This window comes from Numenius arquata, chromosome 10 (assembly GCF_964106895.1).
Source record: "Numenius arquata chromosome 10, bNumArq3.hap1.1, whole genome shotgun sequence".
NCBI lineage: Eukaryota > Metazoa > Chordata > Aves > Charadriiformes > Scolopacidae > Numenius > Numenius arquata.
Window position 1 is genome coordinate 40,164,110 of NC_133585.1, and position 71,479 is coordinate 40,235,588.

Consider the following 71,479-nt stretch of genomic DNA (forward strand, 5'->3'; position numbering starts at 1 on the left):
AGCGTGGCACGTCCAAGCGGCGCTTGTGTGGTCTGGGGCCGGCCCCGGCAGAGCGAGGGCCGGGAGCGGCGGGGAGAGGGGGCGGCGGGGGGCGAGGGTTCGCTGCTGGGGCTGCTGCCCACCGCCTGAACTGTCCTCCAAGGGTCAAACTGTTCAACTTCAGCCCCTTTGCCAGACTCAATCCTACTTTACGGGAACAAAAGCCCAAAGTATGTGACGATCAAGAAATGGGAGCACAATGATTTAAGCTTATCACACGGCCCAGAAATAAAGGAGGCTGAGCTTGTGTGCGGGAGAGGGGGAGACCTTCAGAAAGGCTTTGTTTGCTGTAAGAAGATTGAACTCTGAGGCGACCCAAAAGCCCTAAAAGTTTAGGGTCTGTGTTGCTGAGAGACCTTTGGATACAGCCCATCCACACTTCGACCTCACAAGTTGTGAGCCAGCATTAATGGCTTGCCTGCCCCAGGTGAATGGGGGGGGAACGGGACGGGACACAAAGCTGCAGGGACAGGATGGCCTGACCCCCTCCCGGCTCTGCCTCCCTCCCACCCGCCGGTCCCCAAGAACCCCCGAGGGGTCTCCTGAGGGTTTGGGGGATCAGGGCTGCCCACAACCCCCCTGCATCCCGAATTTTGTGGTGCCCTACAGCAGCACCTGCAAACCCCGTGAGTTGGACGGTTCTGCTCTTAAACTGGGGTCCAGAATACATCCCCTCCCAGCACGGTACTGGGATGCTCTGCAGAGGGGAGAATCCAGAGCCTGCTGTAGTGTCCCCCCCAAAAGCCAGGTCCTTCCCGACCGCCCCTCACAAGCACGCTGCAGCGAAAAGTGCTGCGGGGAGGGATGGGGACCAGCCCCCCAACTCTCAAGCCGCACTGGCGAGTTTGGGGTTTGTTTTGGGATCAAGGCAAAGAGAGGGTGTCCCCCCCTCAGAGTGCTGCCCCGGCATCCTTCCTTGGCCCGCCCCCCCCCGGGCGGACGAGCCCCTCGTCGGGGTCCGATTGTTCCCGGCGGATTTGCATGGCAGGTGCAGGGCTGCGGAGCGATTTTGCCGTTCCGAGCTCCCCCCCTTCCCCCCCCCGCCAAGAGGGTTTGCCTCCCCCCCCCTTGTGAAAAAAGGCCGCCGGTGCCTTCCTTTCCCATGAAGAAGAGAAGAAGCTTGAGGCTCGCGTGAACACGCTTCAGTTTTCTTATTCTTTTCTATAGACGTGGGGAAAAGAACAGCCGATTGTGTGAAAAACCCGGTGCCTGCAAAAAGGGACATTGGCCGTCCAGGCGAAGGTGCGCGAGGGAGAGCACTAATCGCTGAACCAGGAGACAAATACGATTACCAGCTCCGAGCCTTGAGTCAGAAAGTCTCATAGACTTTAAGATGTTAATCCCCAACATAATCCTTCCTTTGGCGTGTAGGAATAGCGCAGCCACAAGAGTTGTTTTGTTATTTATATTGGCGTTTAATAAAACTCAGCCAGCGGTGAATGGGCTGCCCACTCTCCAATGGTAATTAATTCCCTATTTCAGTGACCCAATTGTGCTGGGATAGAGCAGTGGGACAGTCCCACTGCCCCAACCCGCCTTTGTGCAGCTACACGGCTCTCGTGCTTCAACAGCTATGGAAACTCATTCTTTTGATGTCATTCAATGAGTTTTCCTTGGGCATCTTCTAAACTTCAAGGACCCTTTTCTTTCTCGAACGCCTGAAAAGCAGGACTAGCTTGACCACCTCTGTAGAATTTAATGATTTGGTGAAAGGGCCTTTTTTGGGGGGTTTGTGTAAGGAGGGAGAGAAAGAAAATTTGGCAGGCTGCTATCAAACGGGGGGCTATCCAAACTCGAGCGCACCAAACTCATTCAGCTCCTAATTTATACGAGTCTTAAAAGCCACTCTTCCTTACTCAAAATAGTTTGGGGCTTCTCTAAGCCCAGCCGTTTGTTGAAGGGATTTTTTAGTAAAGGAGATGCTCTGTTCCACACACGCCGCAAACCAAAACCGGGCTGCAGATGAGCACAAACGAACTAAATCGCGTTTTAAGAAGGCATTTCCATCCACCCAAGGGAAAAATAACAAGACGATGCCCAGAATTGGTTGCGTTTTTGTTAAAAAGCGCGTCGGGGGCTTTATCTTTCGGCTGTTGGGCAGAGCGGTAGCGGTGAAGTGGCTGCAGGAGGAGTGTGTGAAACGAACACGTGAAGAACACGTAGTAGGAACCCTGCAAAGTCGTCCCGGCACAGGCAGCCTCTTCTATGTCTTTATACCCACTTCCAAAAAAAAAAAAAACCCAACAAAAAACCCCCCAAAACCCCCTTCGCAAGTCACAAACAATTCAGGATTCAACTAAGAAAACACAGAGTGAACCATATGGCCGGGGTGGCTCGAGTTGGCTGCATTTTCCCCCAGACAAAGAAGGGATTGAGAGTTGAAGGAAAGGAGAAAAAAACCAACTTTCCGGCTGATGAAGCTGTTGTCTGGAGGCAATGATCCCAAATCTCAAGGCTTTATTCCAGGCTCCGACTGAGACGTGATATGTCATATGATTAGCATCTTTCATATTTACAAGAGTAGTATGGGCTGCCAGTCTTTAGAGAAAGGCGAGAGAAAGAAGGGGCATATGCTGAAATGGATTTAGCATTTGAAAGAGAGAAAAGAGAGGGGATAAATACACTTAAACGAGGATTTAGTTTTACTCCCGTTGAGTTCTAATGGGTTGTTGATTGAGATTTTAGGGAGCTGTAACAGAGGTGTCAGCAGTAATTTAAAGGCGCTATTCAACCCTCCGCTGCTCCTTCTTTTTCCCCGCTTCACTCCTACGCGCCTCTCGCCGCTCCAGTCCTTCTCCAACGTCCCTCCCGGTACCGATGTCCCGCCCGGTCCCGGGGTCCCTCTCAGTGCCGATGTCGCCCCCGCTCCCGGGATGCCTCCCGGTACCGATGTCCTGCCCGGTCCCACGGTCCCGCCCGGTGTCGACGTCCCTGCCGGGAACCCGCCCGGTGCCGATGTCCCTCCCGCTGTCGCTGTCCCGGTCCCGGTCCCCGCCGGGCGCGCGGGCTGAGGGCGCCACCTGGCGGCGGCGGCAGAACCCGTCTGGCTCCAGCTCTGCCCCGGCCGGGGCGATGTTAAAATTAGCAATTTTAGATGTGCTTTTCACCTGTCAGCAGGGACACCTCCCACTAGACCAGGTCGCTCAAAGCCCCATCCAGCCTGGCCTTGAACACCTCCAGGGATGGGGCATCCACAGCTTCTCTGGGCAACGTATTCCAGTGCCTCACCCCCCTCACAGTCAAGAATTTCTTCCTGAGATCTAGTCTAAATCTCCCCTCTTTCAGTTTAAAACCATTCGTCCTCGAATCAAGCCTGAGCTGTGATTTCTAAAGGGCCAGGAATGCAGGGTAATGGCTCGTTAGGAAGGGTGATTGCCACACTGGGGATGGCAAGTTTTTAAGAACCCCGGCCTTTCTGGCAAACAGCAAGAAGGTGTCGGGACTCGCATATCACAGGCATAAAATCTTTTTTTTTTTTTTTTTTTTCTTTTTTTTTCCCTCCAATGAATCTCTAGGAAACAACTACAGTTTTGTATCAAAACCGGAACAATGTCCATCTTCTCCCCACCGTTCGTACACTCACCGCTGGGCCTCCTCTAGACATCTTTGAGAGCGCCACAGTAAAGATGACTGAACTTCTTCTCTTGCCAGAGTTTCTGACACAACAGCACTCTGCTTCCAGCCCAAAAAACTCCTTCTGCTTTTTTGTAGATTCAAAACACAGCTGAGTGATCTTATCCTAAAACCTGTAAAAATCCAGATACAAGTCAATCCGTTCTCGCTTTATGTTGACAAACAAAGATTTAACAGACCAAGGATGTAATATTTCTTTGAAGAAATGACTCTGTGTTTTATTTATCCTTTTAATTGTTTTAGCCCTTTACAAATGTTACCCATTTGTAAACATGCAAGATGACAGAATTGTTCCAAGATACGATATGTCTAATCTGAACACTAATGAAATGCTAATGATAATATTAGATACTTTGCAAGCATAAAAGGAATTCAGTTATCCAGGAGATAGTTACTTTATTCATTTTTAGTCATACGAACAAGAAGCCCAAACAGAAATATCAGTGCACTGATACAAACAAAAGTTTCCCACATTAAATATAAATATTAAATTGCAATTGTTCTGATAATTTTTATTAGCACAATTCATTTTCTTGATAAAATAGACGCACATTTTAGTTTTCCTTTTTCTTATTCTGTTCCTCTTCGTTCTGTTTCTCCAAATAACACTTCAGAATGTCATTTAGCTGCTGCTCACACTGGCTTACATGTTGTAATCCATTTTCCCATCCTAAAAGCAGCAATAAACAGGATAATTACATCTCCCCCTTTACAGCATCCATCATGCAATTAGGCAGTGGTGATGCAAATGTCTATTTCCCCAAGCCTATCAAATAGCTGTAATATTTCTACATGGAAAATTGTTCTTCCTCAGAGTTTGACCATTAACGAGGTGCCTCCTTTGATGGCAACTAAATAGGTAAATGAAATAATTACTCCTTTGGCACCTGTTCTGGCAGTGATCTGTTGATCAGTGATCACGGGAACTGCAGGGGGTCCTGGGAAGTCGGATTCAGCCAGAGTTTAATGGAATGTACTGGGGAGATTTGGACACTGTTCCATCTCTCACTTGTCTAGTTCAAAGAAAATCACCACGGAAGAATTTATGATGAAGTTTAATTAACACACAGATACGAACTGTGCTGTTTCAAAGGGGACTAATTCAAGTGCCCTCTCTGTCCCAAGTATGCACATACCCCAGAGAGGAGGGAGATGCACAGAACTAAGGAGCTGTTCAGGCATTTTAAACACCTCCTAGCAAAGTTGCAAGGGGTAGAGACAGGCGCCATAAGGTTTTTTGGTTTGTTTTTCTTACGCAGGATTAGCTTTCAAATATGTAAATACTCAGTTGCAGTTGATGTCACAGCAAATACGTGGAAACTGTAAAAAACTGATTTTCAAAAACTATTTCCCTCTGTGGTCCAATAAAACAAACACCTGTATTCACAAGAGAGTGACCTTTAAACAAATCAGGAATTACTTGGTAGAGTTAACTCATCTCCAATAGCGTCATCGTTCTTCTATCACCTCAACATTTATCTTCCAAAACCAATGAGCCCCTAGTTGCAGAAAGACACTATACATTTTTCTTTAAGTACTACCTCTTCAGAAATACTGCTCTAAAGAAGAATTTGTTTATAACTGGTTTCTGCAAACATGCAGCTTGCACACTTGCAAATACTTGCATTTTCCTGCAATATTTTATATGTAATAAATACACTGTTTTATATAGTATGCATACTATATACTTTCTATATTATATAGTATATATACACTATAATATAATAAGGAGTATTATACATAGTTTCATTAAAGGAGATAAGCTGCATGGTTTCAAAAATACAGAAAAAGAAAACATTACCTTTGCAGTGATGAATTACTCTTCCCCACAGTCTGTTCTTACTTAAACAGGCCAGATTTCCAACAATCAACAAGTGCCTCTTCGCTCGCGTTAGTGCAACGTTCATTCTCTTTTCCGAGTCTATGAACCCAATTTGCCTTGTTCTTACACATGACAAAACAACAATCTCCTTCTCAGCTCCTTGGAATGCATCCACAGTGGACACCTGGACAGCTTTAACTTCCAAAGCCTCAGCGTGGATGCCACTAAGAAAATTCTGAATCTGTAGACAAATGAATACGGATGGTGATGGGTTATGGCTCCTCACAGGCAATCACTCGTCTTGAGCAAATGCACTCAACAAATCTGAGTCTGCACAAGAAGCGAATTGAGAAAGCGCAGGGCGCGGTGAGAGTAAAACCTCAGCTGATCACAGGGAAACGCTGCGCAATGAACCTGTGTTTGACAAAACCCTGGTGCATTCATTCCGTGTGGCAAGCGCTGCTTTCGCTCACTAGTCACAGCAGCCCGTCACCTCAGACTGACTGGGTGAAGTGCAACTCCAGCCTTGCCGAGCAAATGCCTCTCTTACCTGTCCTTGTCACACGTACCAGTTTTTAACGGCCCCTAATTATGAAAATTGTGTACTATTCAATTTGCCGATTTTTTGAGTATGCATGTGGAAAGAAACAAATTGAAAGTTTTTTTTTTTAATCACGTGTTTGAAATGAAGGATTTTGACTAATTTTAGAGGAAAAAATATGGTGTTGTTGGTTGTTTTTTTTTGTTTTTGTTTTTAGTAAGAGAAATTATGGTAGTCTAGTTTACCTATCCAGCATTTGCTTCTCACTTGTAGTTGACTCTTCCTAGTTGAAATGGAGCCTATGTTAAGAATAAACAAAATACATTTAAGAAAACTGTTTTATTGATGATAGATTATACAAACCTTACACATCTGTGATTTATAAAGAGTAATCACACCAATTGCCGATCCTTTGATTCCACTTGCAATCAGGGCCTGGAGGAGCTTGACTGTAAAATGAACTTCTGCCATGTTATAAAAGCTGTTGTCTCTTTCAATCTGGAAATAGGGAAGATGACTTCCAAGTTCACTCTCACAAACAGCAGAATGCAAACAGAAATAAAATGGAGGAAAAACTACGATATCGATCTTTTATATAACAAATGTTTAAAAACTTACTTGCTCTACCCCATTAACGCTATAAAAACATAGTGTTGGAAGCCAATCCAATAAAGGACTTCTGTCTTTCTCAGAAACACCGTCTATCAGATGTCCTTCATAGAACAGCTCGTTGGCTATGGCACTAATAGCAGGGTGACATCGGTACTGTGTCCGAAGAAGTATTGGTTTATGTCCCTAAAGAATTATGACATAGAAAGTATGACCAGGAAAAAGAATTAATAATTATTTTGCAATGCCAGCTAGGACAAACAAGAAAGAAGTGGAAACAATTCCTGCAGTAAGCTGGGTTAACCTTCATATATTCACTTTAGCACAATTACTGTAGCCCCTGATTCTTCTACCTGGATTGAAAACTGCACATAAAGATCAGAAGGCAGAATCTGTCATTGTTTTTCAATCCATTCTTGTTTTACATTTGTTACACTTACAAATTTCTGTGCACTGTGAAAACAACATTTACAGAGAAATGCACTAGAATGGAATCTTCTTAATTGAAAACCAGGCTGAAACACTGATTCTCTGACATCTAAACCAGAACTCTTTTAGTCACTTCAGTGGACCCTACAGTTTCATCCTCCATCTTGTCTAAAGATGCAGTTAGTAGTACATACCATTAAGCAAAGCCGGTCAAAGAGAGTCTGCTCCAATCCCTTTTCATGAACACTCTCAGACCCTTGAATAGTTGGTGGTAATTGCTTAGGGTCCCCAACAAGGACTAGCTTTTCACACTGAAACCTAAGTAAGAATGTTAAAAGAATAAGAAAAAAAAAAGTTCTAAAAAGGATATCAAACTACTCATAATTACAGTGTGTGCTGTGTTTGTATATCACAGATTGCTTTCCATCAGGCTCCCTCCTCCATCATCCTCTTTCCACATTTAAAATAACACGGTGACTCAAGGAAGGCACCTAAGAGCAGGCCTCAATTTAAAATTACTCTGGTTGCTTTCTAAGGTGAAACCTCAGAGTTCACGTTCTTAAAAAGACATGCAAGTTTGGCAATTATTAGAGGTTGTGTCACTGCTAACCAGAAGTTATTTCTCTGCTGAAGCACAAAAGGAAAGCTGTACCTCGCAATAGGAAGGAGAGAAGCGGGTTCAGTCATCTGACTGCACTCATCCAGCATCACCACAGGGAACTTCAGAGTATTCAGACAAGGGAACGGGCAGGCAGCACATGTCACTCCAACCACTTTCACCTTTGTTATTAGTGAGGGCAAAAAGTCAAATCATTTAATAGCTAATCTCTGTGCAGCACATGACTAGTAGAATACAGCTAAATTAATTTTTAGCAGTCCTACTGCATGCTGTGTCATACTCACTGGGTCTCAAAAAATTGTATTCTAACTTCTATTAAAGGGCACTGTGTGTGCACGGAGATGGATCCAAGGTTACTATTTCTTATGCTTGGGGTGTTTATATGTTAGAATCATCAGGTATTTTAAGACCAGACCCAGTCTGGTACAGAGAGAGTTCAGATTACACAATTCTCCAAAAGCTTCTGAGCCCCAAGCGGCAAAAGTAGCAGCAACGACCACTAGGAATAAGCTCAAGAAACCAATTACTTAGATCTGCTTTGTCGTTGCTCTACAACAAAGTGGGATGTTTTGGGTGTAGGAGTGAAGAGAAAAGGCAAATAACTGGAAAGACCAGAAACTGAGAAGATTTTTCTACAGGAAGTAGTAATCTTAAAAGGCATATACTTTGATGAAAAGTTGCTTAAAATATATTTGACATCTTCTTGGCAGTTGATACTCAACTCTAGGATAGATATACCTCAGTCCTTATCTTTTACCTTTATGGCTACACAAATCTTAGTTTCAAGGTGACAGTGCAGTTGAGCTGTGCTCAGAAATTGTTCTCTCCCCGCCTTGTAAACTAGACTGGTAATATTAAATCAGGTGGCAATAAAATTCAAAAAGGATTTCTGTCTCATATCACTAAACAGGAACTGCAAGTGCAATTCAGAGGAGTCATACACAGGTAAGACACTAAGCTATACCCGTGGAATCAAACCCATCCTAATCCTAACATTCGTTTTATTTTTCAAAACTTTAAGAGCTTGGCAGGCATGAGAGGGGGTTCCCAGTTCCCGTTTGCTGGGCCTTGTGGATAAGGCATAGTGAATCCCCACTTCCCCATCCCGTCACGTGGACTGTACCTGTTGCAGTATAGTTTTATTGGTCCCCAGTTTATGCTGCTCAATACTCTTCCTTACGTATATTTTTTCAACTGGAGTCAAGTCTTCTTTCATGAGAGCAAGCAGCTCTTTTAACTGCTCATTTTCATTTCCTGAGCCAGCATGTAAACTTCAAAAAGATTTTATAACATGAATTGCAATGACTGAAAACAACAGTGCTTTTGGTGCTCAGTGAACACCCAATATAGAAAAATGATCCTACTATGTACTAACAATGTACTACCTACATGATCCTACCTAAATGTACTACCTACCTAAATGATCCTACAATGTACTAACCTATCCCGAATCCAGCTGAGATAGACTAGTATAACACCTGCTATAAACCAGACCTTTATCCCACCAGCTCAGACTCTACCACTCCAACCAGAGACATCCATGTAGTAAATGACTTCTCCAAGTACATGGCTGATTTCAGGGTGAAGTAGAACCAAGAAGTTTTTCATTCTTATACCATTTTATACCATTGCTATGCTACTGACACCAAGGAATGGAAATCTAATCATTATTCATCTCGAACTTTACTTCATTCTCTTAAATTGTGTTGAAAGTACTATGTAGATTGCTTGCTTTTAAGTAAAGGACAAACCCCAGAATGCTACACAGCAAAGGTAACTCGGGTTAGTACAGAATTCAGGAGTTGTTACCATTAATTGTCTGAAGATTAATTTTACAATTACTTCCTGCTAGTTCTTACCACTACAGCACTACACACCTATTTCTGTTTTGCCTTTCTTCCTTGTGAAAACTCCCAAATCTGTTGCTGCCATTATTTCTAATGCCTCTACTACTTTCCATTTAAAAGCATGAACTCTATTCAGCTACAAGTGACATTCTCAAATAGAGGTAAAACTTCTCCACTGTGCAGAGGGGAGAGAAATCCCTGAGACAGGCATATTACATTTGAATGACTTCAAAGTAGGAATTTTACAGTATGCATACTATCATGAATCTTAGAACCACTTCAGATCCCTCAAAGATTAAGATTCTTACCTATGGGGAAGAATTGCTTTGGTGATTTTCCTAATACTTCCCACTCTGATAAAATCCTCAAATCCGAGATCAAGAAGACTTCAAAGGAAAAGAGATGATGCATGTTACAGAAATGTAAAAAGAAACTTTGAAAAATTTAAAAGTGGTTCTAAAAAGGCTAAGAAACACATCAGAACATTAAAGACCACAAACTTCTACGATTAACCAGATGAAGTAACTCAGGTCACAATTCAAGTAAATCCAAGTGAGTTACCTCATCATGATTTGTCTCAAAAAAGCTTAATGCATTTATGATTCTACTCTCATAAATAATCTTCCATTTGTACTTTCTCTTCCTTCCCTTATCCTTCCAAACGATGAGTTTTATTTCATATTAGCTTCACACTGAAGCTTCCCAAGTCTGACTCTCTCTGACTCTCCCTATCCATCCCTCCTTTCCCTACCCCTGCTGCTACTTCCCAAGGCTTCCTGGGCAATCCTACAGGCTATCATGATGGATTGTAATGGTAAATTTGCTGAGAAGAGCCCAATATTAGTCTCACACAAATTTGCACAGCTAGCCTTACACACTCTTTTAGCATATGCATACTGTGCAAAGGAGCAAGAGTAAAATGAAAGCTCCTGTGCACATTTTCTAGGGAAAGAATGCAATCTTTTTGAAGTGTTATACTGGAAATATCGACACAATTAACTTTACCATATAATTACATTATTGTTTTTAGAACAATACTCTGTAAAAATCTTGGTAACATACCCCAGCAGTATCCTGTCAACGGCAACATTAGTGGAAGAAGCAATCAGAAGTTTCCATGGAGTTGGCCTTGGACCCTCTATAGCTTCACTGCTTTCAAAGAGGTGTACCAGGAACAAGATCACAACAGAGAGCAGATAGCTCTTTCCAGCTCCAAAAACACCTGGTAATTTGGAAAAAAAAGCCAGTTACAAGTGAAAACTCTCTAGATAGTACAGTTTTAATCAATTGTTATAACTTAAGTTTATCATTTGAAATAGTACGCTGTGATTCCCACTTGCTTCACCAGCTCTAAGTATCCACGGACAACCAATTGGCTTCACTTCGTATTTATTACCTGCATTAAGTTTACAAAAAAACTACAGAAGAGGAGAAGTGAAGGTATTTTTCCTAAATTTTCTGGTTGAAGACACGCATTACTTCCTAAGGAGTCTCATCAATACATTAAATTAACACAAGTATCTGCATGCACATCCCTCATACCATGTCCTCAGGTAGAGAATAAGGAATTTGAGAGATTATTATTTTGGAATGACTAATAATTCTAAATAAATTAATATGCCTGACAGCCTAACAAAAGCTCAGGCAAGTTAAGTCTAGTAGTATCTGTACTAAGAGTGTCATTAGTGTAATGTATTTACTTCGATAGGATCTGAAAGCTTATGTTTATGGTAACTGCTTCCCAATACTGATTTAAAAAAAAAAAATTAAATCTTTGAACTGTTACTAGGCCTTTTTGTACATGCTGAAAAGTGGAAAAACAAAAGATAGAGGGAAGTATAAAACAGCAAGCTAATAGCTATAATAGAAAAAAATGTATATGATAATTTAGCAAAGCTGTTACATGACAAAAATTGTTTTTCATATGAAAAGAAATAAGCAGATGACACTAAATATCTCTGATTTTGTGTATAGATCTTGCTAGGAAAGGACTCTATACTCATGTAAAATCCTGCAAAAGGCAGGATGCAAATTCAAGGATCAAAAGCTCTGTGCTGAAAAATTGGATGTTATAATGTCAAGGTCATTATCAAAGTGTCTCACCCTAAAAAAGAATTTTCAAGAAATGCACGAAGTAGGTGAGGACAGCAGCATCACAAAAAAGTTTAAAAGGATATTCCATACACAGAGGCAGTTTATTCAAGCTCATCTTTTGTGGCCCATCAAAAATAAGTCAACATTTACCTAGACATGAGAATCTCCCTTTAAATCTGCCTGGAATCATAAATATATGATTAAGGAAACAAGACTACTGTTTCACCACTGAGAGAATTTAGGGATATTTCACTAACACTTGCATTAGATATTAATTAGCATTTTTGCAAAGATACAGTAGCAGCAAATTTCACAATTATTTACTATATACCACGTATGATTGTGATAGGGAAGATCTGATTTTCTTCCTCTGGTTTGATATTTCCACATGAGGTCATCATCTGAGCTATCTGAATCAGTGACGTAGCTTGATCCGGGTTCAGCGAGAACGTTTGGATCATCTTTTTAGCTAGTCCCATGGCCACCTCAGTGCTGACAGGTCCACGCATCATTTTGTGTTTCAGACTGATGGCAGGTGGAATAAATTTTCTTCTGTTGACTCTCTTCGTAGTATTTTCAGAATCAAAATTCCTAAGAAAAAATACAATGGTCAAAAGTTGTGGTATTAATACTGCATATGTATAATTTCTATCTCACAGTTCTGATATTCTTACTCACCTGACATTAAAATGCTGAGGCTTTATGATTAAGGACTGACATAATTAAAAGTTGCTGCCCCCTGCACCCCAACATACACCTGGGCTGTATATTCCTGCTCCCTATTACTTCCCCAGGCGAAAGCTGGATCACATGAAACAGGCTTTTGCGGTTTATCTTTCTTGCTGTAGTCTAACACTTTCAGTCTGACTTGCTGCAAGGCAGCAAGACTGACAGAATTAAAAGCGGCAGAAAAACGCAGTCAGAGATAGTAAGGATTCATTTAATTGCCTGATATTCACTGTATAAAACAAGTAATCTTGGAAATACCGAAATACCCCTATATTACTCCAATTGTCCAAAAACTATTTTATCTTTAGGTTTTGTGTCAAGTGACTCTAAAATACGGAAGGAAAACCAGTTCCATTGAACTCCTGTGAAGCACATACATTAACTTAGTACAGTCACTGACTGATCTGTGTTATCAGTCTAATGGTCTGAATAAGGCCCAATATTAATCTCTAGGTTGTAAAACACAGGCTGCAGGGAGGTTTTCAGAAAAAAAAAAAACCACTTAGAATCCCTGAGTTAGAATTAAGCAATGGATACATTTTCATTTCAATACAAATGAAAATATCATTGTCAACAGTTCATTCCTGGCACTTTTTCTGATCTTAGTTTTCCTCATTCACTTTTTAATAGGGTAAAATCAATGGCATTCTTGTTGGTTTTTTTTTTGTTGTTTTTTTTTTTTCCTGTACCTATTAACATATTGTATGTTCACAGTATCACTGAAACAGTAACTTACATTTTTAGAAGATATGGTGTTAGTGGTAATGTAGATGGATTGAAGTGCTCCTCCATATTTCTTAAAGATGTAAGCTCACCACTAGCATTACAAACCAGCAAGGCATGAACACACACTGAAAAGGCCACAGAAAAATACAATCAGGAAAAAAACAAAATTAGCCAATATTTCAAATCAGCTAGATAAATGAATTGCAAAAAGCCAAAAGAGTAATTAGCCTCCTGTAACAGAAACCAAATTAACCCAATTACCACGTCTGACTGAAAATTACAGATGAGTAGAGATCTATTAGCCCTTCTTTTCAAGGTGCATTATTTTAAAGTATTTGTGATTCCAACATTAGGAGCCTTCTGGGAAGGAAGCGTAGATGAAAGTCATTACTCATTTTAAAAACACTCGAGGTATTTAGGAGGTGAATTTTGTAAGTAAACCATCTGTATCACAACAGCTAAGTAGATGTTTTCTTAAAAAAGACAATACAGGAACACAACCCCTCCAACCAGGCAGACCCAAGTTCCACCTAACCTATTTCCAAAGTATACAAAAGTGGATGCCTAGAGGAGAGTATAAGAACAGAACAAGTATTCAATTATATTTTTCTGAATTCACTGCCAGTTTCCTATGGTTGTATCCCCAATTCTGAATTATTTGGTATACAGCTTACTATTTGATCGCCAGTTTGAGGGGCAGTAGCCTTTCAGTGGTAGTAATTCTACTTCATTGTTGGAGGACGGTCCAAAGAAGGCACTACTTGCAATGAAAGTATCAAGGGGATCAAAGTTCAGAGTCTTCGAAACAACCCAAATATCATCTGTAAAAAAATACAGAGTTCTCATAGGCTTCTTCTACTGCTGTCTTTTAAAAGAAAATTAAGTTGGACAAAATAGCCCAGCATTTCCTGCTGCAAATTAAACTACTGATAACATGAAAGTAGGGGATATTAGGAAGTCCTAAATAAGTGTTAGTTCAGGTCTAAAATAATGAATAAATAACTTGCAATTCTTCTAGTACTTACTGCCTGAAATTGATGGTAACTGTCAAGTTGTCTCCTGGTGCACTTAACAGCATTTGACAAATCTGAAGTATTATCAATTTTGAGAGTATATGGAACAAATCACTGAAGTATACTAGAAATCTAGTTAACCACTCTTTTGCCAAAGAATAGCAAGTGCTGAAATAAACATACATTTTCCCTTCCCTTTCAAACCCAACATGCTGGAGCCTGCAACTGTTCTATTCGGCACACCTGTAGTGGCTCACTACACTATTCCTATACCATTCCTACACCACATATTCCAGAGCACAGCAAGGGAGATTTCAAAGTTAGGAGCAATAATGGTGCATTATATTTGCCTATAGCAAAAATGACCCAAAAATTGTCATACACAAGTTTTGCCTATCCAGAGCCTCAGAATTTAAAGTTACAAACCCCTGGTTTGTCAGAACATTTCAGAGTCTGGACATAAAGTGAGCACAAATAATGTTCGTTTCTGCCTTATTTCCTTTATAACATTTTCAACAGCAAAGTGAACAAACTCTGAAGATATGGGTACCAATTCAAATATCACTAAAGTGAAATGGACTATAAGTGAAATGGATTACAAATTAAAGCTTTAAAAGGCACAACATGACACAGACAATTCTTCTGATGCTTAAGATTTGCTTACCTTTGCTATAGAGAGAATAATGCTCCTTTCTGCTTAGTTTGAGGTATAATTTGTTTTTGGAATCAGCATCAAATCTGGCAGGTGTATTCATAAATTTCTTGAACTTACTACACCTCTGTGTTTGCATTTCAAAGGCTTTCCTGTTAAATTGTAATTTTAAGAAAAAGTATGTAAACAATTCGCATATTTTGGATTCACCACTAGAAATAAGAAAGCTCCTCAGATTGGACTAAATTATACAACGGTGATCTTGGTGGCTGTTCATCATCTTACATTACCAAGTTTTAAATACATTTATCTTGACTGCAAAATAATTCTCTCATATTCAGCCATAAACAAATAGTTTTCCCTACAATTAAGCAGTATAGAATAGCGGTCGATACAACTTTTAACACTAAAATTAGAATCACTAAGAGAATAAATCAAATTCCCTTATGAAAGATTAAATGAACAGTAATTCAAATGCAACAATCATAAGGGATTTCATTAAGCAATCGATCAAGTTGCTAGTAAGCAGTTTTGATTCTTGCTGAAAAGGGTGCCGACCTGAAATGTCGTTGCTGTGAATATTATTCCTTCACTAATTTGGCTTTTACATTTCTACATTGAATTGGAACGTCTTTAATCATAGTTAGTGAAAGAGTCTGTTAAATGCTACTGAAATCCAGAGCTACTGGAATATTCATCAACCCTGCAATTTGCATAGCACCTGTGAAAAGTACATAGCGTTTCAGAATACCTCACCAAAAGCTGGCATCCCTCATAGAGCGAAATCTTTTGACTTCTGAGGTAAGTCCCAATACTTTTTATATCATGAAGCACTACACTAGGTCTGGATTTTATCTGTGCGGGGTTCACATCCTCTATCCACTTGAAAAACGAACACTGCTCAGCTTTTGGGGCATCACAGGTATAAAACAAGCGACCCTAGGAAGGGAGAGGGGGAAAAATAAGACCATTAGCACATTAAAACAAACAAGCTAAAAAAAAAAAAGTAAAGCAATGGACCATTACTCCCTGCTATAGGAATAATCAGATAAACAGCTGTGCTTTCACTGTGTTTGGCTGAAAAACACAAGTTGTGCCCAGAAGTCTCAGCTTCTGAAACCCGTGCGTGTAATCATACCTTACAGAAATCCCGTATAACCCACAAAATTATAAAATCAGGGCTTTCTCTCCACATATATAAAGCTTTCTCTGTATGGAGAAAACTATTACATCAACAATTCGGTATCCTTGTGGATATTACAACTGATATTGGAAGTGATCTCTATGAAACATCACTTCAACCTGCAACTGTAAATCACACAGAATTGCCCTGTAACTGTTCACACAATAGGGTTTATACCCCAAACAAACACCCCAAACTGTAAACAAACAAGGAATAAACAGCACCTTGTTTTCACCTTCTTTTTTAACCATAACAAGCTTAGCAGGATGCATGTGATTGCAGAGTGGAACGCAGCTTTCTTTGCTCTCATTTCTCCCATCTTTCAATGAAGTGTAAAATGATATATCCACTTTTGAGAGAGCATTGTGTAATCTTTGTGACAACTCAAATAGCATTATGTTTAATTGCTCTTGACATAGAAATGAGGATAAAAGAGTAATTAGCACAGCCTGAAAATGGTTACACAAGTACAAAAAAAATTAAAATACATTTTCCTTTGAAACTTTCAATCCCAAATCTAAATCAAAATATTTAATGAGTCCTAAAAGAAACCATGTGACCTGCAAAATTCATATATTGCATATGAAATTAATTTGTTCTAACTGCCTTACTTTCAGTCAAATTTCATTTAAGTATATGACTCCACACAATTCAAACACTAAATGTATGTTAAAAAAACCACCCCAAAACCTTAAATAGGAATCTAAAGACTGGTAAACAGGCACGAGGTTACACAGTTGAACAGAAGGGTATTGGTCTTTTGCTTTGTCTTTGCAGTTTTGGGTATAGACTGAATGTATTTGAGGATATATATCTAAAACCAAATCCACACAGGGATTCCAACAGATGATGTTGATGATCTCTCTCTCCCTCTCACCCTTCTTTTGAAACTTCAGAAATACATTGTTTAAAAATGACAGCATTTTACATAGCATGGTATTAGACATACCTGTCAGAGCAGCTTTAAAAATCTGTTTGTAGTGAACATAAGACTGAAACACAGTTGGTATGGAAATGTTTCGTTTAGGAAGATGAGCAAATTTTACTTTATCCACATTAGGAAAAGACAACTCAGAAATTGTTATGTCCTAAAAAACCAGAAGAATAAATCATTAAAGCTTGCAAAAACCCTGAATGAAACAAGTTTGAAATAAATAGCTACAGCACATATATGCCAAAACCTACCAAATTTTGTTCTCTTTTTCCTTTTTTAATTTTATATATATTGTGCTCTCATTAATAAGTACAACTAAATAGAAAAAATTCAGGGCCTCATTCTACAACCAGAAGTTTCAAGATGAAGACTAGCAATGAAGAATCAGTTTTCTAAAAGCAAAATAGAAATCCCATTCACCACAAATGGTTGCAGGCTTTGTTAACTGTAAGTACAGGAGCATGTATTCAATAGGACTGCCAACAGGAATAAAATTAAATACACCTGGAGCTACAGCACAGAGAGCTTGGACTGCCATTTAGGATGTACCATGAAGTTCAAATTTGCCCCTTGACAAACAGCCTGTGTTTATAATAACACAGGTAGTGCCTTCAAAGGCTTATGAGTAAATTATGTAATTTAGGGTCATGTTTTCAGCCCTAGCCATGGAGAGGGAGCACACAAACCTCATTTTTAACAGCATTTCTGCACAGAAATAAATCAACAGATGAAACTATAATAAAGGTAGTAGAAAGAAGAAAGAATCAGATTAGAGAGCTTCGGGGAAAGCGTGAATTCCACAAGCTACCACTGTGCCTGCCATCCCAGCTAGTCCCGAGGAGCTTCTTCCACCCAGCTACACTGCAATGGGCATCATCATGATAAACCTCTTCAGAAGCTTTTTAAAATCCTATATAGATGGGTTATATATATATTTATATATATGTGTGTATACACACAGCGTATACCAGTGTGCATATGAAACAGTTATTTCCACATGAAATTTACCATACAAAGAGTATTAAAGAACTAGAAAATACAGCACACTAAGTTTGCATTAAAAAAAAAAAAAAAAGGAAAAATCTAGCATTTTCATTAGCTCCCAAATATAGCCATTTGACAACTTTTAAAACTTGACATGTGGTTGGTTTGTTGGTTTGTTTTTTTTTTTTTTTCCAGTTTACTCCACTTGTTTAAGACAGCCTACTAGACACAAACAGCTGTGCTAATTTTTCAGGTGCTTATTCAATGCCATAATTAGTTTTCCACAATTAAAATGGAAGAAATTTAAAATATTTTAAAATCAGAGACTATGCTCTGAAGCAAGATGCGGGTGTTCATTAAAACGATGCTGATTTCACAAGAAAAGCACTTCTTGACAACACGTTCTTACCAGTTATAGATAATAAAACAGCCCGACAGCTTTTATTTCATCTTCCTGCCATCAATGTTCATATTAAAAACCTAAATCTGGCACTGTGTGCCAAGAAATTACCTTTACAAAGGATTAGTCACAGCACTTAAAAAAATATATTAGCAGCTGCTGTTCTGTAACTGAGACTCTTGTGTTACTACGTATGTAGAAACATTTCATCCAATCGTATGGATAATCTCTTGCAGGAAATCTGATAAATGTAGTTACTTTGTCCAGGAAAATGTGCTTCTCTCACTTATGACTGTATTGCTTGAACAGTTACACACCTGGCCGTCTCCTGTTACACCGTGGCAGCTCAGATGACTTAACACCTTTTGTGTTGCTTCAGCCAAAGGTGTCTGACTTAAGTGCAGAGAAAGTAACTTCCTCTCTGAAATCAAATCTTGGTTGCGGGTATCTGCACAGCATTTACCAAGCGTGCTCTTTGCTGTCAGCAGAGGTGCAGAGCCAGGAGCACTTTTATCCACAGCACTGCTCTCTCCTGTGTCACCCAGCAGCATTCCAAGGACGCTCTCCGCGCAGATGTCATCGGTCACTTCCCCTTCATCACTGTTTTGAGTTATCAAGTCACTCTGAGCACTGTTTTGATATTTTAGCCACTTGCTTTGTCTGTATTGTGAACTCACATTAGGGAACGCTGCTTCTACAGATTTTCTTTGTCTGTCTTCTGTATCCTCTCCAAACACAGAGGTTTCATAATTTCTGTCCTCGGGGCCAAAAGCACTAATAGGAAATACCGCTGGCTTATTGCCTAAATGGACAAAAGATTGCTGGACCTCCTTACTGTCAGTGGGATAAACTACGTCAGGAATCGTCTCAGTGGCAGGAAGAGTGACAAATGGAGCTCGCATTTTAACTGTGGGTTTGACTCTTGAGAGGTTGCATTCCTCCGTACAGCTGCATTTCTTCTGTCCTGTGGGGCAAACACATCTTACAGGCAACTTGTACCACTTACGGGTGGCACATTAACCCCACTTGTACAAAAAACTAAGATAAGGAAAGAATTCCAAGTTCCTCCTTTTACATCCTGTCTTCTAATTGGCAAGCTCTTTGTATCATGCCTATGCGTTACCACATGAAATTTCCACATGATATGAGGGATTTCAACAGTGATTATTTTAATACTTAAATCCCTATATTCAGAGCACGTTTCTGTAGACACTCTATTTGTATAAAAGAAAATGTTTGGTAGAAATTATAGAGGTCATTAATCTGATATTCTTGGTAAGTCAGTGACAGTTGCCAACTGGAAAACACATAGCTTAATATTTGCTCCTTTTTCCAGAAAGATCACCCACCAAACTGTGTAAATTAATATTATGTAGATAACGTAGATAAATAGGCTTCTAGTACCACAAGCGTCTTTTTGACTAAATTCACTATTAATAAAAGAAATGACAGTCATTGATAGGTGTCAACTGGAAGTGGGTCAGAGGACAGCTGCATATGGAATAAAACTGAAAGCAGGAAAATAAATGAAAACATAAATATGAATAAGAAGCTTAACTTACAGCCTTTTTTTCCCCCCAAACTAGAAGGTTGTTTTTCTTTATAAAATTAAATCATTCTACTGAAGTGTCTTTCAGGAGAATATAATTGGTGGTGGGAGGCATGGAATTCAAGGCTAATTCAGCTGATTTGGAAAACACTGTTTAAAATCATGCTTAAAAAAATAACACACACTCCTATGAAAAACACGTGACAAACAAAACCTCTGTCGTTACCCAGACATACCTCAGTGTATTTCGGCACCCAGGGTAACTGGCTATTATGGCACAACTCACTGTGCTTCAAAAAGCCTCAGAGATTTTCCAGCAAAAATACTGTAAAGTACAATTATAAACTATAATTTCTTACTGAAAAAAAAATCTGAAAGTTCTGGTTCATTTGGCAAGTTCCCATGTATCTGGGGCTCCTGGATGTCTCCAATAGATTCCTCACTTCCTGAAGCTGGAGAAATTGTAAAGTCTGGATCAAGTGAGGAAGTCTGTTCTACTGATGAAATCGCCTACGGATGAAGAATTAAAGTGTCAAGTGAAAGAACGGTAAAAAATTTGATTATAAATTTTTGTCACTGTTGTCTCTCTCATCATTCTAAACAAATGGAACACCCCTCAGAATTAAAATAAAACAGTTCCAAAAATAATATATTCCTACTATGAACACACAGGAAATAAAGCTCAAAAGATCAAGAACGGACAGTCAATTCACACCTTGTCAGGTTCCCATGAAGTCCAGAGCATTGGTCTCAAATCAGAATGTGAAGGTGAGTCCGACACTGTCCACGGTGGAACTTCAGAGCACACATTCAATGCCAATGCTAGGAAAAATACGGGAAGGGCAGAAGTCATGCAGAATAATTGTTCTGAGGTCTATCACTGCCATTCTACTTTTACTTTCACTTACGGGACTGATCTGTTCTTGACTCTGTAATAACATTAGAATTATTTAGAAAATTCTCTTCTCTGATGAAGTTGAGATCATCCTCATGAAGACTTCTTGAACCTGAAGACTTGACCAAAAAAGTATAAGCAAAAACTTGTTAGAAATTAAAGTGTTTCTCCTCTATACAAGTATTATCTTTGCATGAATCTTATTTCTAAGTATCTTATTCTACATCTTATTTCTAGATAATTCTTCAGTATCTCTAGTCCATTCTGGAAGTAAAAAAATGAAATATCAATTTTCTTCCATTATTTTAAATACTGAAATATATACTGCATTAGAAAAATTTTCTATATATATTCACTGCATTCTATATATTTTCATTCTATATATTCTATATTTCATTCTATATATTTTCACTGCATGTCATGTTTCTTTGCACCCAGGAGAAACAGAACCATAATCCAAGACAGAAAGTTTTAACCCTTCCTTTGGAACTCTCTAACAATTATATACCAAATATCAAATCCAGTTGAGGTGAATACTCTACTGCTGACACCAAGAACCAGTCATTACGTTTTGCAAATGCATAGTCCTATGACAAAGATGAGTAAAAATACTTTTAACCACAAAGCACTATGTTCATTTCTTAGCGATTTTGATGACTGTAGTATTCTAAAAGTGAACTCTCCTTTGTCCTACATTTACAGGATACTTTCTTGCACTAAGCTTTGTAAAAATAACTTGGAAAACAATTTTTACCTGTCCGAAGTCAGAAAGGACATAATTGCTTGAAAACAGGGGTGACAAAAAGCTCTCAGCTGCAAACTCCGTATTATTTGGGTACTGCTGCCATCCTAGCTGTGAGCAGGGAGCTCTCAACATTATCTCACCAGCTGCTGATCCCTTTACTTGGTGCCCTTGAAACGCAACAGGCTACACGATACATTGGAATTATCATTAACTGAAAATAACTATCTACAGTCAATAAAGGTACTTCTCATACATACAGCAAAAATACGGTTGGAAACTGTGGCAGAGAAAAAAAAATATCTATGCTTTTCTCTTTCTTTCTCCCACACTCCTGCAACTCAGCAGCAATAAAGTTTTTGCACAGATCTGTCAACAGAAAATTGATATCCTGATGTAGTATGTTTAGTCTTGTATTTTTGTATTATAAAATTTGAGTTCAAAACTCTCAGTGGAAGACTTCCCACAGGCAAATGTACTAAAAAGCGGTGAGAAGCACATTATGAGACTGGTTAAATATTAGGACTTCTTGTAATATATTGCAAATAGTAAACCATTGAATTGAAATTTAAGAAACAGTATTCCACAGAAATTGTACCTTTGGTTGGCACTCAGATGTTCTAGGGTCAATTTGGGCCGCTGCTATGGGTAGAATACATGCTTCTGTTTTCTGTGATAAGTTGTCCACATGGTTGGGCTGCATATAAAAGTGTCAAAAGCTAATTAGTCTAACAACTTAATAACCATTTAAAGTGAAAAGTTAAGCTAAGATATATGTTGTACTTATACAAGAGAAAGCATTTTAAATTACAACCTTTTCATTTGGAAGCCAGAACAATCCATGACAGGATAAGAAGTTACATTTGCTTTTCAAATGGGACAGGAAAAAAAGAATAATTTAATTTAAAATCTTTCTTTCAGTTTGGACGGGTTGAAAGAAAAAGACTAATAGCATTGAACAAAACAAAACAACAAAAAAAAAAAATCAATGTGAAACATCAAGCATAAACAAATTTGCCAGTATATTTCAACCCAAGTGCTAGAATTCCTAATAAAGCCATGCATTCAAAAGGATAGCGGAAGAAAAAAAAAATTGTAAAAGATGGGGTAGGGAAGGAATATTCCAGATATACTAATGTGATATTAAACATAACTAAATATTATTACAATTCACATTACTTTCTTGTCATACATTTAGCCTCCTGAACATTTATTGGCAATAGGGTCTGCAAGAGGACATCTTCTGTTTACTATCAGCTTCTTAGTTGATGCCTCCAAGCAATTCCTACCTCTACCTCCATAGCTTTATGAACTAGGAATTTTATTCAAGAAGCCTGGTGGAAAAGGAATTTATCTTGTACAGATAGATATATGCAGTCAAAAATTGGTTACCATAAGGCTGGAAGAATCAAAGTATGAACAGGAAGATGCCTGTATACTTTCTGAGTAAGGCATTTCTGTAAACTCTTTTATAGCTACAAGAGATGGAAAAGCATGATAAGTTACAGCTGCAGTGATTTTCTTTACATGAAAGCATCTGAATATTTTGCAAACCTTACCCATGCAAATAACCACACAGTTAGGATTTAACTGAACTAAAGCAAAGACCCAGAGCCCACACTGTTGCTTTAAACACTAAAAAAATGCATGATAGAACCTTCATAACACATCACTCCAAAAGTATGATTTCTGAGTATGAATTGTCTGGCAGGCGAAATAAAAGCATAGAAGTTAAATATGTACAGTCATAGAGAATTTATTTTAAAACAGAAGCTGACCTAACCTTCATCTTTCACAAGGGGTTCAAACATCTCTTTAGAAGTCTCTGCTTCACATAATATACTATTATTTTCCTCCATCTTTTGTAAGCTTTCTAATGCTGTGCTATGTTGAGTCAAAGCTCTTAGAAGAGCAATATTGTTTACCAAATCAGGAAGATCTGATGAATTTTCAGCCATCGCCGTGCCTTTCAGGCAATCCATTCCTGTTCTTTCACCTTTGCAGGCTTCATGAAAGACATTTATGGTCTCTACATTTTCAAACTCAGTTTCACCTATTGCTGTTTCCTCTGGAGATGAACTGTCTTTTCCTAAAGGATAGATAAAACTTCCGGAAGTTAGAGCATCTTCCTCACTTGAAATGCCAAATACCTTTTTATGGTCTTCTGCAATATATTGGAATAAGCCAGAGCTAGGATCTGATTTTTGTGACAAAGCCAGCAAAGGACTACCTGGTTTAATGTCATCACACTTAGTACCCCTGAAGTGTTCTAAATCGCTATCTGGAGATTTTATGCATCCAAGCTGTATAACATCTTCTTCGGTCCTTTTGCCCATTGCAGAAATCTTTCTGCTGGTAGAAATACATGAAATACTTTCAGTTTTCTCAAACATACTGGTTTTAGGGTGACATTCATTAACATTTGTGTCACCAGGCAAAAAATTGCTTTTTATCCATGACGTGCCATTAATGTTATGTGCTGCGCAGCCATCAGGATCCTTCTTATTGTTTGTGGCTTCAGTACTTAATCGACTTTCATTAATCTCTTTCACGTTGTGTCCATCACCCAAAAGTTCCACTTCGATTCTGGTCCAGTTTGCAGAGTCTTCTGCAATTCTCCCTGTATCTGCGACACTGTTGTCACTAAGCTGAGATGGTATACCCTCAGCGGAGTCATTTCCATGGTTCTCTCCATCAAATATTGAGCATTTGATGTCTTTGTTTTTACTGTGTGTCACTACTTCACAGCAAGAGTGAAGTCTCAGAGCAGCATTTTGCGCTACATCTTCTCCCTTCAAGCAATCTGGACTTCGTGAAAGCATGTCTCCTTCAGTGAGCCTATTCATATCTCTTTCACGCAGGTCTTCATTGTCTGTGTCATTAAAATCAAAAGCCTCCATTAGATTAAAGTTAACCTTCATTACCTGTTCATCTGGACCATACTCTTTGCCATGCATACTTAATTCCTCCTTTACAATTCCAATTTCAGTCAATGTTACATCCACAGAGAGCTCAGGGTCACCAGGCACTCCTTCTGAGCTTTGCCTCAGCTGAAACTCACTTTGCAACTTCACAGGTGAATTCTCCTTAAGACTCACTGAATGTTCCCTATATCTGGAGAGATGTTTTTCCAAGGTGATTGGACTTGCTGAACACAAGATGTCACCTGAAGATGGGACAAACTGAGTGTCACTCATTCTACTTAAGGTGGATTCAGGCAGGAAGCAACTGTTTGTATTGCAGGGATCTTTTAAGTTTTGACTTAAACTATTTGCCTTTTTGGCACATCTCTGTCCTGTGACTTCTTTATCACAAGGTGGCTCAGCTAAATTTAGAAGAAGTTCAGCATTCCATTCCTTTTTACCATTCACAGTTTCCTTTGAAAAAGGCAAGTGCTGAATATTTTGAAAGAGTCTTTTGGCAGGGTTGCCTAAAAAAGCAGGTAGGATTGTGCTGTTTTGGTTATGTAAACTGCCTGCGTTTTCTGATGCCTGAAACCTGGAAAGACATTCTGTGACTTCAGATGTTGTTTGCCCTCTGCGTCCTTGTGTTGGCTTAGACTTCAGAAGAGCCAGTATCTGTGCTGTGCTCCTGATGTTGTGTGACACTGCCCTGTGACCAGCTGCCTGACTATAAGATGTGGTGTGCCCAGTAATTAGGGAAGATTCTGGCTTCACAGCAGACCGATCAGAGTTTTGCTTCTCTGTTTCCTCACACCTGTCAAGAGACGGAGCTGAAAGCAGTGAGGAGAGAGACATGGGTTCTGTATCATTATCTGTGCATGCACCTTCATGAAAGTCTGTAGATGGATTTGGTTTTGCATCCTTCTTGCAAATCGTAGAAAATAATGGAGAGGTAATATAAAAATTGGATGGAAGAGTACCCTGACACTGCTTAGATAAAGGCAATATTGTTGGGTTTTCTCCATCTGCTGTTGTTGATATTTTCTTTTCAACTTGGCGCGGTCCTTGGAAACCCTAAGAGAGAAATTTTAAATTAATTCTACTCAGAAACCAACTTCATATTTTGTAATCAAATGCTGAAAATAGGAAACACTGCATAAAATATATTCTAATCAAGTAGCACACGACTATTCCACAGGTGTATAGAAATAATCTCAGGTCCTTGCAATTTTCACTGCAACCTTAGCAATAGCAATCCTGCTACACCAAGTAGCAGATTTAGTAAACTCTGGAAAAAAATAGCTACTGGTAACACATTCCGGCTTACAGTTCCAAAAAAACAGGAAGACGTTATCCACTCATTAAAATACATGCTTTGGGTTTTAAAAATGTATGTTAACAACGGACATAACTTTTGAAACAAAGACATACTGTAAACTTCCTTTTCAAGCCAACAGAGAGATGTCTTGGAGTCAGCACACCAGGTTTTACACCATTTCTATCCACTGCCAGAGTTTCTCCTTTCCTTGGCTGATCTTCAACAGATTTTTCATTCACATTCACCGCTTCAACTGTGATCAAATATCGTTCACTTTCTAAATTATCTCCAGCATTCACCTAGAAAAGAAAAAGCAGCAGTGTGTACGAAATAGTGCTATAAGGAACAATATGTCTTCTAAATAAATATCGTCTTTAAATATTTATATGTAAAAATTTCAAATATTTGCACACAGTATATCACAGCTGCCATATAAATACTTAGATTAAAATATGCATATACTAGAATGCATTAGCACTTAGCTTCAAGTCAGGCTTATATACTTCACTGTGATACACTGCTTTTACCCAAAAGGAATAAAATTCCATAAATACTCTAATAAATCCTCTATGTTGGTTCTGGAAATATAATAAGCCATACCAATAAACAGAAGCTCTTTTCACTTTCAATTATTTGCACTGCAGCGGTCTTTCATAGCCACAATAAGAAAAAGTACTACCTTCATTACCAAACAAGAGTTTGAAATGCTTCCCAAAACACAAACCATAATCATAAGAATAAAAAAAAACAACTCCAAAAAAATATACCTGAGATTTTATAAAAATACTCTCCAAACATTGTCCTTTATCATCAAACAAGGTAGCCTGCAGTGAAAAAACAGAATTTTAAATAACTAATTTTATTTCACAGATCAACTAGATTGTCACTGACAGTCCATCAGTAGCAGATGATGTTAAATCCAACAGTATTAAATCTGAGTTGTTCACCTTATTTCCACCAGTTCTAATCTTCAGAATTCCATCTTGCCACGTCTTTGATTTTTTCATTTTTTGGTGAGTGTATAATACCTGTTTTCAATGTATAAAATGTTGAAATCATAATAAGTTAGAAAATATTTATATGATACATTAGTTATAGTATCTTTTAATTTATTTCAACTTAATTGTACAGTGTTGAAAATCACTTACCGTAAATTCTTGAGAAGCCATTGCTTTGGCAAAACAGTCATCCAACAGCTTCCTTCAAAAATATTCACATCTTCATATGGTCTGAGAGACAGTGAAATGTTCAGAATCCACCAGTTGTGAATGAAAAATAGATGTCAGTTCATTTTTTAAATTTTTTTTCTCAAAAGAAGATAGCCAGATGCAAGACAATGTCAAAACAGTGGTGTACAGCTGATGTAGGCATTTTAAAGAAAAGCCTTGAAAATAATCTAACAGAAAGACTACTAGTAAAAAAAGGGCTTTTTTATAGGTGCCTACATATTTTCTAACTTTCAGGGGAATTCATTCATTTAAATAAATGGCGGGCAACTCTGAAACCTGCAGTGACCATACTGCAACTCAGGAGCTTATTGACTCTAAACTTGGTCATGCATGTTTAATTCACGTTAAAGATAACTGACTCTCAAAATCAGTTACCCATGAAGTCAAACCTCTTTACATATTTAAAGATAACTCACAATAACTTTTACAACAGCCTTGACAATGAAACCAGGAACAAATCATTTTAAAATCAACTAATATCCAGAAACTGTGACTTAGTGCTGTATATACAGGCTTATAATATTTGATCAGTACTGTGATTTGCATCTGTGTTTGGTGAGTTGCACTTGTGAGCTCAGTTCAATCCATTAATAGCACTGCAATGAAATGATCACAAGAGACAAGGCAAGGTTGTCAGCTCCCCTTACACTCCACACTAATGAGGAACAGTTTATAATAAGAAGGGAGAGATATTCATGCTGTTTCTTATGGCTGCCACCTTCTTGGCAGCCCCTGGGTGTGAAACTTAAGAAATGTACACCCTTAAAGGATGCAGAATTACTACTAAGAGCAGCTGGATAAATGCCAACACTCACTGAAACTCAATATGGGGCGCCATGGGAACAGGGATGAATAGGAACGCTACTAGCACACATTCGCACAGATTTACCACATCCACTTTCTCCACACAGCCCAGACAGGCCCGGTGAGCCCTTTTTAACTCATCAGCCATAAGCGTTTCCCTCAACACGGTGGCCCTTGCTCCCAGACCGCCTCCCCGGGGCCTTCGCTGACTTACGACGAGCCACCGCAGAGACAGAAGCTCGTCCCACGAGGAAACTCGCCACCACTCGCCACCCCCAAGGGGTGTCACTCCGGCTGAGAGACCCTACAAAGACCCCAGCCCTACCCACCTGCCCCGGGTGGATCATAACAGCCACAGTCGCCCTCCCCTCCCGCCTTTTGAACTTCCCGCCGCGGCCCTGCCTGACGTCAGAACGCCGCGACGCCCAGGAGGAAGTCACGTGCCGCGACGCCAGGCGCGCTCCGCCGCCGGGGCCCTACGCATGCGCGGGCGGCGCCGCGGGGGTTTTTCTCCTTGCGGGGGCCGCGCGTCGCGTGGGGATTGACCTGTGACGGTGGTGGCGGGAGGGGGCAGGTTCCACTGCGAGAGGTGGACGGTGTGGTCCGGCGTCCCCGCCGTGTGCGGCGGCAGGTCAGTGGTGCGGCGCAGTGGGGGCGGCCCGGTGTGAGGACGGCACAGGCAGGGGGCGCTGCGACCCCTCTCACTGTGCGCACGCGCCGCCTGAGGCGGTGGCCGTTGGGCTGAGGGGGCTGCGCGTGCCGGGCCCTTCAGGCAGAGGGCGGGCAGGAAGGAGCCGTTTCTGTAGGGTACTGTTGCCTTCGGTTACTGCCACTCGTGTCCCTGAACCCGGCCTTGGCTTCGCCTGTTGTGGTGTCCTTCCCCTTCCCCCGTGGCCGGCTCCTGGGTGTCCTTCCCTTCTGTTGCCCGCTTCTCCCGAGATGTGTGACGCCTTCCTGAGGCGTTCGAAACGGCCGTGACCCTCGGCGTCTCCCTGGGTCTCCGTCTCCCTGGGGCTCGCTGGCTGGGGTGCCTTCGCACTTGGTCAAGGCCTGACAGCTGGCGTTAGAGGAGAGGGTCCCATGTTGAGGGGGGGAAATAGGGGGAGTGGCTGACGTTGGGCGAGCATATGCACGCTTGGTCCACTAGCTTATGCATATAAGGTTCATGAGCCGTTGCAGCAGCAGTGCTGAAAACTGCAGTAGTCATTAGCTGTGCAACTGGCAAATGTATGGCAGTCAACTTCCTCAGTAACTAGGATTTAGCCAGCTGTTACACTGACAAAGATTAAGTTGGGGCTAGAAAAGTCTATTTTGCATTGTGTTTCGCCCTTTTGTTTGAATGGTAAAGAAGATACGGTTTTCCTACAGTTGTGCAGTGCTTCTGGACGAGTCTGTGTGCAGTTGCTAACAGGGCAGCAAAATGTCTTGCTTTTGTACCCATCTCTGCCCTGTTCCCAAGTGCTTATTCCTGCTGCTTCCCTTCATCAGCTTTGCTGCTTATTCAGCTCCTTAATGAGTTCATTTAACCCACTCATCCAGCAGGGAAGGACCAGAAAATAAAAACCCAAACCACCCAGGGTTGAACTGGCTTACCAGAGGGTGCAGTACTCTGAGGGAGAACTGTGTAGCAACTAAGATGAGAGGGCTGGGCTGCCCTTTTGGTGTCAGTGAACTGTTGGTTCATATAGCTGAATCCGTCTAACCGGAGTCTCATGTGTAGGCCAGCATCTTCCTAAAAATCCACTTTCTGCCTCCTGTGATGACAGAGGAAAGGGTAACCACGTCGGGGCTGCCATGGTGGTGTCTGTCTATGTAGGGAAACAGCTTTAACACCCATCATTGTCATGTGGAAGCAAAGCCCTTTCTGTTTGTGAGCGTACTGGTTTTGTGATATCTCTTCAATGCCTTAAATGTAGATTTAAAATGATGTATTGGTTTCATTGCTTAAAAGTGGGGAAAAAGCAGGACATTCTCTGGTTTTAGGTTAAGAAAATTGTGCTGAGCCCCCTGTATTCACTTCTCTCTTTTCTTAGCTTGTTTTCCATAGATTGAAGTTACAGGGCAGGGCGGGAACTTAAACTGCTGCTGCTCTGCCTGTGTGTATATTAGAGTAAGAATACCCAAGGTAGACTACAGAATGTGTCTTTGAAAGTAGTTTCAGGCTTGCTGAATACTTGTGTTTGTTTTGGAGTAAGTGTCCAGAAGAGGTGGTGTTGCCACTGACTATATGGAAACATTTTTATAGTATAAAAAGTGTTTTGAATGATTCTTTCTCCTCCCCTCATCCTTCCTTCGCTCCATTTTGCTACTTAAAATGCCCAAAACAAGTAAGCATTTGCATCAATGCTTAATATAAAAGAATAGCAGATATTTTATAACTGTTTCTTCCAGACCCCAGATTACCCCAGTTAAATTTGATTATGGTTTTGTAGATCTTTATAACAATACAAGTTGGGTTTGGAACTTGGCTGTGTTCAGGTTAGCACCAGTGTGTTTAATGTTCTATATTCTTTTAAAGAACATAGATAAGTTACTATGGTCTTGTCTGGACTTGTATTATTTTGATTTACATTATCTTTGCTTTCTTAGAGTTCTTTCCACCTGCTTAATTGTCCCTCCGTTTCCTGGTTTCACTGTCCCACATAGAGACACTGTGATTTTATTTCATTTGAGGAAAGGTAAGGGATGGCAGCTGTTTGGTTTAACAGAGTGAAGCTTTGACCCTGCTTTTGCTTTCTTCTGATTTTAATTGTGTATCAGAATAGTGCTTGTGGTTGTGAGACTGGCAGTGTAAAAGTTGGCAAGTCCACAAAAATGCACTATCTTGTATCTTGGCATTGCAACTTCCATTCATGAGTTGAGGTTTGCAAGAGTAATTGAGAATGAAGAGAATACAACAAAAAAAGCGAGTGCTATGAGTTATTGACACGCTTACTTATAAACAGTATTTTCTTAAATCCTGAGTTTTAATTTTGTATCGTATCAGGTATGAGTATTTCACTACTAAATGTAAGATTGTATACAGGTTTTAATTATAGATTTGTAGCTGACATTTGCTCTGAATCTGTATTTCCAAGCTCCTCCAAAGTGATTTTTGCAAAGGTTCATTTCTAAAGCAAGTAGCTCAAAGTGAGGGGTGTGTGTGTGAAGCCTAGAATACAACTTGCAGCTATTTTTCTTTAAGCTTGAATGAGAACCTCTCTCCTGGGAAAAAAGTCCCAAGGCTGAGTGACTTAAAATGTATGAAACACTTAGATGACTTTTAAAAATAAAGCTTTGCTGTACATAAGCCACATTGATTATATGCTGGTGTGGTCATTTAATGCTGTTCAGCCACTAAAAGTATTTCCTAATGATGCTTTTACCTTTAATGGTGCAACTCACTGTAGTCCTCAGCTAAGTAGTATATTGTTTGGCTGATAATTAATACAATATTATCTTAAGGCTGAAAGGCTTGAATCCAGCTGGAACTTCTGCTTCGGTTGGGAGTTTTACCTGGCTTATCTTTTCAAGGTAATCGTTGACCTTTCACTATCTTGAGTGGTCAGCTCACAGCAGGGAGAGAAACTGATATCCGGCTAAAGAAGCCTGATTTGCACAATAATTTGAAGACCATTTCCATTTTTGTCATCCTGTTGCAGAGGTAGGCTTCCTCTCTGATGGCTCTAGTCACGTTTCCTTATATGTTGCCTTGGCAGAGAGCTGAGAAGTCTTTCATATGGTGATTGCTACATTAATTACTTTAATTTTTGTGTTAATTTCATTTTCAAAAAGCTGTCTGCTTTTGGCAGTATCACTTTGGTTTGCTCATGTAAAATGAAGTACTGTGGTGACAGGCAGGTCTGGTGGAGGACTAACTGGCTACAGTGAATTGAACTGTGAACAAAAAAGATGAATTGATGCATCAAAAAGTTTTAATATTATTTCAGGTAAATCTGTACATTTAAGTCACTTCCCTCTAAGTAGCCCTTTATTTCTAGGGGCCTGATTCTGAGTTTCTGACAGAACTTGGTCTGCCATTAAAATCAGTGACAGTTGATGAAAAAGCCCTAATCAAAGAAAAGAAAAATGTCTGTTTAAGTGTGGCACGTACCGATTGCTACAGGGACTTGCAACTAAGAATGTGTTACAACATATTCAAAGGTGGAATTGGAAGACTTTGAATTTCTGCTCTTTGGTAGGGCTCTGGCAATTCACAGAGTGACTAGTTTGCATTTTTGACGTAACAAAGACAATTTTAAAAACCTTACTATTGCCAGACCTGCAGCGAATATCAACTAAGTATCTCAGTGTATCTTTACATTGTATTTATTTATAAGGATTAATAGGTACTTCTCATTTGGAGGCTGTACCATAAATTTTTTGCAGCGAGCTCTTCAGCTGCTGTATGTGTGCCAGTGTGTGACCTGTTTGCAACCACTGGATTTACGATACATGCCTGCTGAGTGTGGTCCTTTGGCCAGACTTTTTAGAAGTCTTCTATATAATTCAGTTGGGTTTTTTTCCTGCTCTGCCTTCTATGTAAAAGGGGTAATTTCTGAAGTGTAGTGCTCTGGGTTTTGTTTTTTTTTTTTTGTGTTCTTTCTAATGGTTTGTACTGGGAGATACGGGGAGTGGAGAACAATTTTTTTTTTTTTTTTTCAAGTCTAAGAAGATGGGTTTATTGGGAGGGAAATGGTCTGCTTTTTAACCTTAGTTTTTGTAGGTTCTTTTTAGGAAGTAGCTTGCTTTTCTGATAACAGGGAAGTTATGTGTTATTAAAACACACTTTGTGACCTGAACAAGTGCTTTAAAGAATTCACATATATATATATTTTTTAATTGTGTTGCTTATCTGATAAGTTGGAAAAGCAGTTGGAACTGTGAATCCCATAACTGCTGCGTAAATTAAAAAGTTGCTGTTGGAACTCTAATGGGGAGAGCACTGTTCACAAGGCATTCTGAATGGACACATAGTACAGATTTTAAATGAAAAGCCTGCTGTTCGGTACCAACTTGTCTCCAGTGACTCTGTGGCTAAAGGGCAGTACTGTGTGCCATGAGACAGCAGTTCCAGCTTAGTCTTCACTGCACCGTTATTGTGTGACCTAATTTTCCTCATCTTCTGTATGCTTTGTATTTTTCTGCGCTACGAGTAATGAACGGCTCATAGTCTCACAGGGGATGCATGAAGTTTTTAATGTAATGTTTTAATGGAACAATAGTTATTAGTCCTTGAAATTAGAATAATTTTAATTTTTCTCAAAGGTTATATTTAACTTTCACTTGACAGAATGACAGGAATGGAGACCGAAACTGCCAGAGACAAAGCCATGGAAGAAGAAAGCACTGAGCAGAAGAAAGAGAGAGAGAAAAAAAAGAGGTCAAGGGTTAAACAGGTGCTTGCAGATATAGCGAAACAAGTGGATTTCTGGTTTGGCGATGTTAATCTCCACAAAGATAGATTTCTCCGAGAACAAATAGAAAAGTCCAGAGATGGGTGTAAGTTTATATTCACTGTATTTCACTAAACAGATATGTTTAACTTTTTTTCTTCTCTGTATTGCTGGTGACAGTTACAAGTTATTTTGAGGTGCATGTCTACTCCTGGGAAAGACAGTAGCTTCATGCTGGAAACCAGCATTAGAACTAGCAGCTCAGGAGGCAGAGCTTGGTACTAGATTTAGAAATTGTATTTAGTGTTTCTCTTCTTTACCACCAGCCGTAAGTTAAAGGTATCTGCCAGGGTGGAAATGACTGTGTGGGAGACCTGATTTTCGTTTTTTAACTCTGTATGATCTTAAGAACAAGCAAACAAGGAGCACTTTGCCTTGGAGATAGAGTACTTCACTTACAGAGTAGATATATGCAGAAATTAAAATGTCATTTGGATTTGCAGTTTAGATACAGATACTTCTGTGTGTGTGTGTGTGCTGCACAAGTTCAATACCTTAAATTGAGTATTTTGTGTAGGGCTACTGTGGGTCTCTTCTGTTTGGCTGATTTTTGACATGGTTAATTTGATTTCAGAGTAGGAAGTTGAACTTAGTTCTGAAAGTATTTGCTAGTTTCTGAAGAAGAAATTAATTTACACCTTAGCTGCAGTGACTAGTATGCTTTTGCTTTAAAGAACAGTACATGTGTGGTAAATGCAACCTATAAGTGTAATTGTTCAAATAATTGTGTTACGGCAGATGGACTACCATTGTGGTATGTCGGTAAAAAGAGGTGGTCCTTTTCCATGAAACCAACAACAGCAACAACAAAAAAAAAAGTTTCCACAAGTGTTTACTTGTTTTTGTTTTCTTAAGAAATCCATATTTATTTTAAGTGTAAATCATTAGTCGTGTTGCATCGTGTGAAAAGTCTAACCTTCTAACTGCTTGGTATAGTCCTCAATTATATTGAACTTCAAGCCAGCTTTAAAAAAAAAAAAAAAGGCCTTCAGAGGAATAAAATTTAAGCTACATTTTCTAGAGATATTAAAGCTTGGATGTCTTTATCTTTTTTATTAAGAATAATACTACATAATTTTCTGTCAAGGTTTTAGCAGCGTGACTCATTGCAACTGAAGTGCAAGCAGGGGCTCTTTTGTGTTGGTAAGGCTGCGTTAAACACTTAATTGAGTACTTGAAGGAGAGGCATGTTTTCAATGCAAATTGTTTTTGTGTTGTAAAACTACATCAGAAAGGGGGGTTTCTTCCTTTCTTTTCAAAGACAATAGCTATCAGTGGGAGGTAAAAGAACAAAATTCCTTTTGATAAAGGTTAGCACAAAAGAAAATTAAACATAGGTTTACTTGAAACTTTAATTTTGATGGTAAAAAATTTCTGTAAATCCTTGGCAGCATGGTTACATACTGCACTTAAGACTTGCAGATTGTTTTACAAAAATACTAGCTCAGTCTTAATGTCAGATAAGAAAACTTAACTAATGCTTTCTAGATTGACCTGATTTCATCATTTGCACCTTTTTTTATCCCTAGATGTTGACATATCACTTCTTGTTTCTTTCAACAAAATGAAAAAATTAACTACTGATGGAAAATTGATAGCTCGAGCAGTTAAAAGCTCATCTGTTGTAGAGGTATGTAATATTTCACTCTCTTGTATTTGCTGATACTGGAGCAATAGTGATAGAGGTACTGAAGTAGGCAATAATCTTAACGAAAAATGCTTGTTCATTTCTTGTTACTTTTAGTTGGATTTGGAAGGAACTAGAATCAGAAGACGCCAACCCCTGGGTGAACGACCAAAGGATGTGGATAGTCGTACAGTCTATGTGGTAAGGTTGTACTTTTATATGCATTTTGTCTGGCAGAGTGCTTTATTTCTAACTATCGAAACTATTTTAAGCTTTCTCGCTGTTAAATCCTTAAGAGTGCAACCTCCACTGTGCATTGTGTATGACAATCTAATTGTATAGTGTTGTTTACTGTATTAAGAGCAACAAAACCAACATAAAGCAGCCACATAGTTTTATCAGAATTAGAAGATAGATTTTCTTTGAGAACATCATGGATTTATTACAAGAAACATTTTACATAAAGTATAAAAACTAATAGAATTTGATTGTCTTTTGTTTGTTTGTTTTTTTTTTTTCCCCTCCAAAATGAAAGGACGGTGTGAGGGAGGGGAACGCATTACAGGTGTATTGAACCTGTAATGCTAAGGCCCATAGAGTGAGGTTAAGCTACATGTTTAATGCAGTAAATATTTTTGTACTGGAAATGTATCTGTCCATCAGTATTATTCTTAACACAGGGAGGGGCTACTATTGCTTGTGCAGCGTGTGTAACGGAAGTAGGTTACGTAAAGGCAAGTGAGCACTGGCAGGGGCCATGGCAAGAAGGGGATTAGTTTGGTATGCCAGTTTCTTGTACCATCTTAAATCATTTTAAATGCAGAGCAATGAGCTGCTTCATATTGTAGTAAGAAAAGGTGCACTTTCATTTAGCTATTACTGCTTTCACTGGGCTTTTCTAGTTAATGCCACTAGAGGAGCAACACTGCTACTAAGAAATATTTTCAGATTACAGTGATGTAGTCAAAGCTTTATAATAGTAACTTTATTAGTTTTATCAAACAGAATCTGCCTGAGTTTGCAAGATAATCAGGGGTACTTTAGAAAGTACAATCTGAATTTGGAATCTGTTAATGCAAGTGCCTCTGGTTTTGTAACACACAAGTCATTCTTTTAAAGGCAGAATGTACTTAAATGAGCGAGTCTTATTTTTAGGAGGCTTTAAAAAAAATAAATCCTTCTAATAGCACCCTATCCTGTGACTACCTTAATACTGAAATGATTCATTTCTTTTAATGAAAGTAGCTTGTGCCGCTGGAAAAACTCCACATATCAGTGTGATATTTCAGATGTGTCAGAGTGAAATGGCTGTTGTCATATTGTTGAACTACTTAAGTGGTAGTGTGGAAAGAGATCTGATGGTTGGACTGTCACTTATTTAAAACCCTGTGCAATTTTTAAATGGGATTGAAGCCAGTGTGGAATTCCCTTTGTCTCTAAAGCAAGCTTTCAGTGGCTAATACCAATTTTGGTATATACCTGTAGCTGTTAGCAGATGTATTAGTAATTTCAAGCAGGCACCAAGCTTTCTGTGATGAATGTACATAATAATTATGCCCAAAATGCCAGCCCATCCAGATAGAGAGGAGCTGGATTACTCTCATCACTGCATTCTTTAACAAAAGCCTAGAAAAGGTGTTTTTGGGTTTTTTTTTTTTGTTTTGTTTTTTTTTAAGTACAATGTGCCAGTTGTATTTCCCTAACATGATTACAGGGACTGCTTAGAACTTCTCAAATACGTTGTCTATATCATTTTTGGAAAATATATTCAAAATTTAATGAGCTACATAGTCTATACATAGCCTAAATAAATACCTAAATGGTTTTTCATTTTAAGCTTTTCTGTAAGACCAAAATAGATGACTGGTATGTCTTGGTAAGTTACTGAATTCATGGAGTTCTTACTTAGAGAGTATGTAGCAACCCATTACTTTCTGCTGTGAACAAAAAGGATGGGTTTTCTTCCTTTTTAATAAACTATTTTACAAGGTATCTGCCTTTTATATTGCAATTACAGAAATGTTAAGCCATGTTAAATGACTCGTAGATAGCAAAAGAGGGGAGAAGAACTAGTTGGTGTTGGTAACTTTTGTTTCATTCTGAAGACTGTGAAAGAAAGATTAATACAAAGGTTACAGGTAAAGCCTCCACTGTAGAGGATTGTCTCTAACAGTAGCATGTTTTCTGAATTTATGCAGGAAGTCAGAGCTTTATTTCTGAATTGTGACTTAAAGGTGTGTTTCTTTTAAGGAATAGCAACTTCATTAATTTTTTTTTTTTTTTTTTTTTACAATATCATTTAATTTAGAGGGAGTTTTTCATTAAATTTCTCTGAAATAAACTTATGGTTAGTAACTTTTTTTATATACTTCAACATAAGCTACACTTTGACATACGCTATTATTTTGTACTCATTCCCATAAGTAACTGGCTTTTCAGCTTTCTACCAAAACCACAATGAAATGTTTCTCTCAGGCAGGCAAAGTTAATGCAAAAACAGTTTTCTACCTGAATGTGACGAATAATGTTTTCCTACAAGGAAAACCTTTTAGTGCAGTTAACTTGCCATGAAAAAAAAAAAAAAAAAAGTATTACTGACTCTCCATTGTTATTTAGGCATGAGTTTGAGAGTAGGGTTTTTAATGGTGTACAGTTGGGTCTATTTAGAAATTGGTATGACTGGATTTTTCTTAGATAGGTGAAGGGAGATACTTAGGAACTGAGACATGATGTCTACAAGCTGCTAAAATGTGTTGCTATATTAAAGAGTTTGTAGAAATAAAAAGAAGTTAGTTTTATTTTTCAAGAAGCTGGCTAAAAGTTTCTGCTGCATCTCATCAGCTAGACCAAAAGGGCTAATTGCTAAGCTTTAAAATGTCAGCTACCGGCAGGAATTTATCAGTTTGAGTAGTGACTTTTTACTGACCTACAAGAATGCTTTCTGTGATACCTGGTTTACCAACAATTAAAAAAAAAAAAAAATAAAAAATCCACGTGCTTTGCAGTGGATAATTTTAGACAATGCAGAATTATGTTTGCTTGAAGGTCTTAAATTTACAAAGATATTTCATGTTGGAAAGATACAGCTGCAGGTGAGGTCTTGGTAGCTGTTACAGGAGGAAGAAGAACATCTAGATTATAAGGTATTTGCTAGAGGTATATGAATGCTCAGATCACTGTTTCTACTGCCTGAATATTATGACTTCTTGACAAGAATAATTACTGAAATAAAAAAAGTTTCCCAAATGTTGTCACGTCAAACTTAGATATATTTCTTGGTGACAACTTTTTTTGATTAAAAGATGTAGTAAACCATCTGATACAATGGTAATACAGTAGTGAGAAAATTATTTCCTTTTTTTTTTTTTTCAGGAGCTGCTTCCCAAAAATGTCAATCACAGCTGGATTGAGCGGGTGTTTGGGAAGTGTGGTAATGTAGTTTACATCAGTATACCCCGGTATAAAACTACTGGTGATCCAAAGGGATTTGCTTTTGTTGAATTTGAAACTAAAGAGCAAGCAGAGAAAGCTATTGAGGTGAGTAAATGTTGCCTCTGGTCTGTTAACATTCTTCCTGATCGTCACTCAGTGATCTGGATGGCGTAGTCTTTACTAGTTCACCTACTGAATCTTAAGAGAAATTCCTAAAATATGATAATTTACAAACTTAACAGGAGTTATGTTTATGTCTCCTCCCCCAAGAACTCCAATCAATCCCATGATTCTTTAGAAGTGTAATTCTGTTAATAAGCTGGAGACTTAGTGGAAGCATAGTGGGTTTTTTTTTTTTTTTAATAGTTTGGTTGGCCACTTTTGGCATCTTTTATGGAAAGAGAGATCTCTGTGCAATGGTACAATGGCTATTAAATTTAATCAGACAATCATGGCCATACCATACCTGATTTTCTGTATTTAAATGTAATTTGAAAGTTTTAAACCATTTATCTTTCAATAGCATAATGGTAACATGCATAAAAATATCACACTAATAATATGAAATCAAGCAAGCTCTGCACTTAAGAAGCAAACTACAACAACAAAAAAAACCCACAAAACCAACCACACCACTAAAAGAACAATGTATACTTCTGGAGTCATGAGAGACTATGAGACTATAAATTTCTCAAATGAGTATAGGATTGTTGGTGTTAACTTGGATGGAATTCTTTAAAAAAATAAAATATGATTTTTTTTAGTAATGGCTTGTGAATTTTAATATTTTTTTTTTTTTTTAAGTATTTGAATAATCCACCAGAAGAAGCTCCACGGAAACCTGGCATTTTCCCCAAAACTGTGAAGAATAAGCCTGTTCCTACATTGAATACAAGTAACAGCAGTGTAGTAGGTAAGTGTTATTAAGTTAATGGAATCAAGACGCAAAGTGTTTTGTGCCTCAGCTTCTGAAGAGAGAATTTTGAACTGCTGTGTTACTGCAGTCTAATTGCACATTTCTTAAAAACTTGATAAAAGTGGATGTTGCTGTTTGTTTGTTGGCCAATGTAGGCTTAAGAATGAAAATGTAAAACTGAAATATATAAACTTCTACCTATTTGTTTTCCTGCTTGATGATGAACTTGATTTCTTTTTTCCTCTGTTGCAAGCTACCACCATTAGTCATTGTTAGGCTGACAGAGCAACTTTCAGACTGTACAATAAATCATTATGCGAGCATTTAGCATTAGCAAAAGACAAATTTTACACAGATAGTTTTAAAAAAAATTAGTATTGAAAGGAAAGATACAGACACAAGAGTAAAATTATACGTAAACGTGAGCACTGTTCAAGTGAGTTTGTGATAATCTGACACATATCAGAGCAAACCTTGTGGTCATGTTCTCTCTGCTGTAACTTTCTGTGAGAGAACTATGAAAATAGTGGATTTTTGCCTTTCTTCCTCTTTGGAACTCCTGCTGTTTCAGCAGAGCAGTCTATAGCAGAATTAACCTTTTAGAGTATATTTACAATTCCACCACTTATGTGATTGATAATTACTTTTAAAAACCTGGAAGATATTGCTGAGAAACAAATCCTGAATTCACAGTTGAGCATGTTTCCAGTATATACTATTTATTATAACTTACACAGCAGCATTACAAGATTATGTAGCAACTTTGAGCACTGAACCATTTTTCCTCGTTTCTGATGACATAATACAATTTCCCAAGATACAGACATCTTCCTGTCTTTTTTCATAAGCTTAATGATGAGTCATGTTAAATTCCTCACTATTATCACTACTTCTTTGTTACACCAATAACTTCTAGGACAAAAAAAAAAAATCAAAGAAAAACCATGCTTTTAAAAAACACTTAAGATACTCTTTACTGCTTTATCCTGCATCTTGCCTGTGACAACTTTGAAGCAAGTAGACAGTATTGAAAATAGAGTGATTTTTTCCAGATTGATTAAGTTAACATTCTTTAACTTAGTAGGCAAATAATTGTTCATTACATAGCATGATAGATTCATTGGGCTGAGTATCTCCTTTTATTCTTGGAATACAAACTGGTGGTCTTTTTTTATTTCCTTGTCTTTGTTGTATGGCCTGGAAGGAGGAAGGTATCCCTTCTCAAAGACAAGTAAGGGATGACATAACAAAATGTGCATTTGTTAAGGAGAAGCAAAGAAGTCTAGCTCCTTTTTAATTTGAGAGTAAGTACTTCAGGAATCGTGTAGTCAGGCTGCCCTTGTGACCCAGAGGTCTTTCACACTTTGTGGGACTGTCTTACTTATCTTTTTTTTCTCTTCTGCTTAAAATGCCTAGGAGGAACTTTGGGACAATGTATTGCACCTTTCCTGTAGTTAGAGATGGCAGAGACGGGTGTTTTCATTTAACATCCCAGATTATCATGACACATGGTATCATGATTGTTTACTTAGGTCAGTTAATCTGATCTAGTATTTAATGATTGGTAGTTTTAAAATACTGTATTTTTAATACAGAGGAGAAGAAAAAGAAGAAAAAAAAGAAATCCAAAATCAAGAAAGAGAGCAATGTACAGGCAGCTGTAGAGACAAAGGAATCAAACACCAACACTACAACAGAGCACGTACCCAAGTCAAAAAGACATAGGACTTCATCGGAGTGTTCAGAAATGGAAGGAACTGAGACTCACAGGCAGCCCTCAAGAAGAGAGAAGAGAAAATGGGACAGAACAGAAAGCTCAGAGGGACCTTGGGAAAGCAGGCCGGGGAAGAGAAAAAGAACCAGCTCTGGAGATGGTGAGACATCAACACCAAAAGTCAAGAAAACTGTTCAAAAGGATGAAGTTCATGCTGTGAAAGAGGAAACAACAGAAGCTCCAAAGGATTCCAATGGTAAAGTTGTTTGCATGTTTTTTAATTACTTTCATGATCTGTATGCATGAATGAAATCAAATGGCAGGCTTAGTAACGAGGGAAAAGTCTAGGTAAGGAGAAAAGTTTGAATTAAAGAAACTGCATTCTTTGCAGTTGAAATAGTATTTGTAGTGGCCTGAGTTAAGTAAATAGGAATCTTGATTGACTGGAGGGTAACAAACAAGTGAGGAAAGGGAGGTTGCAAAGAACATGGTTGGAAAGCAAAAAGAAATCTATCGAGTGTCATCTGTGTAACACAAATTAATTTGTGAACTGACTTTTGGAGGCTGATAGGTTTATGAATTGGATTAATGATTATTGAGTAACCCTTTCAAGTGCTGGTTAAAGATTCAGATGCTGAATTTCTCTTTGAAAGACTGAAAATTTAACTGGTAAAACGTTGTTCTGCTTGGGTCAGTAGGTGAAAAATGGTTGATAAGTTTAAACCTGGTAATGAGTCATTCCAGGGAGATAAGTTGCATGGAGAATAGTAAAGAACTTTCAACACTGAAGCAGGTAAATCTCATCACAAGTAAAAATAGTTCACAAAGAAGTTAATATCAATAGAACTTCACTGAAGTAAAGTATGGATTAAACAGTCAGCCTAGGCAAATGGTGACAGTATAAGAATCTAGATAAGTAAGATTAAAAAACAAAAGCTGATGATCCCAGTTTCTTACATGAGATAAGAAAAAAAAATGCAATAGATGGGATTAAAAGCTGCATTGAAATCATGTTTTGGTTGATGAGAATCCTTGATTAGAGACAAAACCCGGGTAGTTGAGAAAGTGGCCTAGAAGTAGGTAGTACCCTCTGATTTCTGTGGTGTTCGTTAAACTTTTTTATAACAAAGTAAACAATGCTATGCAATTTTACAGAAATATTCATTCAGACTTTATTATATAATACCAAATGTATCTTTAAGTATCTGCCATATTAGAACTAAACATTGTTCTTTTGGACCTCTTAATGTAGACATTTCTGCAGAAGAGGACAAAGATAAAAAAGACACATCCCTTTCAAAATCTAAAAGGAAGCACAAGAAGAAGCACAAAGAAAGACACAAAATGGGTGAAGAAGTCATTCCACTCAGAGTACTCTCCAAGTAGGTTATGAAACTGATCTATGTGACTAGCTTATGGTACCTAGTGGATGGGGACGTATTTATTGTTTAGATGCTTTGTAGCCTTTTTGTAGCATGAGACCATTGCATTTTCCATAGTTTCCCTAATTTAATTGATTTTTTTTTTTTTTCTCAGCAGTACTGGGTACTGACATGGAATAATTCATTTGCCTGTGTAGTGGTGGGCTGGCACAAAACATCCAGCCTTTATAGTGGTGCTTACATTAGAAAACCTTTATTATGAAACACCTTCTAATGAAGAGCAGGGAGGAGAGGTGGGTGGAAAGGAAACCTGACGCCAAGTGAGATCAAGGCTAACAATCCCAACTCTTTCCAATTGATTTATCCACCATCTCAAGCCCAGGATTAGGGACAGGCTGGGTGGGCTCAGCTTCCTTGGTCACAAATGATGTAATAAATTCTATGTCTGCACTGGGTATCTTGGCAAATACAATTTTGCATTTAGTTTATTGTGGTTTTAACTGCAAAAAGCAGTAGTGATGGCCTTTTGGCCTTAAGGTACCTTTTTTTTTTTTCTATCTATCCAACTTTTTGCCTTTGCTCCAAACCTGGGGCATCTGGAAGTGTGTGGTACGTTGTCTTTTAAGTGTTTGTCTTTAAGTATTTCCTGGACTGTGTATGAATAGTCAGTTACAGGAAACTTTTTCAAAGTCACGAGTTGTTTTGCATACTTTATTGAAATTTATTTCTTAGCAGTGTTTCCAATGTTTGGAGTATTTAATTCATATTTAAATCTTTGTATGTCTGACAGTCCATCACCATTGCTAAAGTGCAATTCCAATTTTTATTCAACAGAGTTGCATATTAGCAACAGTATTAGCCTGTAGCTGAAAAGGTTGAAATACTGGAGTTTTCTACTGCTGTGTAGAGTTCTGCTGTGCCAGTAACTGCAAATCATCAATGGTTCCTCAGTAATTGATCTATGGAGCAAGTCATGGCATTGAAGAAATTTAACAATAATATTCATGTCTGTAATTGTTGGGCTCTTAGGAGTCACCACAACTAAAACATGGAAGCACTTACTTTTTAGGCATCCAGCAAGTACCTCCATGTTAAAGTAGAGGGGGTCCTTGCCATCTTGTGCCTTATACCATGATGCAAAATTGTGCTTTGATTAACACACACTACATGTGCATTGCAGTATCATTTTTTGTTCAGTATCTATTTCGATATATTTCCTAAAAGGATGGAAGTTCGAGTTAAGGAAAAAATGGATTCACCATCACCAAAACATGGAAGCACTTACTATTCGGGAGCAAAGCAAGTACATCCACATTTAAGTTGTGGGGATCCTTATGTGGAGACTAAGTAGTAACTAAATAGGAAAAAAAACCAGACAACGAAGCAACACCCCCATGCCCTTCCCCCAGAAAAAACACCTACCCTATGGTATACACAGAGTTCTGATAATACTATAAAAACATGCACGTATATTACTGTAAGTAGGCGTCTTTGAACTGTAGCTAATTTTTAGAAACTTTTAAGAAAATTAGGATCCACCGCCACTGAAACATGGAAGCACTTACTTTTTTTAGGCAGCAGGTACCTCCATGTTAAAGCGAAGGGAGTCCTTTTAAAAAACACAAAAATTGCTTAAAATTATTTAACAGACAGGCCACACAAAAAATCTTGTTCAGTAATACTTGATGCTTTTGGTTCTTGTTGGAGAAGCATGCCTTCATCCGCTACAGCCAAAATTCTTCATTCTTCTCTTCCCGGATCAAAAAATGTTGCAACTGAAGTGTAGAGAAAAAGAGAAAAATCCTGGATGGTATTTCAGTATTGCGATCAGGATTCACCTCTACTAAAACATGGAAGCACTTACTTTTTTAAAATCACAGAAAGCACCTCCATGTTAAAGTAAAAGGGGTCCACAAAAAAAAAAAGGTAGTTATCAATGGTGCTTGTCCTTTTCCATAGAGATTCGGAGACTACTGCATCAAACAGAGAAATAGTTTTAAATTTAAGTTAGCTGTAGCAAATGGGGGGGGGGGGGTTAAAAAGAGCATAAGCATTGCAAATACTTGCCTGACTCATTCCTCATGGTCTTCTCTTCCTTCGAATCTGGTTAACAAGTACCTCCTTGAGCTTGTATTTATACCATACCTTGCTGTGGAATGGTGTTGGCTTTTTATCTCTAAGAATCATTACGTGGGTCTTTTGTTATTTTAATGTCCTTGCTCTGTTGAGAATGTATGATCCTGGGTGAGTCTGGATGCTTTTTTGAAGTATACAGTTGTCAATGTTAACAGCTAAAACCATTACCACAAGATATCCTCCTCTTTAAAAATCCTCTATCAGCTTGTTTGATAGCACAGATTAGGGTAACAATGAGTCGTTCTCACAGTGGCACTATAGGCATTGTGTTTCTGTGGAGCAAAGCTCTAGCTGTTTGCAGAAACATCTCCATGTTAAATGTATGTAAATATATAAATTGCTTCCATGTGGTGGTATTTTTTAACCAAAATGCATTTGAATAGTAAGGAATGTTCTTATCTCAGTAGGTTTTTGGTGAGTTTAACCAGTTGTTGATTTTCTATCAATGATTTTTCTAGAAAATAAATGGCTGATTCTTAATATAGTAACACAGGAGCGGGTTCACTGAACTAATTCAGTGAATTCAGAGTTCACCGTCTGAATTAACTCTGAATTTATTGCCTATGCTATTTAGTCCCTATAGTGTAGGTCCAGTAAGAAAACACAGTTGACCAAGCTGTTTTATATGCTTTCTAAATAGGTGAAACAAATTTGGGAGTCATTCTATTTGTATGATAGGTTGATCTTGTTAGAACTTGCCTGAAATATTAAAAAGCTAAATGAAAAAAAAAAAAAAAACAAACCGCAGCCATTGATGAGGCTCAAATCGACCTAAGTGCTGGAACACATCTAGTGGTAAGAATGCTCACCAAGTTCAGCTTGTAAACTGTTTCATCTTAAGTTATTGTTGAGTTTCTAAACATTATTTTCTTGTTTACAACTGACATCTTATGCCTGTGTTGCTGTTTTTAGGACTGAATGGATGGATTTGAAGCAAGAATATTTGGCCCTTCAAAAAGCCAGTATGGCCTCCTTAAAGAAAACAATGTCTCAAATCAAACCTGAGCCTGTGGGAGAGATGGAAACGGAAACTTGTGCACAGAAAAAGCCTCAATCTGAAAATGACAAATGTAATCCTCTTTGTGATGCTTTTTGTCTTTTCTTCATGATTCTAGTACACAAATATAAGTGGTTTAAGACGCTGGTCCTCTACAAACACTGAAAAATAGTTTCATTTTCTATAATGCTGGTGCTTTCTCTGAATGTCAAATATTATTAAAACCAAACCCCCCTCATTTAGATAGATTTGGGACTAAGGAATTGTATAAACTAAGATTAAGCAAGTAATTTCAGCATATTCCAATAGCGCTTATTAAATTTAAGGATCTTTTTAGATAATTGTAATTTTAAAAGCCTCAGAGAAGTAAAACAAGAATCAGCATTTTTGATGATGTAACTGGGCCTGATTTGCTTAGGTTCAGCTATACCTGCAGCAATTTACAAAACAATTTTTCTAAAGCCTTCAAAAATGGCTTGCACTTGTTTTTAATCAGTTTTACGGTGAAAAGTAGGTTTGTAGTTTTTTCCTCTTAGTTAAATTTACATTTTTCAGAGATAGAATTGCTCTTTTTTGCTTTGGATACTTGGTACTTCACTAATTTCAATACTGACATTGCAATGCTTGTCTGATTATTTTTGATCACCTTAGAATTGAGGCTTCAATTATTAATTGTAATCCATAGAATATGAAATATTCTTATAGGAAGAACATGTAGGCTGTAAAAACTTCTGAGACTCTTTTCTTGGAACGTATTTTTTTCCACTTACTTTACTCACATTGACTTTACCTTGTGAATAGATCTGCATTAGCAGCATTTGATGCCCCCTGTTTCATTTTTTGTGTGCATGATGTTGCTTATGTTCTTTCATAGCATCTTTAGTTTGTCAAACTAATAAATACAAAATTTTTTTCTTCTCCTCCCACCCACCCCCCCTCGCCTGTTTTCAAATTGACCAGCCACAATGGGGCCCCAGTTCGTGAGTGGAGTAATTGTGAAGATCATTAGCACTGAGCCCCTGCCGGGCAGGAAGCAGATCAAGGTAATGCCTTTGTAACCTCAGGGTTACTGTTAGCCTTTCCTCTTACAGTGCCCCCCAAATGTTTGAATATGGAATGCCATTTAAACAAGTCTTACTGATTTCTTTTTTATTTGTTTGGCCAGTAGCTGTGTACAGATTCTTCTCTAGTACCTGTTAATGGCAGATTTTACAATGGCAAAACAGGGTAAAAAGGATGTTTCAAAGCAAAAAATTAGCCTTTAGAGAGCTTCAAGCAATGTCAAGTTGATAATGAAAGCAATGACAAAAATAGATAATGCTTTAGATGATGACCAGTTTAAAAAGAGAAGTTGAAGACAAAGTGGGTGGAGCATTCTGTATTTGTCACTGTGACAGTCACTCTGGCACAATTCAGATCAAGAAATCTGTAGTAGTATATTGGGGGTTTTATCATTAATAGGAATTTGGGGGCAAGAAAATGCTCTCTGCATTAGGAAACAGTTGTCTTTTTTTTTTTTTTAGTAAGAAATTCACAATTCCAAAATCTCCAGTTCAGTGGGAGTGACAGCAGTAGAGCTTGTCCAATAATTCATTCACCCATTTCCTTTTTTTTTTTTTTTCCTCTCTCTCCTATGGCAAGTGCTCTTTTTTCCTCAATTTAAGAAAATGTTTAAGATAACTTAAATTTTATTTCATGTCATTATATGAAAGTTACACAAGTAGAATATTTTACTTTAAGGAAAATAGCAGTTTTAAGCTGCACCCTGTGAAATGGCAATATTAAAAGTCTTCCAAAGGGAATAACAGGCTTTTTCCAGATACTGAATTTTCCATGAATATGACCCAGGACGTTTTCTTTCACAAATTGCGCTTTTGGATGAATAACAACTGGAAAGAATTTAAACAACTTTAACTCACGTTGGAATAAATATTCAGGCCACTTCGGACAATGAGAGAGTGGCTCAAAATGGGAATTCTGAGATGACTTATCAGACTACCTGTATTTATAGCTGAGTAGTCCATTTGAAGTCACTGGCTGCTTGCGAGTGTTTGAAGTTTAGTGTGTGCATAAATAAATCTAAGCAAGATGAGAGACATCTCTCTCACTGAAAACAAACTGATGATAGGGTTTCAACTTAATCAGTCTTATCGGCCTAGGTATATTTGTAGGCAGTTGTCTGAGTGCTGGAGACAACGAGAGAATGTAGTAGTAGTCACTGCAACGTTTAAGGGCCCCTTTGCCTGCAGTATACACCTTACTGTCTTAAGTTTGTGTCACAACTTCATATATTGTGGTCAGGAAGTAAGCTGACTGCTCCCACAATAGTTGGAGATAAACGTAGTTGGGTAGATATTTTACACTTCTGGTTTAGTTTTAGGGAAAACTAATGCTTTAGGACAGTAAAGGGGGACAAAATAAGATTGGGGTGTCCTATGCCATTATTGATCATATCTTTATTTCCCCATAATAAGTATCTAGGCTAAATATTTCACAAAATGTTAGCAAACAAATGAGACAAGGTTTTTGGAGAGACATGTAATTGCAGAATCCAACTGTAGTTGGAAGAAACAATAATATTTAGAGTGCACCAGCTCTTCCGCAGGTCAGCACTGGAAGCTGCAAACTGTATTTGAGGCTTAGTAGATTTTTCTGGCTGTACTTTTCTGTACAGCTTGTAAGCAACTTTTACAGTTGCTTTTCTGAAAGGCATAACTCTTTGACAAAACTTTCCTTTGCGAAGTCCAGTTCCTGGACTGTCAAAGCTGCAGCAAACACTGCCACTAAGCAATGCATCTAGGGGTTTTTTTCTTCTTAATAAGCTTCCAGAATTGATCTGCATTTCTGATTTTTGTCAGACTTAATTACTTTCACACACTGTAAAGGTCGTTGCAGAGTAGTTTTAGTATTGTTTTGATATTTTAATTTTTTACTTCACTACTGTGATATTTTGCTATTAAGGAGCTTCTCAGATCATAATATTTGCCAACTCCAGTAAGCTGTTTGGGGAGTTGTAGTTTTCCATGTAAGCATGACTTTGGAATACCAGAGTAAAGAGTGGAAAGTAGCTTTCCTCTGCTCTCAAATGATCTCTACAATACTGGCACATAAGCTTTGTTTTAAGGCTGTCCTTGGTAGTGGAGGGTTAAAAGCAGTGTGTAATTCTTGAATAGAAGCATCTTACTTGAGCTGCCTGCTGTGAACAAAATTGACTAGGAATGTGTGGTCTTAGTTAATTTTCCTAACAGCAGGTATTACAAGTGAAGTACTTCATCTGAAAGACCACATGTGACTCTTCTTCCTTCAGCTCTTAGTGCGAATTTTCAGGCAGAGATCACTCCATAAAAACAGGATGGATTTTTTGACGACTACTCATTTCTCACATGATCTGTAATGAATGAAATTGCTTTTATATAATTCATGCATAGAATGAAGTTAGGTATTTTTCTGTTGGACCGACCTATATTAATGTTACAGTACACAAATTATTTTTCTTTTTTAACAATGTCCATACAGGTACAGTGTTGAAATAAATGGATAATTACTGATGCTCCATTAGTAAAATTATTCTTATGCAAAAAAATAACATCTTCAGGAATTACTGCTTTAAATTGTTCTTGGAGGGCAGGATGGGAGATAAATGGGTGTTGTAGGCTCATAAATCAGAATTCAGATATAACCTCCTTAGGAAAATATATTAATTCAAAACTATTTGACAAGAGATTGATTGATTAAATGAAAAACTTTGATTCCTGCCTTCTACTTCATGACCTTTTTGAAAATGTCAGTGACCTACAAATTGAATGGCCATAAAGTCACTCTTTTTATTTTCGTATTTTAAAGTCTTATTTATGGTCTGTGTTCTCTCACATGCTTTGGTAGAATGCTTTGGCAGTGCTGGCTGATGTTGCTTATGTTGACATGCTGGAGGGAGACACAGAGTGTCATGTCCGTTTTAATACTCCTGAGGATGCACAGACTGTTGTGAAATCATACAAAGAAATACAGATCAAAACCAACTGGAAATTCGAAGTTCTCGCTGGTAAGACTTTTTTTTTTTTTATGGTAGTACAGGAGTAGACTCGAGTACTATGAGAAAGATTGTATCACATAGTAGCTTTATGGATAAATTCAGATAGCTTGGTCGGGGAAAAGTGCCTCTTTTTTTATCTGAGAGTCATCTTATTTTGATATTGTAGTGAAATTGGTAAAACAATAAGGATTTTTATGCCATTGTTCAGAGCAAAAGAATGATTTTCCATGTCTTTATCAACGTAATTATGTTCTTTTGAGATTTGATTTATTTATGTCACTTCTAGTGGCAATGGACTATAGAACTTAATTCATAGTTCAGCTTTATGTATATAGCATTCTGGTGATGCAAAATAATTTAAAATGTTTTTCTTGAAAATACTGTACTTATGTGAAATTACAGGACAAGGATGTAACAGCATGGATACACTTAGACTGGTTTTAGCGCTTGCCTTCTAATTAATCTTTCTTTTTTTCAGGAAGTTGAATAACTTATGCCAGAGTACTAGTACTTTTAAATTGTATTTACACTAAAATTTTTACTGTTTTACTTTGGAACTTTATCCTTACGTGTGTGTTTGGTGTTTTTTTTTCCTGTAATCACTCTGCTCTTCTAAATTTTGTCTTGTATTAGATTGGACTAGTCTTCCAAGTGTAGAGAAACCTGCTTACTGAAGTGAAGGTAGAAGAAGAGGAGCTTTGTTACTCTGTTAATAAAAGTTTTAAATTCTCAACGTGCACTAAAAATCTCAAATGCACAAAAAACCCCAGATAAAACAATCCAGATGAGATTCTCTCATTTGCGTGTTAAAATATTTTACCACACTCCTGCACAGACCCTCGCGTAGGGCCCAGTTCCGTGCATGCAGGGATGTAAACCTTCATAAACATCAATCAGGGATTGCAGAAGGAAGAGCTATAATGGAAGCATTAACCTTCATAGTATCAAAGTTAATTAGAGACTCACTGAATGCTGCTAATGGCATTTGGAGATAGGTTTGTCTCAAGTGTTCTGTGTTCCAGAGATCCAGAAACAACTTGAAATAAGGCATTTTACAGCTGTGTGCTCTGTGTGTATTTGTGTCTGGTTTTGTATCCTTATGTAAGAGTGTAGTAGTAGATTGGGAGTGAGTACAACACTGTAGGCGCGTTCCATTCATAGTCTTTAAGATTATTTTTTTTTGTTTTTCAAACTGGTTCATTGAAATGAGAATGGAAAGGCTTCTGAAGAATGCACAAGTGACTCACAGTAAGGATTTCAGCTTTTCTTGGTGGCATAAGGTGAATACGGAGAATACAGGAAGAATCTTTAATGCTGTCTACTGCAGGGACTAAAGCTTTGCCAGTAATATTTTACTTTTTACAACTTTGACTAAATGTTTTCAGCTTTTCATCTGACAAGATATTACGCATCTATGGTAATGCTTAAGTGTTAGTGTGTGTATAAGTAGTGCTGGTTAAAAGTATGCGAAATTGGTTCTCAGAATTACTAATTCCGTAACTTTTGCGGGAATCTTTTCTAAGATAACTTGGAAACTTCCCTGTAACTGAAGATTTCCCATGGGACTGTGCAACATTACATCACAAAATTCCCATCATGGTAGTTACAGCACAAGCCAGAGGAAACAGTGGCAAACTGATTCCTACCGCAAAAAAGCAGCTGAAAAAAGCTGCAAAATTATTTCTTCTCATGTTCCTCCCCATGTTAAAGTATTCCTAACTGCCCATGAAGTCCCCAGAGCTTGCTTCTAACAATGGCTAGAAATGAAACAAGCAATGAAACAAAATAATCTGAGTCATTCTTACAATAATTTTTTTTTCCCTCTTTGGTAGTAGTTTAAAATTAGTCAGAGGTTGAATACATCAGTAAATCAAAGGGCCTCCAAGTGCTATGGTGAAACTTTAGCTAAAACTGAGCTCCTTCTTCTAATTACATGTGGAGAGTGGTGTTGGCATATTTCCTCAGTTCTTGTTAAGTTTGTACAACTCCCTGCTCAGGAAAACTTAGTCGCGTACCTTGGCAATCCAGTCTTAAAAAGTAATAAAATGCATAGGACTTTGTTTCAAGTTCTGTCCAGCTCATACAGAACCGAGACCTCAGTGTCAGCTTGAAGCTTCTTTGGATGGAGTTTTTTTTTTTTTCTTTGTTCAACTTGGTGTTTGTTGGTCAGATGTTGCAACGCTGTATGACTTCTTTGACTATGACATTTAAGACTGATGGGAAATACTTGTTAGGTTTCCCACACAGGTATTTTCACATGTGTTTACCTTAGAAAAGATTCTTCCTCGTCACAGCTGAAAACACTGCATGCACTTATGTTATACTTTTATCCATATACTGTAATGTTAATTTGCTTTTCAAGGTGATCATGAACAGCGTTACTGGCAGAAGATTTTAGTGGACAGACAAGCTAAACTTAACCAGCCTCGAGAGAAGAAGCGGGGTACTGAGAAGGTAATTTGCAAGTTTTTTTCCTGTACTGCCATGGTTGAAAATATGGCTTTGTTTCTGTGTAGGTCTACAGTTTTTGATAATTTAACTTTCGGCTCTGTATTTAATCCAGTAAAATCACTTTCTACTGACTTTGCAGCAGGGTTTTGCAGCCACAAAATAGAGAACGTGTGACTGTCCCAGTCCAGTTGCCAAATGCGAGGCTTGTCTTTATGGAGACAATCAGAGAAGGTTAAGTCCATGACTGAAGGCACGAAGTTAATTTGTAAGCTGGTTTTGCTTTTAAAAACTGTCTGTATGAATTCATTACAAGTTAAGTAGTCTTGATTTGCTCTAGTGTGATAAAGTCTAGTGCCTTAGTCTTCATTATCTAGTATGATTAAAAAAATGTTTTTCTTCAGAATGAATCTCTCTTCTCACATTTTTTTTAGTGCACAGTTGCGTGGTATGGCGCGTGCTGGTGTGTTCCTAGTGTAGTCAAGAGCCTATGCACCAGTGTGTCTGTGTCCTGATCCAGACAAATCTGAATGTCACTGCAAGCATCCATAGCTAAGCATCTTCCAGACCAAAACTGCCTCACATCTAGTCAGATTTCCCTCCAACCTTGACCTTGGTGCTTGTGTGAGGCCACGGGGTTGATGGAGTGTTGCAATGAACTTGCAGGCTGCAGTCTCCACTCCTGCCCCAGAAGATCCTTCCAGGCATGCAGAGTTCTTCATTAAGCCAGTCAGATCCTTTACCTGACAGAGAGGAGCCAGAGGGTATTTCACAGACATTTTATTGCTGGGTTTACTTCACACACATTGCAGATAAGGTTTCTGAGTTCACTTTAACCTGAATCTTTATGCTGTCGCTTGCAAAACTTCAGAATCATTAGACCTTAATTATTTTCTGGTGACTTTGGAGCCTTACTGCTATTTTTGTTTGCTAGACTCTCCAGTGATGCACACAATACCAAAAATGTCCTAGTTGCTCTATATATAATGAAAAAAATACTACATAGATCTAATGAAACAGCAGTTGTGCAGGTCAAAACCTTTTCTTGTACAAGGCATATTTTGCATGTATTATCTTGGTAGTCTAAACGTTCTTTCAGAGATCCAGCCAACACATGAATCTAGTCCTTTTAAACAAAGATGTCTATAAAGAATTTCCCAAAGTGACTGATTTAATTTTATTAAAAGCATAAAAATGACGTTGGCTCTAGCCATTATTCTTTAATATAAGCACTAAGGTCATGTGAAACCTGTACAGCTTTAAAGCCTTTTACTGAGTGCTGCCACGTTTTTCTTTCTTTTTTTTTTAATATACTTTTACTTTTTTAAACAAAAGGTGTGGGTGGCGCCTTTGACTTCACTTTGGACTGTAGGTGCCCTGCTCTCAAGTTTCTATGCTTCACCTTTTGAAGATTGGTATTTGTTGACCAAACTGGTGTAAATTGGCTAGTAATGTACCTCATCTAGGCTTGCAAATATAAACTGTCTCGCTTTTGCCTAACAATAGCAGCAGCAAGGATGCAAACTCCCACTCCTCCCCCTTACCCATCACCTTGCAACACTGGGAGGTGTTAACTTCAAAGCTCAGTGAATACTATTTAAATGCTAACACTGTTAAGCAAAACATCAAGTTAAGAATGCCTCACTGTAGTCAATGACTCTTAACCCTTTCACTACTTTTTGGCAGTCTGTATTCCAGAAATATAGACTGATAATAAGGAAAAGTGTTTCTTTCTCGGGTCATTAATATTAATTTTAATCTTTTAGTTGACAACTCTTCTCTTGTAAGAGTACTCACAAGTTGACTTCTTTGAAGGTCACAATAAAAGGAGGGAAAAAAAGTAATATAATGATTCATAATTGAACATGTACAGCTGAATATGCCGTTAGTGTATCTTTCTTTTAAAGATCTATGCTGTCAAAGGTTTTAAAATCGCTTACGAGGTCTCTTTGAAGATGAGCATCTGCCTATTAGCTGTTTTATACTTATAACATAGACAGCATCTTAGACTTTCCTTTGATTTGTGTTTAACAGTAGGCTTAAAAGTTACATTCACATAAGCTGTGTAGCTGCCCTGATGTCAGTGTGAGTATTTATAGCAACAGTGAACATACATAGTGTTGCACGGACTGCATCACGTTACAGGGATGCTTTTGAGTGTAACTTCAGGCAGTTTAAGATTACTCTTTCCCATGTGTTCTAAAAAGTATAGCCTTACTCAGGTTTTGTGCAATGGGTGCTCTGGCATGCCAGGATAAGGGTTAATGGTCACTTCAGCAGACGGTTTCTGGTGTAATGCCTCCCCTCCGGGGCGGGGGGGGGGGGAAGAAAAGAAAAAAAAAGTGGTAGAGATTTTTACTTTCTCTGGCATAGTTCTTATAGTAAACTAAATGTCCAAAAGAGACCAGATACCAAGGTTCCCCAGAGCTTGTGAATAATGCCTAGCCATCCTTTGGAGTTAAAAAGGTGTTCAGTGTTGGGCTTTGGCCCAGACTGGGTCGTTCATTGTCACCTCTCGGCTCCCCTCTGCTGCCTGTTCCAAATCCATGTTCTCTTTAGTCTGATGTTCAACTGCATGGGAAAACAACCTTAGTGATTTAGTGATACAGACTAAAAACCTTCTTGCCACGACCTGTTTCTTTAGGGCAGTGCCAATTTATGCAGACCTAAAGCAATTCATCAGTCTGTAGCCTTAAACCCTCTGGACTGATTAAAGTCTTCTGTTCACAGAGCAAAAGCATTAGTGCCTGCAGGCTTTCCACTTGGGTCCTTGTCTTCTCGGGGGAGGTGCTGCTGAGCCCAGTTTACACGTAGACCCCCTTACACAGAAGGAAAGGAGGAAGTTTAAGAGGGTGGGAGTGATGGTAGAAGTGAAAAGCATTTGGTGAGGAAGTGAGAATTGGGTATTTGCGATGGGCGGAATAATTTGCAGGATATATGGAAAGGGAGGATAGTGGGAATGCCTGGGCACAGCCCACCTTATTCTCTTCTGATTATGACTGGTTGTGGGCTGTGTCCTTGCAAGACTGACCAGTTACTGTTCTGTGTGCTGGTGGGGAGAGGTCCCACTCCAGAGCACAAATAAGCCCCTTTCCCTGGTTCTCTGAAGTTTGTATCTGTGGAAGGGCTGGATACCTGTTGGGAGACATGAATGGTGGTGTGCTTAAAAATAGGTGCTGATACTGAATTGATTAGCTCCAAATGGGAATCCTTGAGGCCTCTTGCAAATTCTGAGGTGCTGGTATAGAAGCACTCACTGGTATGAACTGGGCAGTTCACATCTCAGAGCTTTCCTTGTGATTCTCCATCCCACATGTTGAACGAATAAACCACTGTACTAGTCACTTCTTTTTAGAGTTTAACTCCTTTAATCCATTTATCACATACCAGAGAGTAAAAGTAACTCCTAGTTACCTCTTGAGATCAGTTTTATTTCTGGAGAATGGTTGAGAAAGTCATCTACCAGAACTTACTGCCTGGCACTGTTGAGAACATGATAAAGATTGTAATCAAGTTAAATGTCCATGGGATGCAGGAGACGTATTAGTAAAACTGTGGTTGTGTAGTTACATTGCAGCACAGCAAACAGTGTGTCAGTGCAACATCAGTGTAGAGTGTAATTCCTGACTGCCGTAATCAGTGCAGCAGCCTACCCCTGCACTTCCAGCCCGTGAACAAGATGCAATGTCTGCAGGACATAACCATGACCACAGTCATGTGAATAAATAGTAAATAACTTGATTTAAATGTGAAACTTTTCAAATCTAGCAAATTTTCAAATCTGTGTCCCTTCAGCAGCAGCTAGTATGTTTTAGTAGTCTCCATCAGATAAGTTAAAGTGGATTTATGCTGGTGTGTTACAGATGTGCCTAGATTGACAGGACTTTCCTGCTTTCTCATTTTTTGTTCAGGTTAGGCAGCCTGCTTGTTCTTAGCTGCTGCTTTTTTTTTGGGGTGTTTTTTTTTTTTACCTTATTCATGTAACAGTTAACTTGTGAGCTCTAGCTTATGGCTAAGGAATCTTGATGGGGCATCGCAGTAACGAAGCTTGTGCCTTTGCTTTTGGGTGTTAGGATGGGGTGGTTGCAGTACTGTGGATTAATCTGTGAATGTTCTAGTATGGCTGCTTTAAAACCAAGTATGCTTTTATGTTGTGCTCAGTGTTTTGTTTTCTGCCTGAAGACACAGTACACAAATTTAAAATTAGCAGATCATTTGTGTTCTGCAGGAACATTTCTCATACCTCTCCGTGCCAGGAGCAGCTAGGAGGTACCCTAGTAATTAAAGCTACCTCCCTAAAATGTAACTGAAAACAAACAAATCCCTGGTCAGACAGGGTTTTGAGTTAGGGATTCCTAGGGTCACTGTTCCTCCAAACTGCACTGTTATTTCTTGAGATTAATTCTCAGCAGGGTTGTGATAGAAATTGTGCTGGTTTGCTGGCCTGAAGGATGGCCCCCATCTGGATTTGTGTTTTGTTTTGTTTTTCTTTGCTGAGTATAGAAAATGACACAACAGTCCTAAGGCATTTTTTTAATGGTCTGACCTTGTTTTTCTTACACCAGTAACAGCATGAATCCAATGAAAGGGTAGGTTTTTTAACTTACTGTGTGAGATGATGTTTTGGGTTTTTTGAAGTTGTAAGTTTGTTCTCTTCAGCCTTGTTGGGAGGAAGAAGGGGTGGAATGAAGGATGCTGCACTGTCCAGAGATTGAAGAGACACCTTACTATTTTTGATGGTTCTGAGGCAATACTGAAATAAATTATATCAGGACTGCTTCAACATTTTTTGGTTGAATGTACAGGTTAGCTCAGCTGTTAAAAGATTAGATTTTTTTTTAATGAAGTTTGGTAAATCAGTGAATAATATGTTCATGACTGTGAGATAAAATCATAACAATATAACTTTCCTCTAATCTTTTCTACAATATTTTTCCTGTTTGCAGTTGATTGCTAAAGCTGAAAGAATGAGACTTGAAAAGACTCAACAAACAAGTAAACATATTCGCTTCACTGACGATAACTAACCAAAACTGATTGCGATCTTGAAAGTGAACTGGGTATTTTAAAAAACAACAAAAAAAAAAACAATCAAAAACGAGCCCCACAAACACCACTGCTTCCAGCAACTAAACCGTTTTTAAGGCGACATCAAAACCTGGTCCGTTTGATTCATAACTCCACAGACTGCAAGTATGAAGATTGTTTTGAATCCCATTTTTAAATAGGCTGAATGTTTACTGCTTCTGAGCCGTTAGATAAAGCTTTCTTGGAAAAAAAAATGTATTAAGAGATCTTGCTTTATTTCACTTCTGTTTGTTTTTTTGTATGTTTTATACACTAGGTTATGAAATAAAATGCTTGAGAAACTTTCAGTTGTGCATCTCCAATTCTTCTGCCTGCTTTATGACACTGTAGATAATAAAACTGGTAAATGCTAAATAAACCTCTGTAGGCCTCTGTTTAGTCCATCAGACTGTTCAAAAGTACAGTATAATTACTATGCGGTCATCCATGTATTTTAAAGTGGCTAGCACTGACTGAAAAATCCGTCATTGAGAAGTCTGGAAGAAAATTTACTTGCATGAAGTGCACACTAAACTGAATTTAGACTCTCTCTCTTTAGAAGAATCTTTGGAGGAAGAAATAAGAAAACCTTTGTTACATCTGATAACTGTAGCTCCAGAAGTAATTCTCACAGATAAGTGTCAAAGTTGTGCGGTTCACAAGTTAAGATGGTGATGTTAATGTGCTTTAAAGTATTTCATTGTATACTGGCAATATTTAAAAAACAAGAAAAAAGCCCTAACCATAAAATTGGAATGATATAAAGATTGAACTTATGTATGACTGAGTCTACTGTTAAACCTCTCTCCATTAATGTAAAGATAAATTCACATTTTTGTGAGATTGTTTTAGTGAATTCTGTTGCAGGGCAAATAAGAGGCTAACACATTGGTTTATAAAAGTGTGAAACTTCCATATAAATAGAAGGATGAGAAAGCTATTTTGAAACTAGAAGTACATCCCTAAAATAACATCAGTCTCGTGCATGAAGCTGTCAATGACACTCTGGGCGTTTCTGTGGCTATATTTTTTGCTGGGAAGATAGGTTAACATTTCAAAATTCCATGCTACCAGATTACTGGAGCAGACTGGGTATTTTAATGATACATATTTTAACAAAACGATGTTTGGTGATACTGGTATATTTTTGCTATCTAAGAAAAGAATAGGTGTTATCTCTGCTGAATTCTTTGAAGTAGTGTGGGCGTAATACCCACAGTGGCTTTGCAGTCGGGGAGAACAGGAGGCACAGGAGGTAAAAAACAAAAAAGGAAAAAAAAAAAGGAAAAAATATTTTTCAAGAGACTATACCAAAGCATATGAATGGTAATGAAACAATCCAAGATAGAATAGTGTAGAGAAGCAGCGTGGTAAGAGCAGAGGAACGTTTATGGAGCACCATTTAGGTGCTGCTACTCATGATGTGGCATAATGCAGCAGCAGTGGGAACTGTGTATGTGTACAGTCCATAGGTTCAGGTACCACCAGCATCTGTCTCCATCCTTCCCTTCGCTCCTAGGAGATTCGGATTAGCATCTGAGCCACCAGCAGACGGCATCCTTCTCCTGGGGCAGTGAGTGAGGGAAGGGAGAGGATTGCCAGCAATCAATGGGGAGGGTATAGCAGTGATCAAACTGAAGATAGCAGAAATACGGGGGGGGGGGGGGGGGCGGGAAGTGCAAGATAAGAGACAAACTGTGTGTGTGTGTGAGGGGTGTGTGGAGCAGGAGGGAAAAGCTTGCTAATGGTTCTTGGAAAATGGCATAAGGACAATTCCTCCCAGGGGCCTGCAGGCAAAAGGTGAGAGGAAGGCTAGGAACTAACCTAGATGCCTCCTGTGTGGACTTCAGCAGTATTCAGATGTTTAGTCCAGTATTATTATTATTTATTTATTTAATCTTTCACTTTTGCTTTACACGAGGTGGGTAAGATACTTGGTGACGCAGTAGAGAGAACTGAAATACCTAGCTATGAAAAGAATTGATCGATCTTCTAGGCAAGAAAGAACAGGACAATTTTTTTTCCATTTCTGTGATGTGAAGGGAAAAAAAAAACCACCAACAAACAGCAGCCTTGTCTGGGTAAAATGTTTTGGTTTTTTTCTGCTGAAATTCATTTAAGTCAAAAATTTATCCATGCTATAAATAATTCAGTTCATAAATGATTCAGACTTTTTATGTTTTGTAGAGAGTGGAGCAGAATTGCAAAAGCATAAGTTTTGGAGTTTTGCTCTTTTATTAATAATTCCTGACTTAGAACAGATAGCAAGAGAAGTCACCCTTCTGTTCCTTTCCATATTTATATAGGTTAAGGATTTACAATTAAACATCAGTTTTCTTCTTCTCCTTTTTCAAACTAGGGCAGAAATCTGCTTCAGCACAAAAGGATGGAGTTTAGTTCTTTCTGAAGAAGTTAATTATAGAATTTTTGCCACTTCTTTCAGAAGTCAGGTATGTATGGAGAGTATACAAAAGAAGCTTGGATTCTTAAGCATGCCAGAATAATTTATGTATATTTATTTTTGTCTTTTAAGTACACGTGACAGTTAATATCTGCTGCTCTTATCCCTCCCCATCAACATATGCTTAGAGGAGGAGTCCATCTGTGGAGTTTTGCCATCCCAAGAATTGCATCCCTAAAGGTACTTTGTATTTGACCTTAGCAATGGAGGGTGCCTTTAGTGCGGTCTGGCACATTTGTCTGCAGTGGTTTGGGGTTTTGTTTACAGTTAAAATTTCTGCACTACTCTTTTTTTCTTAAGTTCATCCACTCCTAGGAATTTCCAATAGTGACTTTTTTCTCCCCTCCTACCCCCCACAAGAAAAAGCATATTTTATTTAAAAATTTAGGATGATACTATGAAATTACAGGAACTTATAACCTTGGACTGCTCATTTGGTTTTGCTGATTTTTTTTTTTTTTTTTTTGTCTCCATTGACTGTTGAGTGTTTGGAAAGAACGTTATTATACATAAATCTGCCTGGAGCAAAACCCAGCATTGATTCTGCTCTCCATGACCCAGCATATGGCTGAATCTGAAATTATTTTTACCCCCCTCATATTTTTACCCCTCTCCAACTAGTCACAGACTCACTGTGCATGGCAGTGGCAGGACTGTGACTCTGACCTATGCAAGGCCTTTGGTGCCAGCAGAACCTGCGTAATTCGGGTCTTCAATTAAAAAAGAGAGTTATGTGTTGTTGTTTTTTTTTAATAATAATAATAAAAAGTAGAGGGAATGTTTGATTATTGTAGATCTTGTTTCTTCGATTTCTCCTCTGATGCACCATTTCCAAGCTTAGAGATCGGCCTTGTTGGTGCTGTTGTCTTTCAGCAAGGACTGTTGTGGTTACCTCGGTGGTGCCAACGTGTGGACTGGGACCAGGGCTCCGTGGTGCTGGCCTTTGTATAAATAAAGAGCTCGGAATTAAGAGGGACACGAGGAAGGGGAGGAGCAGGATGGGAATGGGGGTATGCAGTGGTTGGTGTGATGGCAATGAAGAGTCCTTTTTAATGAGCAAGGGGAGGACTTCAGTGGTGCAGAAAGAGCAGCAGGGCCTCCTTGCTCTCAGCTGCAGAGCCAGTGCAAGCCTCAAAGGGACACTGGTGCCACCCACATCTTCAGATACATGTCCTCCCATGTTGTGAGTGCAAACTGCATTTGTGCAGTAAAAGCACTGGAAGGAAAAACGTGGTTTTAGTAAAACACCCGTACTCAAAAGCAGCAGCCTGATACTCCATCATTACTGGACCTTTTTGGTAGCCAGTGGTCCTCAGTCAGTGCAGTGTCCCACTCACAGCATGATGCTCGTGCCATGTTGCCCTTTCTGCCTGTCCCTGCAGGGTAGAAAAGCTTATTTACCTTTGATTTTGCACGTCGTGTTAATTTGTAAGTTTTTTGTTTGACCATCCTCAATCTTAATGTCACCTGGAGCAAACAAAAAGTCCGGAAAAAGAAAAATCCTGTAGCGAATTAGCACTGAGTTACAGTTCCCGTAGGAGACTCGAGTTATGGTGAGATGCCCAAATGTTCTTGTCTGTGGTGTGGGTGGCTGCAGCAAGAGAACTTCCGAAATCTTCATCTGCCTCCTCTGTTGACGTGCTGTATTCCCAAAGACCATGCCCTTCTCTTCGTTAACTCTAATTCTCTCACTTTACCATCTGACCAAGTCTGATTTAACATTGCCTGTTTTACCTTACACAGCTAATACTGGCATTCTGTACATTCTTTTTTATTTTTTTTTCTAAGATGTACTGTATATCCAAGTTTAAATCAGACTTTACGGCAGTCCTTGAAAGCTAGTGGGTAAGTAAATTATCTTTGTTTCTAGAGAGGCTCTAAATCAAATTAGAAAATTACCCTCTGATAGATGACAAAGGCACTTGCCTGCCCAGGTTCCCTAGAACACAGGTCAGTGTTGTAATTGCTTACTTACGGTACCATAGCGTCTAATGATCTCAGATGGGATTAAATCATGGGAATAATGCTGCAAAAAATAATCAGATAAGGTATGCTTAGGTGACTTTGAAATGTGCCTGAGTGGGGAAGTAATATGGTTGTCTTGCCTACAAGCGATTAAGTTTCTGTCGATGGTGTTGAAGAAGTTGCTCTCTACCAAAAGTGGAATATTCTTCCTAACATGAAATATGCTTCTTTGTGCCAGCTGTGGCTCTGTGATGGGGGAATGTGGCTTCTTACCTGTGATGTTCTGGCTGTGAACTAGCTACATTCATACCAAGGGTGCTAGAGCATTACATTCCTAATGCGTTTCCTTCTCTTGTAGCAGGTTAGAAGCTTGGTCCTGCAAGTATTGAACAGCATTTATTTTGAATGCACAGCTGTCATGTTTTGGTTTTTTACCTTTTCTTTTTAAATATGCCCGCACGTGTTTTGTCAGTGTGTGGGAGAAGTGGCTGGGAGAACATGCTTGATTAATTTTACAAAGAGGAAAAAAATACATATTTCTAGCTGCTTTTTGTTGTGCTGTGAAGATGGGGTTCAGCCTGTGCCTTTGGCAGCAACCCTGGTGTGGGAGTTTGTCCTGTCCCTCCCCGGAGCCCGTTCCTGCCTGCCCCTGCGCCCGCCGGTCCCGCTGTGCAGTAGTCCGTGGGAGCCTGCTCTAAGGGATGTGACCCCAAGGATCTGGGCAAATAATGGTTGGAATTTTTAAGCTGACTTCGTTGCTGAGGAGGATGTCATGTGTGAGCACACCCAAAGTGCTGAAGTAGCTGCAAATAAGTACTTGGGCTTTGCAGAAAGTCACCGTGTCTGGAATTGTTGTTTTTTTCAGATCCTGGTTGAATGTGTAATCAAACCAGCCATACAGATCTTCTAATTGTGTCTTCATCCTCAGAGGGTCGCTCTCTAATGGAGCTGTAAGTGGCAGAGAGCTGTGAAGCTGGGGGCTCTTGGACTTGCCTTCAAAGCGAGCGGTCGCTATTAATGGTGGTGGGCGAATCCTTTGAACTTGGGAGCTACCAGTGCCGAGAGGCCCGGCAGTTCTCCGGGGAACTTGGCAACCCAGGGGTTTTTGTTAGTTCACAAGCGGAGCCAGGCCAGCTCTCCTATTCATGCCTCTGTCTGTTGGAGCCGGTGTTGACAGCACACTTGGCATGCGGAGCTGTTCTCCGAGTGACACCACTCGCTGCAAAACCAGGAGAAAACGAAGGCAGGAGAATATGGGAGAGCTTTGCTTGCTGTTGCCAAGGCGACTTGTTTTGTGCTAGATAAACACTCCCTCACCACTGCTGCCGTTTTATTGCCTTAAGGCATTTTGACTGGAACCAAACACCTGAAAGTGGGGAAAAAAAAAAAAAAAAAGTGGGAGAAATTTGGAGGGAAGGGACAAACCAGCCCCGGCGCTCGAAAGCAAGCGATGGCTGCATGGGCAGAAGGGCTGCCTGTATTTCTGCAGCAGGGTTTGTCTCCAACCTGTGTCGCAGCACCCTGGCCCTGCGCACTGCTCGGTGCCTGCCAGTAATGTCTAATTATGGTGTTCAGTCTTAATGACTTGGGCAAAATGATGGACCTGGAAAAAAGTGAGGAGCGTGATGAGACCGGTGGGAAAAGCCTTCCAGTACGGTGTGGTTTTACTTAAGGTCATTTAACCTACCCCGTTTCTCTTTCACCTCTTGCCAGGACTGCGGCAGAGCAGGGGGAGGGCCTCCATCAAATTTAGAGGATTTTATTCCATTCATTTTTTTTAGACTTTTAGATATAGCTATTCCCAGTGAGGGGCCACTACCCACTTGCTGATGACTTGCTAAGTGTCTTGCTATACCTAGTCCCTGCTCTGCCGGCCTGGGGAAGGGTGGGACAGGGGTGGCGGCCTTGGGGGGCCCCCGTAGAGTAGGGGGGCTTCCAGGGACCCTGTCAAGGTTCTGGCCAGCAGAGGGCAAAGCTGCCACACAACGTCCTGGGCTGCAGGCACAATGCTAAGGTTGGGGCAGCTTTGCATCCAGTTACACATCAGCTGATCACACAGATGAAGCTATATGCTTCATTTTTGGGGGGAAAAACGGTCCCCTGTGTTCCCAGGGAGCCTGTGAGGTGACCAGGTGCTGGGACACGGGGCCCCCAGACAGCAGCCATGAACCCTGTCTCTCATCTGCTGCCTGTGATGGACCAGAAAGATGCTTTTCTAGTACATTCAGGAGATTTTCATCAAGCTGGGAAAATACTTCTCCAAGGGTCACTTAAAACTACTTGTATCTTGGTTGAATAACCCCCTGCCTCAGACAGCAGAGCTATCTACAGAGAAATTTGCGTAATTCGGCACTGAATTACTCTCCGCAGTCCATAACAGAGCAGATAAGCGCAGAAGTTTCATCAACGCAGAGATCTTTGCTAACTGGTGGTGGGAGCATATGTCGTGATATGTGGGATGCAGGTTACACACGTTCTTCCTTGTCACAAAAAGTGAAAGAGCATAATTATAATAAAAGTAGGAAGCTCCCCAATGCCTTGCCTCTGCTGAGGGAGCATGTTCCAGTTCTCCCACCCTCTGAATAATGTATGGAGCAGTCATGGTTGAATACCTTTTTGCCTTTGTGCTTCATGCAATTTTCTCCTTTGGTTTTCTTCCCACCATGGCTGGTACTTCTGTTTGCTTTCCTTTCCCTTACCTGCTACACACTGAAATGTGGTTTTGTTATGAAAAGTGGCTTTTTGTTACCTAGCATTTTGTGTAATATTTGTTCAGTCAGTATTTTGGGAATACAGCTGCTCTCTCAGATCTTGCCCATCATATCTGGTGCCTCAGTAGATAACTTTAGCCCAGAAGGTTTAGCCTAGAAGACCTTTTCCATGTGCACAAATGCAAAGTAAACTTGACCTGTTGGCTCAGTTTAGTCAGACTAATATAATTTAAAACCTTGGTTCAGAAACAGGCTGTGCTGTCTAGTTGGAACTTCACACTTACACAGAAGAGCCTTATTCTAAAACCAAAAGCCCTGAATTTCTTCCTTTATGGCAAGTATTATGTATCAGTTATTCTTGTATAAAAAATAAATTCAATCTTATTGCAAGGTAACTTACAAGGTGGAGATTTTCTCTTACCAGTTATAAGCTAAAGTGGCTTTTGCCTGGCGTAGCCTCAAGAAAATGTCGTGTTTTTTCAGTGCAGACAAGTTCTTATACGTGAGTGGGCAGAGGTGAGCTCAGCCACGCTGCACGCTCGCTTCAGGGGCATCCACTGTTGTAAAACCAGTATGATTGAATCGGTGCAGGCTGTCCTTTCACCTCTCTTCCCTATCAGTGCAGAGTGTTAATGGGGGCCCATGTTGAGTACAGCTCCAAAAGCCAAGTTAGGTCACTGTTAATGAAAAGGCAGAAGCCAGTTCCATCTGCCTCCTTTTATGTTACATTTTTCTTTGTTGTTCTCTATGTTGTAGCTTTAGACTTTCTTGCTTTTAGTGTTTTACGCTGTGGCAGATACAGAAACATCTGTCTATTGGTTTGGCTAAAGTTTCAAGTTTAATTAATCTCTTTCATACCATGCTGCCTTGATATTATAAATCTCTCTTTTTTTATTCTTTTTTTTCATTCTGACATTTAACACTCTCAAAACTGAGAGCTGAACTTTGAATCCGCTGAAATTCCTTGGCTTGCACTGAAACATCCACTGCAAAGCTTATTATTTATGCCACCACAATTCATCCTCAGATATTTTTCCCACATCTTTTCCCAGCAATACCTCTGAGTTGTGTCCTGGTCTATGTTGGATTCACCTCTCATGTCAGATGTGAAAAGGTAGATTAAACTCTGCACCTAAAGCAGTGGAGAGAGTATCAACCAGCCACATCTGCTGGGTTTTCAATGTGACAGTGGTTTATTTTGCTCTTATAAGAGCCAGATGATGGATATGAGCAGATTTACTCAGCATCTTATACATTTTGCTAAGCGTTGGTCTTTGAGGTGGTGGCCAGGGTCTCGGGCTGGCAGCTCTGGTCCGTGCCCTGATCCCACTTCCTTCCCGTGTGGCCAGACACCCAACCTCTGCATTTACACCAGAATTGCTCTTATGCCGAAAATCACAACTGTGGAAAAAACACAGTGCATCTCTTAAACTTTTAAGCAAGAGGGAAATAATTTCCTTTTTCCTATTGATTCACATACTCTTCTTTTTCCTTTCCTGTCCCTTTTTAATGCCTATTCCTTTTGTCTTTGCCACTGGATTTCCTGGATGCTAGGATTAAAGGTGAACTCCTTTCCCTCTAACGCTCTCATCACCTCTTTACCCCAAGTGTGTCTGAAACCTTAGTGCTCTCTGCCCAGTCTGTTGCTGAGCTCTTACACTGATAGAAAAAAAGAATAATACAACTTGAATCAGGGGCAAAATATTTAAAGTTATTTGGGTGTTGAAACAAGCAGCTGTGCAGCCTAATTGGGTTTAGACTGTATCTATTTTTACACATATCCCTCTTTGTGCAACTATATATAGATAGAGCCGCAGTGGCAGAATGGGTCATCTGCAGCTCCCAGCAGGCAGAGGCACACAGAGTTGATTTGCAGTTTTCAAGCCTGAGTTTGGCACCATCCCGTTTCAGATGCCCTGATTATGACTCCTATGCTGTATTTTGTACCCCATTTGTTTTCAAAGTATTTTACCACAGCTGGGGACATATTACTTGTGGCTGGGTTGGACTTTTTCCTTTTGGGAAGCCTGACAAAGTGGCCCCCACTTTTTAACTCCTACTTTTGTCCTTTGTTGGTGAGGTACTCCATGTTTATTTTGCCCAAAATTGTGTACACTTGCCTCTTTGATGTGGAAAAGCAACAGTTTTAAGGAATGTTCCAATACATTTAAGCAACTGGTAGCTGGTAGCCACTGAATGGTGCATGCAGAAGAGATTGTCCTTCCTTAGGGAGCTTCCTGAGGAGCTCATGTTGGAGAGGAACATCTGGAGCTCTCACAAGGGGGAGGTGTGGCTGTGTTGGCTGATGCTGAGTGCGATTACGTCGTATACTGAGATGGTAACTTGCCCTTTGGGTGTGAGGAGGCATTTTACGTGGGCAAATGGAGGTATTCCTGCTGAAGCTGGTGGTAGGCGAGGCCGAGAGAAGGGCAGTGTTTTCTGCAATGTTAGACTGGCATCCTGCGCTGGAAAAAGATGACTTGCTGACCTGGAAAAATGTTATTTCTCTCCACTAGCCCAGTGAAAAGACTGCTGGATGGCAGAGGAATGTCCTGCTGTGTGGGCAGACGTGTCCGTAAAGGGTCTTGTGCTGGTTGTTCTCCTATCGGCAATCGTCACCTTTCCAAATAGCAATGGCTGTCTCATCCGCTGCTTTGCCTCTTTGGAAAAGGCATGAACAGGCTTGGAAAGAGGCACAACTGCTGTCATGCTGCCTGCGGCCGAATGGAGTTAAGAATCGTATAGATGAAGACCCAAACACCACAGGCAGCAGCACGTACTGGTCGAACCTGGCAGAAGCAGGAAGGATGAGGGGATCAGAACTGCCAGCTGACTGTGGACAGGAAGGGAGAAGCTGTTCTGGAGACACTACCAGGAGGTCCCAACCCAGGTTTGAAGGGTTAATTTTAAAACCAGTTTTTTTCTGGTGTCTCAGCATTGTCTGGTTTTAGCCATGATGGGAATTGGAAGTGACAACACGCTGCGGGGGAGCTGTTCTCATGGGGTTTGCATCATGCCTGAAGCTGGACATACCAGAAACCTCCCGAGAGAGGCTGGTCTGCCAGACCCTTGAATGACTCAGCCGACACCAGCCACGCTTTGGCCAAACATCTCAGCTTCTAAAGCAAAAGGACCTTTCAAGTTTTTTTTGGCATTCTCCTCTCTTAGCATACCAAGATGTTTTATGAGCCGGACATGATGGAGAGGGGCAAGCTGGTGAGACAGACTTTGCTTTCCCCTGGCAGAGGCAGTGCAATCCCTTCCTACCTTGCCATGATCTCCTTGGAGAAGTGTTGGGAAGGCATGACTCCTGGGGGAGTGCTGGGGCAGGCTTTCCTGGCCTCGGAAGCATCCCATTGCCAAGGGAGATCTTCTGTGTGAAGGAACACCTGCAGATGAGGGTGATGACTTGAAGCAGCACTGTGACACCACACAGGTAGAGAGCGATGCAGAAAATAAGAATGCTAATACCACCCAAAAATCCCAATAACTAATATCCAGGAAATATATTCCCCGTGGCACTGTACTTCCCCATTGCTCCTAATATTCTTCCAGATCTACCTGCAAAAGAGGTGTGAACATCCTTAAGGAGAGGGAGGTGACCTGGGATTTGTGACTGCAAAGTGCTGAGAGCTGCTGCCGGCCCCTCTCACCAGGCAGGACAGGCCCTTTTGCAGGGCGCTGCACACAGAGCCATGGGTCATGGGGGCTGCACGCATGGCTGAAGGTCACAGAGAAGCTGAATGATTTTCTTGGCCTCAGCAATCTGTCTCGGTTGTGTGACCGCAGTATCTCTTGGAAATGTCCCACGTCTGCTGTGGAAAAGGTAACGAGTAATTTTGTCAGGAAGTAAAGACATTATTTTTCAAAGACATTGCTGTTGATGCTCACAGAATAGCTTGCAGCCATCTTTCGGTCTAAATGGAAATGTCAAATGCATTGCTATGGCCAAATACAAATAGATATTTCCAAAGTAATATAGCTATTAACTAATTTATGTGAGATAATAGCAATCTAAGAAGCACACATGACAAAAATCATTTCGGTGAAAGTTTGAGGGTTTTTTTGTCTGATTTAATGCAGGGATTCAGAAAGCCTTCTCATGCAGCGGAGAAGTCTCCCTTGCTATTTTGAAGCTTACCACAGAAGGCTGATAAAACACAGAAATACAGGTGCAGCTTCTTAAGCATGTCTTCTGCATAATATCAAGATCAAAACAAGGATCCTGTCATTGGGACAAGACAAGACAAAAGACTAAAGCCACTGTGTGTCTTTCAATATCATAACACAAAGCCCAGCATTACGTGACATTAATCTATGCATTACCATGGGCAGCTTGAGGCCCATCGGGTCCATCTGATGAGGTTCTGCCACTGTCCCATCTGTTCTGTATTCATCTGTCACCGAGACTCCGAGCCACCAGAGAGGAAAAAGAGCTGGCAATGTCGTGCAGTGGCTTTTTGACATCATTACAAGCAGTATGGGAATTGCTAGGGGTTGTTTCCTGGTACTTATCATAGGCTTCAAAATGTAATGTGGGGGGAAACCCCACAAGTTATATAAATACCACATCATCTCCCACTTATGAGTAAATACAATTGTCATTCTTCAAAATTTCTTGAGCAAAAGCTATAGTTACGCCACATTTCGGCTGTTCCCTAACAAATGGAGACAATGCTTGTTGGACTCGGCATTTCACCTTTGCACCGGTACAGTCTGAATCCTCCTGCCGGATCCACAACGACCACTAGACGAAAAAGGTACAGTATGGTCTCCGTTAGCTGGAATGAACTGGTATCGCTCCATACAGTTGTCTTAAATTAGATCAAGATTTGGCTCATGGCAGATGCTAAAAAGAAGAACAAGTAAGAGCAGCCATACACCCAGTGGGACTGAGGTTCCCTTTAGCTCTGCACCCTGTTTCCAGCAGCACCAGCAGCTGCCACCCAGGGAAGAGGGGAAAAAATGGATAAACAGCCACTGAAAGTTCCATGAAATGGCCCCTGAGCCTCTAGAGCGCAAAGTACTTCTTGTAACTCCTACTTTATTATCCCTTCTAGTAGGCTTTTTCAGTCCTTGGAGACACCTACTCTACTAAAGAGTAAATGCTCTTTTTTTTTTGTATTTCCCACAGGCTTCCCTACTTCACGTCATCATCTTGGAGAGAGAAAACACAATTCTATGCAAAAATCAGTATTTGCTTGTCCCGATTCCCACTGCTTTTTCTTTGTCAGAGGTGAGGCAGAGAAGCCCTGACCCTGCTGAAATTCCCAGGCAGGGCACAGTTCAGCTCTGCAGCGGGAGCTGCGGCTTCAGGAGGTGAACGTAAGGCAGGGGGAAATACTTTGGGCATGCCTCACAGGTCGTGGCACAGCTCGCCGCCCGCTTCTACCCTCCTCTCTCCGCGTCGCCTTTGTTCTCCAGCAGTTTCCATGGTGCCCCTGCTTTGTCTGCAGACCTGTCTGCAGGCAGCAGCGCTCTTCTCCAACACGCCACACAAGATGATTTTACGAGGCGGTGCAGTCGCGTTGCGTGCCTGCGCCGCAAAGCTGTAGCGCAGCCTGCTAGGCATCCGCCGCCACAAATATCTTGCAGGCTGTCTCCTGGGTGCGTCTTTAGAAAGTATGGATTGTTGTTTTTTAACTGAAGGGAGCGATATAGAGGATGCTGCCTGAGAATCCAGCTCAGCCTTTCGTCAGTCACGTTTGGCAAATTAAAATAAGAAGAGGAGGGCTCTTATCCCAGGGGACTGTTGCTGGCAATGTAGCTTTGCTGTAAAAAACCAAAAGCAATAGAGGGCATAACAAGGAAGAGCAGCCATGCTGCCTGCTGCAGCACTCTGCAAATTTTATCTTCATCGTCTGACACGGGTGTGAAAGTAGATGATCTGTATATCTAACACAGCGTCACTGCCCTCACAGAGAGGCTGGCAAGGATGAGGTCAAGCTCGTTTTTCCTTCAAGCTGTTAATTCTCCACTAACCGTTCTGATACCAGGGCACTGATCCCCTTGATCTGGCAGGTGTCAGGGAGGATCTCGGGTCAGAAAGACTGAGTAACCTGGCCCCTGTTTTTTATGCCCAGGAATAATATCCCTCAAGAAACCCTGAGCTTCGAGGGGCAGAAGCTGTTCAGAGGATAATGGTTGAGTGCTTATGGCCCGATACTAGAAATATTTCTGAAAGAAAACTGGTTATTTGAATCTTACAGGCTGTTCATCTGAAAAGAACTGGAGTGTAAAATCACTGCCCAAGTGAAAAAGCAGGCAAAAGGGCAAAGCTGTGCTAATGGAGGATTTTAACTCCCAGGCACAGCAGAGGGGACATTAATTGGTGGAAACAAGGCTGGAGGTCTGTTAGCAGGCTGTGTACAGGAATGCAATTTAATCCAGGACCTGCAGATATCAATAAGAAAATGGAACAATATTAGAGATATTATCAAAGCGCAGAGAGAATGTAACTGAGGACACAAGGGCAGCTTAGAAATAGGGATGTCCAAGTCACAGAAACTCAATGCTTTGAGCAGAAAAGAGGTTTTCTTCATTAAGGTGAAGCTTCTACTGTGTGTTGGGACAGAACAGGCTGCTCCCCAAAGCTGGACGTAAAAATTAATGGTTCTTAAGTCTTGGCAGAGGTTTTCAAAGATGCCTAGAAAATTATAATGCCCAATTAAATAGGAATTGGTCTCCAAGTCCCTTAGGTGGTCCTGAAAATCTCAACTGCTCTGTACTGCTTCTGATTTTTGGTCAGATTTTTCCCCTTTGCTTCTCTTTGCTTTCCTCTTCCAGCATCATCCCCAGCTCCCGCTGATACAAACCTCTGGCTGGAGCTGAAGCCAAATAGCAGGGCTTTGAAACATGGCAACCCAAGCAGCCTCAGCGGGGGCAGAAGAGAGGATCATCTGTCCCTGCTGAGGCCATTCAGAACGGAATCTGGGCAGCCCTTACACACCGGCCAACCACTATTTTTTCACCAGACGCCTCCCTCTCAGTTTTGGCCCATTTTTGTACCTCTGAGGTGGAAACACGAAGCCAAATCAGCAGCAAGAAAGCAGGCTGTTGTCCAGTGAAGTTACGAAGTGTGAGATCTAGTTTGAATGTTGTTTTTTTCCTTAGCTGATGTCAGCATTTCATGCATGACGTCATGCATGTACCTGTTTGTGCTATGACTTCTGGGCTACACATCAGGTCTGGCAGAGATGACAGGGAGGTGTGTCCTTCAAGGCAGAGGATGCTTTGTGAAGGAGCATTAGACGAAGCTGAGCATCTCCTGCGGCGCCGGGCACGTGGGACAGAAGGTGGGACTGTAGAGAGGCAAGTCCCCAGCACACGTGATCCTCTGCTGAAGCAAGGTCCCCAAAGAGCTTTAATTGACGTAGATGAATGTCGTCCTTTCGTGCTCTCCTCGATTATTCCAAGCTGAGCAGCGCTGAATCACGACCTGTGTCAGCATCAGTCCTCCTC

General features: G+C 39.7%; 2 protein-coding genes across 4 annotated transcripts; one reads left to right on the forward strand and one right to left on the reverse strand.

Annotated features, from left to right (window-relative positions):
- Positions 1-4,226: 4,226 nt before the first annotated feature.
- Positions 4,227-26,830, reverse strand: ZGRF1 (zinc finger GRF-type containing 1). The gene is made up of 27 exons (XM_074155006.1): positions 26,810-26,830; positions 26,609-26,689; positions 26,429-26,485; positions 25,775-25,960; positions 23,224-25,417; positions 22,833-22,915; positions 22,039-22,137; positions 20,712-20,817; positions 20,519-20,625; positions 20,163-20,313; positions 18,572-19,218; positions 16,886-17,024; positions 16,161-16,345; positions 15,505-15,692; positions 14,766-14,905; positions 13,763-13,909; positions 13,099-13,213; positions 11,965-12,224; positions 10,602-10,761; positions 9,848-9,925; positions 8,816-8,963; positions 7,726-7,853; positions 7,268-7,391; positions 6,654-6,830; positions 6,399-6,533; positions 5,474-5,735; positions 4,227-4,342 (listed from the first exon to the last, which is right to left on the reverse strand). Exons 1-27 carry the CDS (start codon positions 26,828-26,830, stop codon positions 4,227-4,229), a joined length of 6,234 nt encoding a protein of 2,077 aa, XP_074011107.1.
- Positions 26,831-28,186: 1,356 nt separating this feature from the next.
- Positions 28,187-57,188, forward strand: LARP7 (La ribonucleoprotein 7, transcriptional regulator). 3 transcript variants are annotated; one of them, XM_074154349.1, is made up of 13 exons: positions 28,187-28,325; positions 32,967-33,175; positions 34,659-34,759; positions 34,874-34,957; positions 38,129-38,293; positions 38,993-39,101; positions 40,700-41,074; positions 42,071-42,200; positions 45,249-45,406; positions 46,294-46,376; positions 49,216-49,375; positions 51,729-51,820; positions 56,761-57,188. In XM_074154349.1, exons 2-13 carry the CDS (start codon positions 32,968-32,970, stop codon positions 56,839-56,841), a joined length of 1,746 nt encoding a protein of 581 aa, XP_074010450.1. In that variant the 5' UTR covers positions 28,187-28,325; position 32,967; the 3' UTR covers positions 56,842-57,188. The 3 variants fall into 3 exon arrangements, with proteins under 3 accessions (XP_074010450.1, XP_074010449.1, XP_074010451.1); XM_074154348.1 differs by lacking the exon at positions 28,187-28,325 and adding an exon at positions 41,563-41,585 and having other exon boundaries at positions 32,977-33,175; positions 38,993-39,083; positions 40,700-41,114; ... (1 more) ...; positions 45,249-45,418; positions 56,761-56,875; XM_074154350.1 differs by lacking the exon at positions 28,187-28,325 and having other exon boundaries at positions 32,977-33,175; positions 38,993-39,083; positions 45,249-45,418; positions 56,761-56,875.
- The last annotated feature ends 14,291 nt before the right edge of the window (positions 57,189-71,479 follow it).

Excerpts from the sequence above, each read along its gene's own strand:
- LARP7 (XM_074154348.1), top strand. The coding sequence starts at position 32,977 with ATGGAGACCGAAACTGCCAGAGACAAAGCCATGGAAGAAGAAAGCACT. Across the intron at positions 42,201-45,248 it reads CCACTCAGAGTACTCTCCAA|GACTGAATGGATGGATTTGA; the intron begins GTAGGTTATGAA and ends TGCTGTTTTTAG. Across the intron at positions 46,377-49,215 it reads CGGGCAGGAAGCAGATCAAG|AATGCTTTGGCAGTGCTGGC; the intron begins GTAATGCCTTTG and ends ATGCTTTGGTAG.
- ZGRF1 (XM_074155006.1), bottom strand. The coding sequence starts at position 26,830 with ATGGCTTCTCAAGAATTTACG. Across the intron at positions 25,961-26,428 it reads GTATTTTTATAAAATCTCAG|GTGAATGCTGGAGATAATTT; the intron begins GTATATTTTTTT and ends TTTCTTTTCTAG. Across the intron at positions 7,392-7,725 it reads TCTCTCCTTCCTATTGCGAG|GTTTCAGTGTGAAAAGCTAG; the intron begins GTACAGCTTTCC and ends ATTCTTACTTAG.